At 45.8% G+C, this 69247-nt stretch overlaps 4 protein-coding genes and 1 long non-coding RNA gene across 9 annotated transcripts; 1 reads left to right on the forward strand and 4 right to left on the reverse strand.

Moving 5' to 3' along the window:
• Window positions 1-3240: 3240 nt before the first annotated feature.
• On the reverse strand, window positions 3241-12389 carry LOC124511220 (cytochrome c oxidase subunit 6B1). Its single transcript, XM_047078234.1, has 4 exons — window positions 12283-12389; window positions 10312-10428; window positions 8421-8521; window positions 3241-3432 (listed from the first exon to the last, which is right to left on the reverse strand). The coding sequence occupies exons 2-4, from the start codon at window positions 10415-10417 to the stop codon at window positions 3379-3381; spliced, it is 261 nt and encodes an 86-aa protein (XP_046934190.1). The 5' UTR covers window positions 10418-10428; window positions 12283-12389; the 3' UTR covers window positions 3241-3378.
• Window positions 12390-14125: 1736 nt separating this feature from the next.
• On the reverse strand, window positions 14126-16526 carry ETV2 (ETS variant transcription factor 2). 3 transcript variants are annotated; one of them, XM_047079190.1, is made up of 6 exons: window positions 16457-16526; window positions 16282-16362; window positions 15925-15999; window positions 15205-15684; window positions 14603-14715; window positions 14126-14344 (listed from the first exon to the last, which is right to left on the reverse strand). In XM_047079190.1, the coding sequence occupies exons 1-6, from the start codon at window positions 16524-16526 to the stop codon at window positions 14144-14146; spliced, it is 1020 nt and encodes a 339-aa protein (XP_046935146.1). In that variant the 3' UTR covers window positions 14126-14143. The 3 variants fall into 3 exon arrangements, with proteins under 3 accessions (XP_046935146.1, XP_046935145.1, XP_046935147.1); XM_047079189.1 differs by having other exon boundaries at window positions 15925-15984; window positions 16249-16386; XM_047079191.1 differs by lacking the exons at window positions 15205-15684; window positions 15925-15999 and having other exon boundaries at window positions 16285-16362.
• A 3601-nt stretch (window positions 16527-20127) lies between these two features.
• Window positions 20128-28276, reverse strand: RBM42 (RNA binding motif protein 42). Of its 3 annotated transcripts, none has more exons than XM_047078236.1 (10): window positions 28058-28276; window positions 27679-27823; window positions 26370-26454; window positions 26187-26261; window positions 24327-24392; window positions 24072-24226; window positions 23303-23635; window positions 22854-22971; window positions 20464-20658; window positions 20128-20371 (listed from the first exon to the last, which is right to left on the reverse strand). In XM_047078236.1, exons 1-10 carry the CDS (start codon window positions 28183-28185, stop codon window positions 20259-20261), a joined length of 1413 nt encoding a protein of 470 aa, XP_046934192.1. In that variant the 5' UTR covers window positions 28186-28276; the 3' UTR covers window positions 20128-20258. The 3 variants fall into 3 exon arrangements, with proteins under 3 accessions (XP_046934192.1, XP_046934191.1, XP_046934193.1); XM_047078235.1 differs by having other exon boundaries at window positions 24072-24247; XM_047078237.1 differs by lacking the exon at window positions 24327-24392.
• A 308-nt stretch (window positions 28277-28584) lies between these two features.
• Window positions 28585-45725, forward strand: LOC124511223 (uncharacterized). The gene is made up of 5 exons (XR_006961837.1): window positions 28585-28790; window positions 39017-39147; window positions 41295-41439; window positions 44626-44805; window positions 45547-45725. It is a non-coding gene; the product is annotated as an uncharacterized LOC124511223 (long non-coding RNA).
• Window positions 31517-40895, reverse strand: HAUS5 (HAUS augmin like complex subunit 5). Its single transcript, XM_047078238.1, has 19 exons — window positions 40759-40895; window positions 39949-40011; window positions 39824-39856; window positions 39666-39690; window positions 38950-39055; window positions 38665-38824; window positions 37506-37575; window positions 37322-37404; window positions 36739-36796; window positions 36463-36587; window positions 36197-36260; window positions 35955-36085; window positions 35570-35732; window positions 35273-35353; window positions 35026-35171; window positions 34654-34765; window positions 34444-34576; window positions 32312-32444; window positions 31517-32149 (listed from the first exon to the last, which is right to left on the reverse strand). The coding sequence occupies exons 1-19, from the start codon at window positions 40854-40856 to the stop codon at window positions 32032-32034; spliced, it is 1902 nt and encodes a 633-aa protein (XP_046934194.1). The 5' UTR covers window positions 40857-40895; the 3' UTR covers window positions 31517-32031.
• Window positions 45726-69247: the final 23522 nt, after the last annotated feature.

The raw sequence follows: 69247 nt of genomic DNA on the forward strand, positions 1-69247 counted from the left end.
GACAGCTCAGAGCCTGGAGCCTGCTTCAGATTTTGTGTCTCCCTCTCTCTGCCCCTCCCCTGCTTGCACTCTCTCTCTCTCTCTCTCAGAAATAAACATTAAAAAAGAGACGGAAGTGGATGAGAAACTGCCTCACGGCAGCTCTTCACAAGACCACTCATCTTCGTTTCCGGAGTCAGCAGGCCTTCTGCCAAAGTTCGGGTCAGATCACAGTTAAGTTTTCCCTGTGTGGCTTACGTGGAGATGTGCAAGGTTGTGGAGGTGCCATGGCAGAACCATTCATCACAGCACCACCCAACAGGTCATCTGCCTGTGACGAAAAGGGATAACATCTTTCTGGAGGAGACACCTGGTGGCCATCACCATTCCCAGGGATTAGACTTGACCGGCACTATTGGGGCAACATGGCACCAAGTACCTCCTGACGGGAAGCAAGAAGTCAGATACATAGGAAGGATTCTTGTAAAAAGTACTTAACCTGCACCTAATCAGGCCTTTAGAGCAAACTTCCAGTTTGTAAGATCTCCAGAAGATGGCAGCAGAAGTTAATTGACACCATGAGAAAACAATTAGGCAAATCCAGAGTGGGGGGACATTCTACAAGACAGCTGGCCTGGCCTCTTAAAAAAAAGTCCCGTCTTATAAAACTGGGTGGGGTGCAGCAGGGAGGCTACTGTAGAATTTAAAAAGACATTAGAGACCTAAAAAACCAACGTAGAATTTGAACTTTCATTGGATCCTGGAACAAAACAAAAACAACAGTATAGAAGACTTTTGGGGTATAATTCGGGAAATCGGAATATCAGACATTAGAGAATTAATGTTAGTTTTTCTTACAAGTGATAATGGTATGAAGGAACGTGTCATTTTTCAGAGATACATACTTAAGTGCTTAGGACTGAAGTGTCAAGATGTTTGGAAATTAGTTACTCTTGAACCAAGACGTATTTGAATTGCAAGGGTCCACTTACAAGCAGATTTACATATACATGCAGTACTGTAAATGTATTTTCTCTTTCTTATGGTTTTCAAATAACATTTTCTTCTCTCTAGCTTACTTTATTGTAAGTATATAATACATAGAACATAGAAAATAATCGAGTGTTAATCGACTATTTCTGTTATCAGAAAGGCTTCCAGTCAGTAATAGGCTATTAGTAGCTAGGTTTGTGGGAAGTCAAAAGTTATAGATTTTTTTTTTTTTTAATACATGGATTGTGGGCATTCCTAACCCTCACCTTGCTTGAGGGCCTACTGTACTTTTATTAAAAAATTTTTTTTAAATGTTTATTCATTTTTGAGAGAGAGCGTGAGTGGAGGAGGGGTAAAAAGAGAGGAGACACAGAACCTGAAGCAGGCTCCAGGCTCTGAGCTGTCAGCAGAGCCTGATGTGAGGCTCTAAACCATGAACCGTGAGATCATGACCTGAGCTAAAGTCAGACGCTTGACTGAGCCATCCAGGCACTCTTCTAACTGCACTTTTCATTGGTTCAGTAAAAAGAATATGTAGACACAAAGTAAATATGACACAATATTAACAATTGTTAAATTTAAGCGGTGGGTATGATAGCAATTAAACAGATGTCCACTTTTTCTGTATGCTTGAAATTTTTCATAATAAAGTATTTAAAGAGGGAATACATATTTTAAAAAATCCCTGCCCTCATGGAAATTACATTCCAATGTGTGTGGAGGGGGGAAATTATCAAGGATGAATTAAGTCAAACATAGGAAACGTTAGTGGTTAAGTGCTTACGAAACAAAAGGAGTCAAGGGCTGCAAACGTTGTGTATGGGGGTTGAAACTGTAGGTCAAGAGATCAAGGGAGGGCCTAAATTGTATGTGAGGAAGACCTGGTGGATATGTGGTGGAAAGGCATTCCAGGCAGGGCAAACAGCAAGTGCAAAGGCCTTGAGGTTGGAGCCAGCCTGGCATATGCTGACACTTCTGGTTTGCTCACAGTTCCTGTCACACTGAGAAGGCCAGCTTGGCAGGAACTGCAGGAGCAAACAAGAAGTGGTGGATCAGAGAGGAAATAGAACCAGATCAAAGCTTTACCAAATCAAATACATATCAAGTGTATATATTTATATATACACATATAAATACTTCTAGATGTGTGGGCAGTCTCTGGAAGAATGCATGGGAAACTGCTGATGGCGGTTGCCTCCAGACAGAATTGGGCATCTGGGGTCACAGTGAGTCCTACATCTGGACTTTTCTCTGGACTTCCTGATTCACTTGAAATTCTCACCATGTTTAAGTTCTTTCTTATTTCCAACACATGACATAAGCTACAGTTCCTCAAAGTCCCTGGGCATAGATGAGGATCCTCTGTTTAGAGCCTCTCCTCCTCGTAGGCAGCCATTTCAGAAGACCCCTCCCTAGGCCATTTTCCCTCAATGCAAGAATCCTCTCTCTGCTTGCCCGAATATGCTTCAGATAAGTCTGTCTCTCAACCACTTGAGTGGTCTTGAGGAAACACCAATTCAGCCACAACCTGGTCCTCTAAGTGAGTCAACTGTCTCAGGAGCTCCCTGCTAACAAATCTGGTGGGTGATATTCTGGACTATTGTGTGGCAATTCGTTTGGAGGCAGCAAGAAAAAATGTTCATCTGGCCTGCTTAAAACGACCTCCAATCATCACCACGATCAACATGAAAAAGGAGGACCAAAACAGAGGGAGAAATTCCACAGTGAAGAAAACTGATCAGATGATATTAAAAGTGTACCGTTAATATCTTAGATGTAATTCATGGCAGTGTAATCATGTGTAAAATAAATCTGCATCTCTAAGAGATACATACACTTACTTATCTCTGGATAAATCCCCAGGATTTGCTTTAAAATCACCTAGGGGGGAGGGGAATAATTAGAGACGAAACTGATTGGTATTCTGTTGATAACTGTTAAAACTAGGTGATGGGTACACAGAAGTTTTTATTCTACTGTTTTCACATGGTTCAAAAATTACATAAAAAAAGTTTCTTGTAATTATATAGATAATAAAGGAATAATCAGATAAATCTTAGCATGTATAGGGGCTCGAGGCTATTTTGTATAATCAACTCACTCTACTGTCTGGTATAGAGAAGGCAGTCAGTTTAATAACATAACATAAAACAAAACAAAACAAAACAGAAAAAAAACAATCACCCTGAAGCCCCTCTTACTGGTCAAGGTACTAATTCTACCCCAGCTTCTTGCCCGATCATCCAGCTCTTTCACACATACACAGTCTTACACTTTTCCAATGAGTATTTATTATTAGTTAAGCCATGCTTCAGGATCCCAGGGTGGGGATCACCATGTACCCAGGTCCCCCTTCACTGCCCTAGGAGAAGGATGGAGTACGGAGGAGAGGTGGGTGGAGCCAGTTCAGATCTTCCCAGGAAACGTGCCTTCCGCCCGGCGGTCGTCCCAGGCTGCCACCTGTGGAAACACAGCCAATGTTACTCCCTTCCCCTGTGGGGAAACCAGATGAGTGACCTTGGTCTTCCTCACTTTGCTCACCTGCTCAGTCGTCAACAAGTAAGCCCAGTACTGCCACTATTTCAGGAGTGAGGGTTGGAGGGGGGCGAGTAACATGCAGAAAAATCCCACATTCACTGCAGGGCTGTCCCTGGGGAGATGTGTGACTGTACAGAGGTTCAAGAGTACGGCTGTGCTGTATTTCAGGAACCCCAGAGTTAACACTCAGTGATGGTTGTCAGAATACAGGAAAGAACACTAGGCAGCTGCGAGACAAAAAACAGGCTCATCTATGCCCTGGCACGAGTGGATCTCCCAAGTGCAAAAAGGTGCAAAACTGAATACAGAGTGTGATTCTGCTGATCACAGATGTACGCATATAGGCATATAAAAAATAACAGAAAGGCCCGTATCAAACTGTTAACACTCCCTAGAAGAAACACTCTGCAACCTGTGGACCTTCCTACAGGCGGTCAGAAGCACAACCACTGATATACACACACCCTCACACTCACATATATATGCCATGTATTAGAGGCAGTGGACCAAAGCACGGATAATAAGGAAGACTGAATCTGAATTCCTAGCTGTGACACCTCGGGCAAATTACTTAATCTTTCAGGGCCTGTTTTTTTTTTTTTTTAATTTTAAATTTTTATTTTGAGAAAGAGAGAACACACAAGGTGGGGAGGGAGGCAGAGGGAGAGAGAAAGAATCTTAAGCAGGCTCCACACCCAGCACAGAACTGGACACTGGGTTTGAACTCACGAAACCATGAGATCATGACCTGAGCCAAAATCAAGACCTGGGTGCGCGACAGACTGAGCCACCCAGGCACCCCTCAGGGGCTCAGTTTTTAATTGTATAAAATGAGGACAGTGAGGGGCACCTGGGTGGCTCAGTCGGTTAAGCGTCTGACTTCAGCTCAGGTCATGATCTCATGGTTTGTGGGTTCGAGCCCTGCACCGGGCTCTGTGCTGACAGCAAGGAGCCTGGAGCCTGCTTCGGATTCTGTGTCTCCCTCTCTCTGCCCCTCCCCTGCTCGCGCTGTCTCCAAAAAATAAATAAAACATTAAAAAAAAATGAGGATAGCGATAACAGTATCCATCTCATCCTGTTTTCCAGCACGTTTGCCCTTAGAGGATATCAAGTGCTTACAAATGAGCTGGCTCATAGTTAAGTGATGTGTATTTTATTTACATACTTACACACCATGTATCATGAATACTCTGTACTTTAAAAAACATACAGACAAATTGGGCCACACTACATATTGTCCTGCAACTTGCTTTTCCCACAAGTCTTAGAGCTCTTTCTGTTTTCTGTCACAAAGATCAAGATAAATGAACCAACATTTATCTAGCTCGGGTTGTTTCTGAATTACAAACAACTCTGCAATGAAGATCCTCACACAGGAGCATCTTTGTAGGTCGAGATGTAAAACTGCCATGTGTATGTTTTTTTCCATTTTGAAAGATCCTGCCAAACTGACCTCAAAAGAGATTGTACCAATTTATAGAACAACTAACACTTAGCACTGTCCATCTTTATAATTCTTGCACCAGAATGCAAGGTAAAAACAAGCTTCTCTCTGTTGTTTTAAGCTGTGTTTTCCTGATGACTTGAGTGGAGATGGACATCTTTTCAGGTCAACGCTCACCTGGATTCCCTCATACTGGACTTGTACTGTCCACAGTCCACAGTACTCTACGAGTGAACTTCTCAGTTGCTGGGATTGACCCTCTCTCCACCTCTCTCTTTTTAAAAAATGTTTATTTTTGAGAGACAGAGATAGAGCTCGAGTGGGCAAGGGGCAGAGAGAGAGAGGGAGACACAGAATCCGAAGCAGGCTCCAGGCTCTGCACTGTCAGCACAGAGCCCGATGCAGGGCTCGAGCCCAGGAACCATGAGATCATGACTTGAGTCAAAGTTGAATGCTTAACCAACTGAGTCATCCAGGCGCCCCTCTCCATCTCCTTCTTTTTTTTTTAATTTTATTATATTTTTTAAAAATTTACATCCAAATTAGTTAGCATACGAAACAATGATTTCAGGAGTAGATTCCTTAATGCCCCTTACCCTCCTCTCCATCTCTTTTTAAAGGATCAGGTTGGTCTGATAACTTGGAAATTTCACTTTGCCCAATAATCCCACTTCATGGAAAGGAAACTAAGGGAACCATTCAAATAGAGGAGAAAACATTTCCCGGAATGGAAATGTACACTGAAGTATCATTTAAAATAGTGAAAAGATGTGAATCCAGCTAAAAGGGAAGGAAATATTTTATAACTATTAAGATGATGGCTGCCCAATAAGTGAGCAGATTGTACTGACATGGAAGTAGGTACACAATGCATGTTAAGTAAAAAAAAAGCAAAGCACAAAACAGTGTCACGAGTATGACCCATATTAGTATTAAAAAGTACATAACCACGTATCTACACATACACACACATTAGCACACAGAAAAGGAAGTAAAAGATTTGTGCCAAATGACTAAGGAAAGTTAACTTTAGGATCAGAAGGGAATGGCTTGGGGGCTTTCACTTTCTACATTACATAAATCTCCTGTTTTGAAGATTCCACAAAAGTCAGTGCTATTTTTTCATAGAGAAACCCAAGATTTTTTAACCTGGAAAATAAAACATGGTTGGAAAAAATGTTTTAAATGCCCTTCCAAAATACACATACTGGGATTAGAGACTAATTGAAAATAATACACAGGAAACACCTGGAAATGCGACAGTATTATTAGGGAGGTCAGGAGGATGGGGAACATTTTTCTGCCCTTTCTCTATTTTTTAAGTTTTTGTGAAGTGGTTATATTTTTCATAAAAAACAAAACAGGGGTGCCTGGGAGGCTCAGTCGGTTAAGTGTCCGACTTCAGCTCAGGTCATGATCTCACAGGTCATGAGTTTGAGCCCCTCATCGGGCTCTGTGCTGAGAGCTCGTAACCTGGAGGCTACTTCAGATTCTGGGTCTCCCTCTCTCTCTGACCCTCCCTGGTTCATGCTCTGTCTCTGTCTCAAAAATGAATAAACATGAAAAAAAAAATTTAACAACAACAGCAGCAATAACAAAACACTTGTTTTTACTTCACCAAGTTTTTAAAATAAAGAAGCCAGGGCAGCCAGGTTTAAAAGGGACTTGGCAGAATACATTTATATTCAGCCCTAACAGGGCAGACACAGCAGGCACCTGAGGGTAGGAACCACACAATCTGCTGCTCCCAAGGTAAGGGCAGGCCCAGGTCCTGGAGAATGGGGCGTAGGGCAGCACTGGGGCCGGAAGCATGCTTCCCAGGCCTCTGTCCAGCATGCACCCAATGGAGGCTCTGAGGCTGGAGGAGGGATGTTATGAATTCACAACATCATGCTACCCAAGATCACCCAGTGACAAGGAGAAATCCTGGAAGGGCACAGGGCACTCAAAGACACATGAGACACTGTGGCCAGAGAGGTGGGAGGAGAGCCAAGCAAGCTGAGGAAGACTGCATTAAGGCAATCTGTTCTCAAGAAATAAGCCCCAAAGGCGTACATCAAGGATGCTTCATATATACTGAAAAATTAGAACATAATCTCCATCAAAAGGGAATCAGTTAAATAAAAGCATCTGAAAGTTACTAAAACCTAAAACGGCAGATCTGTATGCATTATTATAAAAAAAGGCCTCAAGACACACTGAGAAGTCAAAGCAATTCGAAGACTACATCGTGTGACTCATCCATACAGAGGCTCCACAGGAAAAAGGGAATGAGTTAACACTAGTTACCTCAGGGAAGGAGCACTGGGGAGCACAAGACGGCTTCTACTTTTTATTTTACTGTACTGCTCACATTTGGCTTTTTTTTTAATAAGCACTATGACTTTTGTAATACTACCATATTTTGATCCTAAAACACAAGGTTTTTGCATTTTAACATCTCTGAAATTAGCATTAATTGCATTCCTTTCTGGCATTTAAAAAAAAGATTTCTCAATGTTTCTTGCAGTCAAGAGGATCTTTGATTTGAGGAAATAGTACAATGTTAAACATAAATATTTGGGAGGTGGGGGGCTCAATCAGAAGGACTTGGGCCCCTAAAGATAAATTCTTTATTTAAAGAAGTGTGTGACAGAGTATTAAATAGTGACAAAAGGTCTGGTCAATCAGGGCTAGCCAGATTGCCTCACTGTGTCCGCATCTTCTAGAGAAGCACACGGAAGTAGGTAGGGGTAAAAAGACATGTTTGAGATTTCCTTCAGAATACTACAGCAAAGAAAAGGGGACAGAAGAAGGGAATGTGGAAAAATCTTGAAAATACTCAATTTGGGGAGTGGGTATAAGTGGAAGGTCACTGAACTATTCTCTCTACTTTTATGTATAATTTGAATGTGTTCATAATAAAAGGCACAGAACTGCACAAGATGGCGAGCCCCACAGGGACAGGGAGCCGGCCATACGCATATTTGTGGGCTCCGTGAGCAAGATGGATGTAGCATGGAGACGGCCCCAGCTGCCCCAGCTGAGAGTCCTGACTGGCTGAGAGTATCATTAAAAAGAGAGAAGGAGGGGCGCCTGGGTGGCGCAGTCGGTTAAGCGTCCGACTTCAGCCAGGTCACGATCTCGCGGTCCGTGAGTTCGAGCCCCGCGTCAGGCTCTGGGCTGACGGCTCAGAGCCTGGAGCCTGTTTCCCATTCTGTGTCTCCCTCTCTCTCTGGCCCTCCCCCGTTCATGCTCTGTCTCTCTCTGTCCCAAAAAAAATAAATAAACGTTGAAAAAAAAATTTAAAAAAAAAAAAAGAGAGAAGGAGGGCAATTCCACAAAGCAAAGGTCAAGTCCCATGGACAGTGCGATGCCCTATGCTTCCTCTGCCTCTCACAGATGAGCCCCCACCGAGTTACTAACACTCCCTTCTGCTAAGACCCCATCCAGTGAAGTTCCAAGGGCCCCAGCAGGCAGTACATACCCAGGATATGGGGCAGAGGGACTTGTACACACGCCGGTACCATTCACACACGGAGACATCACCCCCTTTAGCAGTCATCGCCTTCTCACAGCGGTGGAAGTCTGTGAAGAAAGGGGCTCAGGTTCAGCCCAGACCAAGGACTGGAACACATTTTTAAAAAATGTTTATTTTTGAGAGAGAGAGAGAGAGAGAGAGAGAGAGAACAAGTGGGGGAGGGGGAGCATGCAGAGAGAGAGAGAGAGAGAGAGAGAGAGAGAGAGAGACAGAGAATCCCAAGCAGGCTCTGCGAGGTCAGTGAAGAGCCCAACTCAGGGCTCCAACTCACAAACTGTGTGATCACGACCTGAGCCAAAATCAAGAGCCCAACACTTAACCAACTGAGCCACCCAGTTGCCCCTGGAACCCATTTTTGATCAAAACTCAGAGAAATATTTTTCACTTCACAGCAGTTATGCATGCATACACACACACACACACACACACACACACACGTTTGACAAAGAATGTACATTCCTACAAATGTGCTGAAAAAGGCTAGACATGCCTCGCCAAATTGATCTCGTGGCCCCTAGAGAACTACTGTTTGACCTGAAAATTCTGGGGTCAGGAATGAGGAGGTAACATGAGGGACATGTGCAGGGACTACGGAAGTCCAAAACCAGGGCAAGGGAAAGGGAAGATGATCTTGATGCTAAGATGCTGGCATCCTAAGACGGGAAGGGGATAATCTTGTTTTTAAAAGTAGGAAATTAGGGGTGCCTGGATGGCTCATTCATTCAACTATAGGTTTCAGCTCAGGTCCTGATCTTATGGTTTGTGAGTCTGAGCCTCCCCTTTCTCCCACCAGGATCTGTGCTGAACTGTGGGGAGGCTGCCTGGGATCCTCTCTTTGGCCCTCCCCTGTTGGGGCTCTCTCTCTCAAAATAAATAAATAAACTAAAAATAAAAACACCTTTAAAAGTAGGCAATTAAGGGGTGCCTGGCTGGCTCTGTCGGTAGAGCATGCAACTCTTTATCTCGAAGCTGTGAGTTTGAGCCCCACAGTGGGTGCAAAGATTACTTAAAAATAAAATATTTAAAATAAATAAATAAAATAAAAGTAGAAAATTAATTAAAAAAAAAGAAAAATACTCCAAGTATTCTACTCCTGGGCACATTCTCTACATAACAAAAGCATTCATATGCACATCAAATTACACAGAACATTCATAGCATCATCATCCATAAAAGCCCCCAACTGGAAACCATGCAAGGGTCCAGAAATAAATTATGGAAAATTATACACGATGAAAATGACCAAACCATACATCATAGCATGGATGAATCTTCAAAACTGCCAAATGAAGAAATTAAAAAACTGAGACTATGTATAACGTCTATAAAGTTCATCAAGAGGCAAACCTAAAAGCAGTGATAAAACCAAAATGTGATTGCCTTAAGTCGGCAAAGTTACATCTCTAGTGGGCAGAGTAGGATGCTGTATTCAAGGCAAGGCATGCAGTAGGCAGGGAAGCTCAGAATGCTGGCCAGTATCTAATTTTTTATCCAGGTTATAGTTACACAGGGGAATCACTTTAGTATTATTCATTTAGGTGTACATTATGCTTTACATATTTCCTTTATGTATGTTACATCTGTCACATATACACACAAATAGTCTTCAAAAAAAAAAAAAAATCATTATAGGAACCAAAGTTTGTGATCCTGACCTAGATCCTGGAACTTGAACACAGCTGTGATGAGGGGCATGGGCCCTGCAAGGTGGGATGCCCACAACAACAAAAAAAGAGGCCTGGGATGTACAGATCCGGTAGGAGACAACAGATAAGTGACATGAGGTGAGGGACCAGGAAAAGGTCTGCATCCCCTCCCACGTCTGCGCCCTGCTTACCCAGGTAGTTCTGCCAGCAGTTCCTGGTCTGGTTCTGGTTGGGGAAGCGGCTGTCAAAAGGGGCAGTCTGGTAGTTCTTGATTTTGGTCTTGATGTCTTCTGCCATGGTGCTGAGTCCTGGAGGCATAGGCAGTGGAGGTTGGCAAAAGTTCTAAGGGACCTGGGCATGGGGAGGTCAGCCCACCCAGACACAGAATAATGGGGTAGGTTAGGTGTGAATCAGCCACCACCTTCTACCTCTCAGCATATACAAACAGAGGTAAAGCGTGGGGCAAATCCACACATCTAAGTGTGGAAGTCACAGCAAGGCTTGGCAGGGCGGAGGGATGGGACTCCTTAGCAAAATCGGGCCTTATTCGTCCCAAAATAACACTGGCTAACATTCACTGAGTACTCAGTATAGGCCAAGCACTGTTCTACACACTTTACTCCTGCAGCCACTCTAAAAGGTAGGAACTATTACTTATTACTATCACTGTTTCACAGACAAGGGACAGGGTGTCCAAGTGACTTCCCAAGGTCACACAAGTGGAGGAGCCACACTCCATCACTGACAGATCTACACGGTAGAGGTTCTTAATCTCCTTGGTACCATGAACTCCTCAGGGATCTAATGAACCCTTTCTCAGAATATTTTTTAATGCATTAAAAGATTGCATAGGACGATAAAGAAAACCAGTTGTATGTAGCAGAGGATTTATTAACTACCACAATTCTGAAGCAGTCACGAGTGAAGATGTATTCTGTGACATCGCAACCATAATGTGATATAAGATGACCTGTGATTTTGATTGCTGACAAAGCGACAGATGGATGCTAATATTACCAAGATTGATGCCTCCATTCTTAAAAGGAAATGCTACATTTAAATTAGAGATTAAGAAGAATAAAGGGGTGCCTGGATGGCTCAGTCTGTTAAGCCTCCAGCTCTTGATTTCAGCTCAGTTTGTATCTCATAGTTGGTGAGTTGGAACCCCGCATCAGGCTCTGTGCTGACACTCGAGGAGCCTGCTTGGGACTCTGTCTCCCTCTCTGCCCCTCCCCGCTCGCTTCTCTCAAAAATAAACAAACAGTTAAAAAGAAAGAAATTTTAAAAAAGGTTAGGAAAAATACATATGTAATTTTCCCCCCTTCAAGTACTAGCACACCTTGCATTCTATGGACTTTGCAGACTGAGAATCAAAAAGCTCTGCTGTATCTCTTATGAGGTGACACACAGTTTTCTCCATGGAATGTGAAACTGTCTCTATTCCAGAGAATTCAGAGTAATGGGGTTACAAAGGCCCATGTAAATTCAAGGGACCCAAGGTAGTGAGCAGGCCAGTGTTAAATTCAAGGGACCCAAGGTAGTGGTGGGGATCTGGGGCACCACAGCAGAATCTCTGGGGGGAAAGGGTAGAGGCGCATGGGGAGGAGACGTAGAATACCAGCGCTGGGACACAGAAGAAGAGTTGTTCTGAAGTGTTGTTTTGGGGGGAGACCTGGGAGGGACGGTGGTTCAGGAATGACTCTTAGGCCCTCTAACATTCAAGAGGGAGGAGGAACCAGAAACCTGGGTGCAAGGCCAGGCCGCGGCCCGGGCAAGCCACGGGAGCCACGCCTGCCTACGGCCTGCTGATTGAGGGCACTACAGTCCTAACTACGGAATCCAAACCCCGGTCGCCGGCTAAGTAGCTTAATATCGCTGATCCTCAGTTACTTCACTGTCAAAAAGGGATAATTGCGGGCCTTTCCTCATAGGGCTGGAGTGAAGATTAAATGAATTAATAAAGTCGCGTGAAACGTTACCTGGCATTAATTAAGGAAGACCGAAATAATCGTTAGCTACGAATACTGACAGAACAGGACCCTAGGGACCAGGGGGGGCCAGACGCCGCGGGCCGGAAACTCACTTCGTCCTCGGGGAAACGAGGGTCCGGTTCCTCAGTTCCCCAGGATAGGGTCCCAGCTTCCCAAGCCCTGGACACTCACCTAAAGACACCCCCGAATCACCTCGCAGCTCAATGTGACCCTCAGCAAAGACGCCAGAGTCGGACCGGAAGCGGAATTGAGGCCGGCCGGAAGCGGAGCGAGTCAGAGTGTGTGAGAGTTTTCCGCGAGGCTAGAACGCCCGCGGAAAAGCCGTCTCTGGAGCCATTAAGGCCACGCCCATCCGGGAGAACTCCGAAATCCTATTGGGCTGAATGCCTGTTGATCATCACTTCCGGCCCAATCGTGAGCTAGCGTGCGCTTTTCAAAGGTCCGACCTGGGGCTTGAGACGCCTGGTTACAGTTTCTCATCTCTTGTTTTTACCTAGGGAAAGGCGTTTCGAGTCCTGGGACTATCTGTAGAGAGGGCCGAGGGAAAAGTATCCCAGCGGAAGTATCCTTATTCATGCAGGTATTGCTTGTTTAACGCTTACCCAATGCCAGGTTCTTCGATAAGGGTTGGGGATGCATCACTGAACAAACACGAGTCCCTACCCTCTTCATGATTATTACGGGATCAATTGTTAGGGGTTTGAAATCGAACCAGTCTTTCTCCCAGGGTCATTTGTCATATTGTGAGGAATATCCAGACTCCCACCTCCCTGTTCTTTACCGTCTTTCCCCAAACTCCAGAAGGCACAAATTAACACAGATTTGGGTGCCTGAAGGCTCAAACCAAAGTCCTGCATCACAGAGAGGAGGGGTTAAGAACATAAAAGCTTGGGTCTGGCAGAAATTAGTCCATCTTGGAAAGTGACACATCTATTCTAGTCACAGAGGTATCCCTGACTCTTTCTCTCACACCTCACAGCTAGCTGATCAAGAAATCTTGTCTTTGCCTGAAGCAATATATCCAGAATCTTCGACATCTGGTTCAAGCCACAGGCACAGCCAGCCTAGGCTATAGAAGCAGCCCACACCCTAGCCTCCTGGTTTTCCCACTGCCCTCCACAATCATCCACTCAGCCAGAGAGGCCCCGTTAACACCTCAGTCATCACTTCCCTTTGGCTTAGAACCCTCCCATTGGGTCTTGTCTGACTCTTTCAGTCAAAAGCCAAAGTCCTTATAAATGACCTACACAGTTTGGTCCCTCTTATACCCTCATTTCTTATCTTTTTCTCTTTATTTCCACTGCTCCAGCCATACTGGCCTCTTCCTGTTTAAACACGCAGTCTGGCTTCCCTCTAAGGGCCTTTTGTATTTGCTCTCCCCTTGGCCTGGAATGCTTTTTGTGAAGCTGGCTCCCTTCCTCACTTCCTTCAGGTCTTTGCTTCAATGTCACCTTCCTGGTGAGTCCTCCTCAGACCAAATATTTAAAATTGTCATTTTGTCAGTCCATAGGAGGACCACTCTTTAGGGACTCAGTGGTTCCCAGAATGGGGTAGGCTCTCCTTGGGATCTAGATCCAAGTTCAACCACCCTCAACTTGGGAGTGGTGAGACAGTAGGTGGTTTGGGGGATCTAGCACTAAGTCTAATTACTTAATGGTCCCAAGCACTGGAAGAACACACATAAGTCCTCTTTTGGAGTTTTGAGTCTTCTCTTCAGAAGGGACACAGCAGGTAAACTCAAACGTTAGTGATTGGGTCCGATTCCTTTACAAGTCCCAGCACGGGCAGGCACACAGTAGGCCCTAAAGGGACTGAGTTGATTCCTTTGAATATCCCATCACACAGTGAACACACAAGTAGGTCCCCTAAGGGTCTGGGTGTGTTTTAGTCACCGCGCGTCTTAAGATCACACAGGCCGGGGGTGGGGGTGGGATGTGAGTGTGGTGGTGCACACTTAGGGTCCTTAGTGGGTTTAGTCAGTGTCAGTGGGAAGGACGCAGGCAGCACACACGACTAATTTGACGGGGTATTTTTATTGGGTCGCTCCTCCCGGTCCACCTCCCGCGCAGTCGGTATGGACCAGGCCGGGTACGCGGCCCCCAAAACGGTACGTGTACTTGCGCCCACCGCTCTTGCGCACGATGTCGCGGCGGTAGTAGTAGCGCAGGCCTCGGCTCAGCTTTTCGTAGTTCATGCCGGGCTTCCTCTTGCGCTCACCCCAGAGCCGCGCCACCTAGGACGGAGGCTGGGATTAGTCTGAGAGTCAGGAGGGAGCCTGGCTAGGCAACAGACGCGCGGGGCTGGGGACGCGGTTTCGGGTACGTTTTGGGCAAGAGTTAGTCCCTTTAACTCCTGCGGGGGTAGAGATGAGTACGAGCTGGGGTGGGGTGGGGGAGGTCAAGTGCTAGGCAAACTGCCTCGGCTAAATTGAACTGAAGGAGACTGGGGCGAGACTGGGGCGGGACTTGGCCGGTCTGGGAAGCTGCCCCACCTCTCTGGGGTCACACAGCTGGAACTCGCGGCTGTTGCCCGTCCAGCGGATGCAGTTGCTACGCTCCCCGTCTCGGAGCAGCTCCAGGAGGAACTGCCACAGCTGAATGGGACCTGCGGAGTGCAGGCAGGTGAACACTCAGGCTTCCTAGCCCCGGACCAAGTCGCTTCGATGACCCATATGTCCGGGCTCCCTCGCCTCGAAGGTCCATGTGTCCGGTTTTCCCAACTCGGGGCCCAGAAGTCCATCCCCTTCGGGCCCAGCGAGTCCGGATCCCCCCATATAAGGATCCCCAGCATCTGCCTCAGGGACCCAGGCAGCCGGGGCCCCCATCTCTGAAACTTAGGAGTTTGGGTGCCACATCTTGGAGACCCAGATATCCAGACCCTCACCTCTTTCCTCTCAACTAATCCAGGAGCCTAGGTCTCTTGCTCCCTGGAAGACTACCAGTGTCTTAGTCCTCTCCTCCCCCAGGACTCACCATCACCACCTCTCTCGGACTCTTAGGTAACAGCCTCGCCCCCTCACTTCCAGTTTCCTGGGTCCCGCCCCTACGCGCCTAGGCCCCGCCTCATTAGATTCGGGTCTTGCGGACCCCTCACCTCGATGGTTACTTTTGGGGTAACAAGCCAAGGTTAGGTGGTCCGACTGCTGGCTGGGTTCAGAGGACGTGGTGAGATCTGAAGCCTGGTATCCCTTTGAAGAAGTGGTGCAGTCCGTATGCAGCCCCGAGACCCAGGAGGTGGTAGAGTCTGAGACCGCAGGTCCAACCCACGAAATGGTAGAGTCCGCGTGAGGCTCCCCGCGGAGGCCCTTGCCCCAGTAGGTGGCGCCGTCGAGACCAATAGAACTGTCCCAGTTGGTGGAGCTGGGGGCGGCCTGGGCACAAGACCACGAATTGGTCCCTCCCCCGGAGGTGGCACAGTTCTGATCCGTTGTCCCCGCAGAACCGGCGAAGGGGGCGGGGCCCAGGCCGGGAGGGGCGGGGCCCGGGGCCTGGGAGAAGCCGTTCCAGTGGTCCGAGCCGTTGCACGTCAAGTCCGTCCAGTCTCCCGACCACGGAAGAGCCTGACGGGCGGGATCTGTGAGGAGCAACAGATCTCAAGTGAGGGGAGCCTAGGTGTCCCGGTCTCTGGCCCGGGGGTTCTTGGAGTCTAAGCTCTAAGCCCTGGGGCTCTGGGCTCCCGGATCTAGGCCATGCCACCTCGAGGACACAGGTGTTTCCCGTCCTAGCCCCGTTCCCCTCAACGATCGAGTAGTTTAAACCTCCAGCTACGGAGGAGGACCCCAGTACCTTCCCCCGCCTCTGTGTACACACTCACCCGCCCCCCATGTAGCTTCTGGATGCGTTAACGTGGAGCCCCAGTCCAGCGGTGAGAGCCCTGCGAGGGATAAGAACGAACAGAGTTTAGGGAAGGTGTGAGCAATGACTAGAGACGTCCCCTCGACCACTCACGCAGCAGTCTTTATTCTTCAGGGAATGAGTTATTACCTCCAGCCCCTACTCACGCATACCTAGAACTCAGGACCCTGGCCTCGTCCTCTTTCAACCTCAGGACTTCAAGCCCGCAGCCCTCCCCCCATTTTGCCTCCGGAGTCCAGGAACACACCCTTCCTCCCTCAGTCCCAGCAGCCCAGTCTCTCACCTTCCTCAGCTCCCAGGGGTCCCAGCCCACAACCACCTTTCCAGCGTGTCTCCACTGTCAGCGTGTCCCCTGGGAACGCCAGCTCAGGGAAATAGAAGCCGAGCTCAGCTCCTTCTGCAGGCAATGAGGAGGTTAGGGCTGGGTCGGGGTCAGCAGAGACCCCCACCTGTGCACCCTCCCCATACAGTGACTCAGTGCAGCAGCCTACCCAGCCCTGAAAGCCTGTTCCCTGGGGGCACTTCCTGCGGTGAAGCTTCATCCCAGTTCCACAAGTCCATGGATGCTCCTTGTGAATGTTCTGGGCAGGGGAAAAAAGGGGAAGGGGTGAGCTGGTGACACTTAGGGACCTTGGAGTCTGGCTGGAGACTCCCTCAGACCCAGAAGTCCAGGCCTTTTGTTCCCTTCTTCCCCAAGACCCTGGAATCTTGGCCTCCAGTGTCCTTTTTTCTCAGACTAGGAGTAAGGGACCTCAGCCCTCTCCCTCCCTCAGACCCAAGAGTCCAGACCCCCAGACATCCAGGCCCCAGTTCATGGCTCACCTCTGGCGGGTTTCTCTGTCCCCAGCCAGGGGTCTCAGCCCCATTTCATACCATGCACCCCCTCCCCTGGGGGCCGGGGCAGGGGGGGAATTTTCCGAGACGTCAGAGCTGGGGGTCGCAGCTGGGTCGAGTTGCAGGGACAGAGGCGGGGCCAAGCGTCGTCCCCCCCCAACCCCCCTCAGGGATGGCCGTCCGCCACCTCCTGACAGCTCCGGCTATCCTGTTGCGGGGATGGCTTGGACTTGGACAGGAGCTTGGGGAACAGCGGGCTGCGCGAGACCCGGGGTGCCGAGGGGAGTTTACGGGGTGATGGGGGTGGGGCGGGGGGCTTGCTGGACAGGTTCTCCGTCTTGGGTCTTGATCCTGCGACATGGGGGGGGGAAGGGGGGAGGGTCTGGGGTCAGTTGGGTTGCGCCAGGCTTATCTACAACAGGAAGGGGGATTTCCGGCCAGACCCCAGGTCGGCCTACGTCACAATCTGCAGGGGGACCGCGTGGGGGGTGGGGAGGAAGGATATGGTTGGGGGAAGCTGACCCAGAATCCCCAACTGGGCAGAGTTCTCCCCTTCGAGGGCTTTGAGGACGACATTCTGGGGCTGCTCTTGAGGAGTGTCAATCATGGTAACAGCATCAACGATACAAATAATGACGACAACACTTCTAATAGCTAACATTTATTGAGGGCTCATTGCCTGCCACCAACTGTGTCACTGGGTTTTCACTTAATCCTTTTATGAGGTAGGTACTAGTCTTCATTTTATGAAAGGGGAAATTGAAACAGACTTCCTTCCACTTCTCTTCATGTCCAGAATCCATGCCTTTCCATGCTATAATAGTTTGAGACAAATGGGGAAAATTTGAGTATGAACTGAATATAAGATATAGAATTATTCATTTTCTTAGATGTGATCATGGTATTATAACATGAAAGATGTCTCTATAAGGAAATGGACACATATTTAGGGGCGAAGTGTTATGATGTCTGTAACTTACTTCAAATGATTCGGCATCCCCCCCCCCCCCGCCCCCCACGTATACATATAACATATACATCTATACATGCAATAGTTGGGACATACTTGTACTAAAAAATTATTTGTTTATTTGAGCTTCAAATTTAACTAGGTGTCCTGTATTTTTATTTCCTAAATCTGGTAACCCTAAACCCAGGTAGCTTGGCTTCAGAGCCTGTGGTTGTACCCATTATGCTGTATTAGTAAGTGTTTACCATTAAAAATAACCTCCTTAATAATGGGCATTTTTCAATATTCACCCTGCTTGACCATTAACCATTTACCATTCTGAGGGTAGGAGGATGGAGGTGTGAGCACTACTCTTCTGTTGGTGTTACATGAGGAAACTGGGCTTGAAAGGGGAGAGCCACTTCCCAGGGCACATGGTGGGTGGGTGGTGTTGGGATTGGCTTCAGCTTTGGGTGAGCAAAGAGCTCCCAGGCCACTGCTCCACCATCTATCTAACCCAAGGACCTGAAGGGTACCCTAACCTAGTGTTCCCCACCATGCCCCAGGCCTCCTCCCCCTGAAGCTGGTCTCTCTCCTGTGTGTCAGTCTCCGTGACTCCCTACTCTAGGTTGGTGTCCCTGGCTCTGGGTCTCTGTTGCACCAGGCTTGATCCAGTGAGGCCTTGTCACCCAGTCTCTCCTGCTGAATCTCAGTCCCTTCCCTTCTCTCTCCTTACTTCCTTATCTCTCAAGTCTCCATCTCTCTCTCTCTCTGCGTTTTCTCCCCATCTTCCCTCCCATTGTACTGCCTTGACCTGCCATTCTCGCCTCTCCATCTGTCTCTCTCATCTCTGCTTGCCACATCCTCTCCATCTCTGTCCATCTGTCTCCCAACCCCACCGAGCTTTCTTTCCCTTTCCTCAGGAAGACTTAAACACACACATTTAAAACTTCATTTTTGGAATCATTCCCTCTTCCCATCTCCTCCCTTGTTGCCCTCCCTGACTGAAGTGAGCAGAAGGGGGTCAGGAGCAGGGAGGGCTACTGATGTGGGGATAGGGTCTGAGGGTCCTGGGGCTGGGTTGTCTGGCCCAGGTGACAGGGGGCTGAAGGACACTTCCTGTGAGGGAGGGAGACCCTCACCCTTCTAACCAGACTGGAAAATGTGACGTCAGAGAGGGAGCAGTAAGGGAGGAAGGCGGGAACAGAGGAAATTTGACACCTTTCCTGGGTAATCAGCTTCCTGAGAGGCCTTGGCATTGTTTCCTTCCTCCTCTGAGTGCCCCTTCTCAACCCAGGGTTCTGCTGGCTTTGGCCCTGGGAGACCCTCATCCCCTCCCCATGCTTGAATCATGGAGTATCCCTCTTCTGCCTGGTCCCTGCCCTAGCCCCTTTCAGACCTCCAGTCCACAGCACGGCAGTGTCAGGGCTGTTTCTAAAGTGCAAATCTGATGCCAGTCCCCGCGTGAACTTGGTTTCAACTACTTAGGGCTTGCTGCTGCCTTCAAGGCAAAGTCTAAGCTCTTAGCCTAGTGTTCAAGATTCTGCTTGGACACTTCAGACAGGCAGAGTCAAGCTTGGGGCTGGGAAAAGAGAGACCTGCAGATGCAGAGAATAGAAACTCAGAGAGATACAGACACTTAGAGACAAGAAACAGAGGGGCACTCACAGAGACATTCAGGGAAATAGACACAGAGAAACACTCGAGGACGCCCACACAGATGTACGGCAAGAGAAGTTGGCTGGGGTTTGGCAGAGTGAAGAAACTGGAAAACAGTCTGAGATCCAGAGGATGAGAACTGCAGAAACTGGGAGAGAATGACACGAAGAGCATGAGACAGACGCAGAAGTGGCGAGTTCCTTCAGGAAGCCCTTCCTGACTGCCAGGTCAGCACCCTGGGCTCCACTATCCCAGTCCCGACCACTCTGGGCTCTCACTGTGTGGCAGTGGGCCTATCTTCTGCCACTGGACCATGTGCTCTGAGGGAACAGGGCCTGAGACTGCTTCAGTCACCATGTCCCCAGCACTGGCTAGGCCTTCGGTGAGGTTGCTGAATGGATGCAAGCCTGGAAGGCTGTGGGCTCCAGAAGGCCTGGCCCAGAAGACCCCCTACCTTGGTGCTGAGAACACAAGCTGGAGTGAGAAGACAACGGGTCTGAGTCTCAGCTTGGCTTTGGCCTTGCTAAAAGGCTCTGCTTCCTCCTTTGTGGAATGGGCTGTACTCAGCACACACTTAGGAGGTTTCAGGAAGATGTGACGGGCACTGAAAATGCCCATTTACATGTTTGGCTAGGTAAACTTATAAAGCTCCCCACTATTTCCAGGTCTGGGGATGTCAAGCCCTGCTCCCCAAAGAGTGCTTCTAAGCCCAGCCAGGGATGGAAATAACGTAAATTTATTGAAACTGGTTTTGGGGAGGGTGGATGGGTGGATAGTTGGGGATCTTCCAAAGAGAACTGGGGGAAGAGCCAGCGCCCGGCCAGGTGGGAGCGGGTGCCTGGCCACAGACCCTATCTTAGGCCCAGTTTCTTCTTCTCCTTCTGCTTCTTGCGCACCACATCCAGGTTCCGGTCCTTCCACATACTCTTGCGCAGCTTGATGGGGCGCGAGCCCACATACTTCCCTGTGGGAATGGAGGGTTCAAGGTCAGGCTTGGGGTCAGGCTTAGGCCAGATGCTGGTCACACCCACTGTCCCTAAGAGAGGCTTCACCTACCATTCATCTCACGCATGGCGCGCACATAGTCACTGGGGTCCTTAAAGCTGACGAAGCCATAGCCCTTGGTCTTGCCTGTGCGCTTGTCTCGGATCACCTTAGCCTTAAGGAAGGATGGGAAGCGGCTGAAGGCGCGTGCCAAGATGTCATCGTTCACTTCATTCCCCAAATCCCCACAGAAGATCCGGAAATCATCTGGGGTTGGGAGAGAGGAGGTCAGAAGATGCAGATGCCTGGCCCCATGTCTGCCTTATTTAGATAGCCCCACCTTCTCTGAAGGCATCCCCCAAACCCTCCTCCCTCTATCCCCAGCGGTCTCTGCCTGGGGCCCTCTCAGTAACAACAGCCAACACCTATATGCTATTTACCCTGTGCTAGACTCTGCTAAGCACTCGTGAGGTTTTAACACATCCGGCACTCCCAACACCCTTTAACACAGAGGCACAGAGAGGTCATGTCACCGGCCCAATGTTACTCAACTAGGAAGTGGCAGAGCTGGGACAAGAACTCTGGTACCTGACTCCAGAGTCCTCGCCTTTACCTCCCCACCCCAGAGCCATGTTCTCCATTCCCATGAATTAAGGCTCCAACTTTGTCCTAGCCAGGCTTCTCCTCTGAGCCCCTAGCATCCCTTGGTCCCCATGGATATCCCCTGGGCCCCTCACACCCATTTGCTTTAGAGAAAGCCCATTCTAATTCCCCCTTGAGTCTCTGAAACGTGAACACACTGTCAGATCCTTCTCCAAGGCTGACCTCAGCTTCCATTCCTGGGCATACCCTCTGGGCTGGACCTGAGCCAGACTGAATGTACTCAAGCCCAAAGAATCCCTTCTGCCACAAGGCACATACTATTATTATCCCCTTGTTGGAGTGAGGAAAGGATAGAAAGGCTAAGTGACTTGCTCAAGATCACAGAACTAGGGGCTACAGCCCGCACCAACCATACCTAGGCTGACATTGCCATGCCCTGGCCTGGAGCAGGTAGACAGTCCCAAAACAAGAGGCAGAAGTCAAGGACTCAGATGGGAGGTAGGGCTGTTTTCTCAGCTAGCACTGTGGTTGCCCCACAGCTTCTGTGGTGATTAAGGACACTCTCTAAGAACAAGTTAGGCCACTCTAAAGAGGAAATTATGTGGCAAACTCAGAGGGAGGGGCCTTCTTCAAAACAACTGGGCTGGACACTTCAAAACACTGTTACATATAAGACAAAATGGTAGGAGGGAAACCATTCTCCTTAAGAGATAATCTAGAGACCTAAAACAGCATGCCTCCTGATCCATGGGAAAAGATGGCTACAACAGAATTTAGGAACAACTGGGGAAATTTAAATATAAAGGGAATATGAGATACCATAGAATTATCATTCATTTGCTTAGGAATGTTAATGGTATTATGACACAAAACAGAATGCCACTTTTTTTTTTTAATTAAAAAAAAATTTTTTTTTTAATTAACGTTTTATTTATTTTTGAGACAGAGAGAGACAGCATGAACGGGGGAGGGTCAGAGAGAGAGGGAGACACAGAATCCGAAACAGGCTCCAGGCTCTGAGCTGTCAGCATGGAGCTCGATGCGGGGCTCAAACTCACAGACTGTGAGATCATGACCTGAGCCAAAGTCGGACGCTCAACCGACTGAGCCACCCAGGCGCCCCCAGTATGCCACTTTTCTTAGGAGAAGAATACTGAGGTATTTAGGAGTGAAGTGAGAACTTCATTTATAACTTGCTTCAAATGATTGAGCAAAATCCAAGAAACACACATACACATAGAAGCATAAAGTGAATACAGCAAAATGTTAATTGCTGAATCTAGATGGTGGTTATATTTGGCTGTTCACTGTTAAATTCAGTGTTTAAAATTCTTCATCAGAAGGGGTGCCTGGGTGGCTCAGTTGGTTAAGCATCCGTCTCTTTGGCTCAGGTCATGATCTCACAGCCCCATGTCGGGCTCTGTCTGGGCTGATAGCATAGAGGCTGCTTGGGATTCTCTCTCTCTCTCTCTCTCTCTCTCCTCTCTCTCTCTCTGCCCCTCCTCTGTTTGCACATGCTCCCACATGTTCTCTTTCTCTCTCAAAATAAATAAACTTAAAATTGTTTTTTTCATAAGTTGGGAGAAAAAAGAACGTTCTTTTATCTTTAGCAACTCAGGCAGAGGTCAGAAGGTTCTAGGTGCCAATAACCTCTACCAAATTCTGTCCAGTGGCTTAGATGAGGGACTGCCCTTCAGAGCCAATGTTTAGCCCTCCATGAGGTAGGCAAATAGCATGTGCCTGCCTTACAGAGAGGTGGCAGTTGTGGACCTACCCAGCTTACCCTCCCTGAGTCTGCCCCAAGGAGACCTTGGTGTGTCCTGCACCTGGTGCCTGGCCCTGCACCTGGGCCCACTTACCTGCGTCCCACTCCAGCAGGCTGGGGTCCTCCCAGCTGCTCCCAGCTGCTGTGCGAATGCAGCGTTTCAATTTCTCTGGCTTCCCTTTCTTCTTGTCCTCACCCAAGGGCTCTGGGACCTGCAGAGGAAAGGGGATGGGGTGCAAAGGGCTTGGTGTTGGGAGTCTCCTGGACCGATATGTCCCCTTCAGACTCTCCCACTTTCTTTCACTCCTTGCCCTCCTACTTCCATAATTAAACAACTAGATGTGCTTCTGGATGTGAGGTACACGTATCTGCCTCCTTCTCTCCCATGTCCTCCCAGCCCTTCCAATTTCCTGGTTCCCTCCTACCTTCATCGATAGAGGACTACATGTCTTTCTGGGTATAAAAGGCATGGGTTCCTGCCTGCTCTCCCAGCCCTTTCTACTTGCTGCCCACCCCTGACTGCTATGCTCCCTGAGAGCTTACCTCAAGAGCCATGAGGCCAGGGGGTGGCTCAGGCCGTGGGGGCCGGGGTCGAGGACGCAGGGACAGGAGCTCAGGAATGCGCAGTGGGGGCAGTAGGCCTCGTACAACCTCCAGTGGGAGGGGCAGTGGCTCAGGCTCCGGCAAAGGCATGGCCAGGGCCAATGGCAGGCTGGGCCCAATGACTGCAGGGCCGGTGGGGGCACCTCCTGCCCCAACAGCCACTGCTGCGCCAGCCTCCTCCAGCCCAGCTGCCGCTGCCACCACTGCCTCTTCCTTCTCTTTAAGGCCCAACCCCAGGCCTAGGCCCAGCTCTCGGGGTGTTGCTGGCTCTTCCTGTGGGCAAGGGCAGACAATGAGGGATGCCATTTCACAGGCTCAGACCTAACTCCCATCCTATACAACAAAGCAAGGGCCTGAGGCCAGAAAGCAGACAAGAGACCTAAACAGAGAAAGGAGTCTCTAGTCAGAGACAGACACAGGGACAAAGACATCAGGACAGAAAAACAGAGAAGGACAATCAAGAGAAAAATAGAGATAGAGACAGAATAGAATAAAAACAGAGACAGAACCCATTGCATGTGTTTCTCTCTCTATTTTCCTCACAAAAAGAAAGAAAAACAGACTCAGTCACCAAAAGAAATAGGGAAAGACAGAGACTGAGACAGAGTCAGAGAGTAAGAAGGCAGATTTAGACACAGCCCACCAGGCCAGGATTGAGCATCTCCCCACCCTTCACACCTTTGACCATTAGCTCCCTGTCCATACTTACCAGAGGAGGCCTCAGAGCAGCCATGGAGCCCAGGGGGGGCCCTGGGGCCCGAGCCATCGGTGGCAGCATCATAGGTGGTCCAGGGGGCCCAGGCAGAGGGGGGCCCACAAGGGCTTGGTGAGGGGGCCGCAGGGCCATAGGGCGGGGACCACCTGCTGCAGAAGAAAGAGCAGAATCTGTCAGGGTGTTAGTGGGGGAGTTGGAGGGCTGAGGGGGGAAGTTATGTGGCAGGGATGATGACCCTGGCCCCCTCACCTGCTCTCTGTAGCACGTGGGGGACGAAGGCCGGACGCAGGATAGGGGCCCTCTGGGGGGCCACAGCTGTGGGAGAGAGAGATGGGGGTGTGTGTCATGGGGGACCGGGGCACTTGAGGTGAGGTGTGTGTGTGTGTAGGTACTCTCAGAATCCAAGAAATCCTGGAGAAGAGTCTGGGGAACCTTCTGGGAGATCAAGAGTCTTTCGATTTGTTCATTCAGCAAAAATTTACCACGGAACATCTCCTCTGGGCCGTCCCTGTTCTGGACAATAATAAGGACACACCAAAAGACCAAAAACTCTCAGGGATCTTCTGGTCCAGAGTAGGAGGGTGACACCCAGTGTGTCTCACCAGAGGGTGACAGCCCAGAGTGATCAGGGCCGGGATGGGGTAAAGCCCAGGCAGAGTGATCGGAACTAGAAGGGGGAAACCTGGGGAGTGGTGGGAGCCCGGAGGAGCCCTCTGACTTAGCCAGGGCGACTAGAAGCTTCCTGTGAGCTGAGACCCAAAGGATAATAAAGACCCAATTGCCTTTGGTCAGGCAAAGCGTGACTGTAAAGACTACTGGCAAGAAGAACATTTACGAACAAATTTTTTTCCCTTTTCAGTTTAGTATAAATTATAATAGCAGAAGTTGCAGTTTGGAGGGCATCATAAGAGAATGGTCAAGAGGACAGTAGGCATCCAAGAATAGTCTCATTGGCTGGACCATGAATGTCCTCCTGAGGGCACCAGGGAGCCATAGCAGGACTGGAAGCTGGCCAGGGTGACTAAATCAGATGTGCATTTTGATCAAAACCATACCAAAGAGTAAGAGATGTTAAGATTTCTCAAATGTCAGACAAAAAAGTTTAACAGGATTTAAGTAACACAAGTTTGATCCAATACAGATCGTACCAGAACTTTACAGAACGTGTATTTTTTTCTTACGTATAAGGAAGTAGTGTCACAAAAATTGACTGTAAAGGTCACCTCAACAAATGTAAGAATGACCCGTGGAGAGAATAGGGTTTAGTTGATTTTGGTTAACTTGCTTCTGATTTGGGCAATAGGCTTTGGAAGATTACAGTTGGGTGGCAGTGAGCAGGAGAGAGAAGGGAGGTCAACAAGAATACTGCGGGCATATCCTAGCAATGTTTAGGGCTCCTGGGGAGTATGTGAGAGTCTCTCCATAAGGGGCCAGATGATGTAGGGTCTTGACTGCTAGGTGAGGAGCTTGGTGCTTGTTTGATGGTTTATTTATCCCATCAACAGATAGTACGTAATGCTTACAATGTGGCAGACATCAAGACTTTCGTCCCTCATGAAGCTTGTATTTTAGAGGAAACAAAAGAGGATAGCCATAATGGGTAAACTGTATAGCTTGTTACGGGGTGCCTGGGTGGCTCAGTCGGTTAAGCATCTGACTTCAGCTCAGGTCATGATATCATGGTTCATGAGTTTGAGCCCTGCATCGAGCTCTGTGCTGACAGCTCAGAGCCTGGAGCCTGCTTTGGATCCTGTGTCTCCCTCTCTCTCTGCCCCTCTTCTGCTTGCGCTCTCTCTCAAAAATAAATAAACATTAAAAAAAAAAAAAAAACCGTACAGCTTGTTATAAAGTATTAAGTGCTATGGAGAAACACAACAAAGAATAAGGATTAGGAGTGACAGTAAGGAGGGTGGTTTGCAATGGTCAAGTCAAGCTCTGCTAAGGCCAAACTGATGAAGTACATGATCAGGTTTGTGCTTTAGGAAGATGGTAATGTCAGGGTGGGGATGAAATTAAGCAGGCGAGTTAGCGCAATGATGTAGGCAAGATGCTAGAGTAGTCAAAACAAGAGTGCTTCATTAAATGTGGGGTTCCCGGCCTGAGACCTACCTGCTCGACGCAGGAACATAGCTTCTCGGGCCTCTGGACTATCCAGGTGACTCCGATCACCAGGGCCAAAGCCAACTGTTGGGATGGGAAGAGACAAGGATGGTGGGAGGAGAATCCCAGGCATCCCATTTTATCACCTTGCCTGATCCCCTGGCTCCCTCTCCTCCACCACTCCTTACTTACCTGGACCTACAAAAGGAGGGCCACCCACCATGGGAGGAACCACCGTGGCTGCAGCAGCTGCCCGGGCCTCCAGAGTCTGTTGAACCTGTTGGGGAAGAAATTGGGGTGAGGGGCCTGACTCAGTGCCACCAAGCTGCCCTGGCTGGCTTACCCTGGGAGACCAAGGGTTTCATTCTTTGCATTCTATGTAGGGCTGGCTATCTGTCAACATTAAGTCTAAGCTAAACTGTCACTTTTCAGGGAGGCTTTTGGGATCACACTAGCGAAAACTGTCCTTAGCCCCTCCCAGGAGCAACTCATCTTGTTATCCTGTTTCATCTTCCTCAACGCATCTCACACTATCTGAAATTATGTCCAGCCTGTCTTTCTCATCTCCCATGCTACCACCCTGGTCCAAGCTATCATTATCTCTTGCCTAGATTATTATGGTAGCCTCTTCAGTCTCCTCGACTCTGCCCTAGCCCCCTTACAGTCTGTTCTCCAAACACAGCCATGATTAATTTCTAAGTTGGACCCTATTACTCCTCTGCTCAAAATCCTTCCACAGCCTCCCACATCAGAGTAAAAACCAAAGTCTTTAAGGTGGCCCACAAGGCCCTACCAGGTCTTATCTCTATCACCTCCCTGTCCTCATCTCTTCCCACTCTCCCCGTTGCTCGCTGTACTCTAGCCACACTTTTCTCTGCTCTTCTTTGAACATGTCAGGGATGCACCTGTGTCACAGCCCTTGCACTGGCAGTTCTCTCCGCTGGGAACGCTCTTCCACCAGATATCTCCATGGTTCCCCGTATCATGTCCTTTATATCTTTGCTTAACTGTCACCTCCTCAGAAAGGCCTTCCCTGACCATGCTGATAAACCTCTGCTTTTCTTACTCTTTGACCTGCCACTCCCCAGTACAATGTAAGCTACAAAAAGATAGTGATTTTTTTTGGTCTATATTGTTCTCTGCTATGTGCTTAATGCCTAGAACAGTGCCTGGTGCATAGAAGGCACCCCATAATTATTTATTGACAGAATGAACCAGTTTCATTTATTTGTCTTCTTTTTAGTAGTCTCCCTCTCCACTAGTTATATACAACTTGCTATTGGGCATGTGAATGTGACTAATGAGGCTGAGGAACTACTGAACTTCAATGTAAACTTAAATAGATACAGAACATTTTCATCATTGCAGACAACTTTCTGGACAACAGGCTTTAGAATATAAGCTCCCAAAGGGCAGAGATATTGTTTGCTTTAGTTGTTACTATGTTCTCAATGCCTGGCACAAACACTGTGTTCAAGCACTGTGCTCAGCTCAGTCGTACCTGCTGATAAGTGTTGGTTGCGATAATTGGGCGGATCACAGGAGCTGCTGGGACCTGCATCGCTTCTACCGTGGGGACCGTGGGCACCGCAGGCACAGCAGTCGGGATGCCGGTTACTGGAGCCCCCAGAACTTCCTGCTCAAACCTGAGGAGGCAAGACCAACAACACAGCTCAGGACCTTCCATTAATTTTGAAACGTTGGGTACACCGCGATAGAGCCTTCACCCCTGCCGATCTCTTCTTACTCCCGCCCGCACAATCCCGAAGGTCCCATTTTCCCCATGATAGAGCCATATCGGGATAAATGCGGCCTGGAGGCTCCAAGGCTCGGTGGCTCTGACTCTGAGGGCTTTTATCGCGCCTTGCCAAGGGCCTTACAGGGCCATCTCCGCCTCCATCTCCTTCAGGCGTTCCTCTCCGCTCTTGCCCGGCATGCCGGCGCCAGGGCCCGGGACCACAGGTCCTCCTGCACCCGGGAGTCCCGGGGCTGGCCCCGCCCCGGCCATCGCTGCTGCCGTCGCTGTCGCCGCTACTACCGCCTCGGCTCAGCGGCCTCCACCAGTTCCGCTGTCTACTCTCTGGTCTTGTCGGGTTGGGCGCCCTCGAATGACGTATCAGCGAAAGCGACGGGCGCTGGTGCATGACATCATACGCCAACGGGGTCTCGCCTTCGGAGCAAGGCCAATGAGAATCTGGCCACACCTGGAGGGCCCACCCCTAGAAGGAATATAGACCAATCAGCGTGCGGGAAAAACAAACCAATGAAGAGCCTGGGTCTAAGTAAGTGAAGGCAAATGAGGTGGCCACGCCTTCATTGGAGGAACGAAGGCTAATGAGAGCGCTGTAAAGTAGTTGGCCCCGTCCTTACAGAGGAAACTGGGCCTTTGAGAGCTCAGAAAAGTTTGGAGGCCCCGCCTGTGCCACTGAAGCTCGTTCCGGAAGTTTTAAAATGCATCGAAGTCCGCGTCAGCCCAGGGATGTTTGAGGCTGGAGACTGCTGAATACCGTAGCCTTCCCAACTGGGATAGACTGACACCGGTGACTCCCAGAAAAACCAGGAACAGGATGTGGGAAGCTCATGGGGGCGCCTGACCTTCTCCAGGAGGAGAAGGTAACACCTGACGACTTCTTGCTAGATGAAAATGGAGAGAGATGGGAGGAATCGTAAAGGCCTAGAGTAGTAGAATGCGGCAACTCAGAAAGTCGTGTGTAGGTTTGGTCTCTGTGTCCTTTCTTGGGACACAGCTGACCCCTCCTTTTCTTCCTAGTCCTCAATAGGTTTCATTATGAATATTTAAAATACACAACACTAGAGAAGAATATAACGAGCTTCCATGTACCTCTCAACAATTACTAATATTCTACCTTGTTTCATCTATACTTCTCCTCCCTCTTCTTGTTGGAGTATATTAAAGCAAATTCCAGACATCAATTCCTCCACAAATACTTCATGATGTGTGTCTTAACAGATAAGGCCTCTTTTCACGCCCAAGAAAACTAATTTCTGATTTCGTTCTCGGATTTCGGTGCGCGCGCGCGCACACACACACACACGCACACACACGGGGAAAAAATTAACTTTTTTGGTGTCATTTTACACCCAGACTGTTCAATTTTCTCTGCCTCAAAAAATTTGTATAAAATCAGGCTACAAATAAGGTATGCCCGTTGGGTTTGATTGGTTGGTCGGTCTTTTTTTTTTTCTGTCAAAACTTTTGTTGGCTGTCTTGGTTTCTTGAAGTTCCAAGATTAAATCAGCACTAATGAATGATTTGTTAAAATACTGGCTTTTGTTTGCTTCTTTACAATAGATGTGATAAGAGAATAGGACGCTTTTTCTTTTTTAACATTATCATTAACTAGAGTCCATACTTTGATTTTCTTAGTGTTTAAGCTCTTCTGTTCGTTCATTGCATCCAGGATACATTGCATGTAGTTGTCATATTTTCTTAGGCTTCTCTTGCCGGTGACAATTTTTCACACTTGTTTTTCATGAATTTGTTAGTTTTGAGGAGTACTGGTCAGGTATTTTGTAGAATGTTCCTCGTTTGGGATCTGCTATTTTCCTCATCATTAGGCTGGGGTTATGCATTTTGTGGGGGTGAGGGGAAAGGCTGCAGAAGTAAAGTGAAGTTCTCATCGTGTCGTATCAAAGGTACATTTTATCAACATAACTGTTGGTGTTAACTTTGATCTCCCAGCTGGGGTACCATTTGTCAGGTTTCTCCACTATACTTTTCTTTTTACTCCCTTTCCATGCTCTTTGGAAGGAAGTCACTATGCCCAGCCTACACTTAAGGGGTGGAGAGTTAAATTCCACCTCCTTGAGAATGGAATATTTACATAAATTATTTGTAATTCTTCTGCACAGGAGATTTGTCTATTCTCCTTTTATTACATCTTTTTTATCAGTATGGACTCATATTTTATACTTTGGGTTGTAATTCAGTATTACTTTATTTTGTTGCTCAAATTGTTCCAATTTTAAAATCTTAAGTCTTGGGGTGTCTGGGTGGCTCAGTCAGTTAAGCCTTGGACTCGTGACTTTGGCTCAGGCCATGATTTCAAGACTCGTGAGTTTGAGCCCCACATTGGGCTCCACACTGACATTACATAGCCTGCTTGGGATTCTTTCCCTCCTGCTCTCATTTGCACGCTCTCTCAAAATAATCTTTAAAATCTTGTCTTTTAGTCTATAAATTTCCCTCCCTCTGCCTTTTTCTTCCTTCCTTCTTTCTACCCTTTCCTTCTTTTTCTTGTTTTTATGTTTTCATCAGTAATTCCCCTTACTGCATCTGGATTTTGAATTATATTTAGGCAAGTTTGCCCAACTTCTAGTTTATAGAGAACTTCACCTTCATGGAACTCATATTCTGTTTGGAAGACAATAAAGGATAAATAAAGTAGAACATAAAGTATATTAGAAGATGTACTACAGAGAAAGATTAAGCAGGGGGGGGGCAAGGGCCCCCCATGTTCAGTCTTGGCTAAGAGCCAAGACGAAGAGGGGGGGGGGGAACACTAAGGTGGCACATTGTAAAGCAAACATGTTAAAGACACAAAGATGTGAAATCTCCCTCATTTGTAAACTCCCTGCAACCCCGATAAAACCCCCATCTGTGTATTTTTTCTGGAACCAGGTAAGTTGGGTATAAAGTTTATTTCATTTTGGAAAAAAAATTAGCAAGAGGGAAACCTTGAAAAATTAGAGCAAGACAGCAACAGCCATTTCAGATACTAAAACATATTTCAAAATCTTTATAATCAAAACACTGTGGGGATGGCATATGAGAATCAGACAAACAATAGGCTTGGAGAGAGTCCAAATATAGCCTGATTAATCATGGAAACTTAGCTTATGAAGAGGTGGCATCTCAGATCACCTGAAGTTTTACTTTATATAGGTGGGTAGTTTTACTCTATAAATTGAAGAATAATTTACAGTGAAATGCACAGATCTAAAAAGTATAGCTAGATGGGTTCTGACACCTACCCTTATTACCTTCAACATATAATCCACTTCCAACTCTACAAAGTTCCCTTGTCTCCTCCTTGGTTGATCCCTGCTACCCACCTCTCCTTCAGAGGCAACAACTGCTCTGAGAATTTTAAGAAGTGCTATTGGGATACATGTAAAATATGACAAAATTGGTTCCATTTGGATAAATTCCAAATGACTTCAGAGATTTAGATGTAAAAAAAGGAAACTACATAAAAACTAGAAGACAACCCCCCGCCCCCCGCCCCTGCCCCGTCTCCTTGACCCTCACTCACATTGGCATGTTTGAGCTCAGGACTGTTGCTAAGCTGCAACCTCCCTCCCACCCCTGACCCCCACAAGCCCTCCTCAGACACCCACATGCTTCCCTCTCATTACCTTTACAGAGTGTGTGTGGCCTTCTATGTAAAGTTGCACCTCTTTACAGCTTGCTTTATTTTTCTCCAGAGCAGTTACCTCCCCAACATACTAGATATTTTGCTCACTTAACTTGCCAGGGGTCCATTTCCCTGTCCTAGAATAACAGCTTCCTGAAGTCTGGGACTTCTGTCCATTTTGTTCAGTGCTGGATCCTCAGTGTTTAGGGCAGGTGCTCAATGACGTTTTGCTAAGGGTGAAAGTGATGAGGGGAGTTTCAGGGGGACTTAGGGTGGGGTCCAGAGAGCCCACTGCCTTGGCTTTGATGGGATGAAAGGACAGGTGCAAGGCAATCGAGAGGAATAGAACAGCCTGTGAGGGGGACAGCAAGTGTGGGTAGAGACGGTGGGTTGATATATCTGGGCGATGCTCCCTTCCAAAGGTCTTACGATGGGGTGAACAAACGAAGCTCTTGAGTTCTGTTTGGGCCCCCTTTTCATCTGCACAGTTGTTGCAGGATGCCTTGGGCCTGGACCCAGCGCAGCCGCCACTGGGGCAGGGACAGGCCCTGGCAGAGCTCCCCGGACAGGGCGGCTTGGCCTGGCTGCTCCCACCTGGGGAAAGGGGACAGTGTCACAGGGAAGGCCCGGGACTCTAGACACTCAGTGGCCTCCACACCTCCCCCCCCAACACCTCCTCCCCTGCCTGCACCCCCAGGTCCTGCCTGGTCCACCCAGCTCAGGACCCTGCCCCCACCATCGTGCCCCCCCTCTCACCAGTCCCCAACAACCCCCTGTAGCTCGGGGATTCGCTCCAGCGCTTGTTTCAGCAGGTTCTCCAGCTGCTTCAGAGCCTGTCCCAGATTCTCTTTCTGCTCCTTTTCCCGGGCTGCCCGGATCTGCAGCAGCTCTGCAGGTGAGAAACCCAGGAGGCAGTGCTGAGTCCTCTGGCTCCTGGGGTCTCACAGCCAATGGGTCACCAAGTCTCCAGTCACCTAGTGTTGACCTCACCTCTCCCACACCTCTCCTTCCTCCCACTTCCTCATCTCAAGGGCAAGCCCACCATCCCCCAAGCTTCATCCCGGATACCTTCCTCCCTCCCGGACAGACCATCAATCTTCTCGGCCCATCCCTCAGCTTCCTCCCCCTTCCCCCTTTCCCTACTCACCCCCCCCAGCCTCCCTCCTATGCTCCAGTCCTCATCCTCCCATTCTGGTCCATGCGTCTGGTACATGGCAGCCAGAATGATCTTCCTAAGGCATAAACCTGATCCTTTCCCTTTCCTGCATGGAACCCTCCAAGACCCCCCAGTACCCCCAAGAGAGAGTCTGAGCTCCTCAGGCCAGTACTTGAGGGTTTGCACTATGTGACCTCTGCTACTATCAGCCCTCACCTATCCCTCTGGGCCCATTCGAGACACCACTTTCCCCCTGGAAGCCCTTCCCAGCGTTCCCCACCCCAAGGCTTCCTCCTCAGACTGCTGTAGGTTCACTCCAGCAGTGTTGCCCTGGAGACTATGACTGGGTCTAGTCCCTCTCCATAGGCCCAAACAGGCCCATCTCAGAGCAAGTACAGATCAGCATTGTGGTCAGAGCCCTTGGGCCTGGATCCTGACTCCATTCCATCCTTGCCTTCTGACCTCAGGCATGACATGTGCCCTTTCTTCAGCCACTTCTGCAGTCAGGTGTAACTGAGGCACAGGCTAGCAGGGCAGGCTGCAGACTGGGGCACTCTGAAGCAGGACCTACAAGGCTTGTTGACAGGTTGAAGGTGGGGGGGCGGCTTAGGGTCCTGGGAGGAATTAGGATGACTCGTGGATTGCTGACCTCAGTAAGGAGGGTGAGGTCACTTTTTGAGGGAAGGAAACCAGGCAGAAGAAAAACAAAACTGCTTTTCAGAACAGGGGGAACTATGCTCTTGTTACAGACATGCTAAAGCCCAAGATGCCCATGAGGTGCGACGATGCTGTGCCAGTCTTAGGCTGCTCCCGACACAGCTCCCTGTCACTGGAGGGGGAGGCAGGGAGCCTGAAACTCAAAGGCCCGAAAATGGCCTCTTCCTGCTTTGCTGATGGCACCTCGGTTCATTTCTCATCAATACACCTCTTCCACCTATTTATCCTTTGATTCTGCGCTCTTTGCTTCTACCACTGGGATCCCTGGGGCTGGACAGCTCGGGCGTCCTCTCCCCATTGAGCTCGGGGGGCCAGTAGCAACCCAGCAAGTGCTAGTTGAGGGAATCTAGTGATGAACAACTTTTCCGAGTTTCAGTATTTTCATCTGTAAATTGGTCTTAATAATCTCTACCCTTATGGTAAGGACTGAAAGAGACTCCACGTGTGCAGACAAAAAGATCGCAACCACACCAGAGACGCATAGCGCTTACTGTATGCTGTGCATTGTTCAGTGCCCTGTTTGGGTAACCGGACTGAGTCTTTGCAGCAACTCTGTAAGGTGCTATGATTATGCTTACTCCACTGAGGAGGAAACTGAGGCACAAAGGGATCACACAGCAGGGAATAGGTAGGGCTAAGAAGAGTTTAACTCCACAGCCTAGCTTTTAACTACTCAAGTATCCTATTGGATGGTGATACATGAGAACTTTGCAATTTGATAGGCAGTGTCACCTGGTTAGGAGTACAGACACATGTCAGACTGCCTGGATTTAAATCCTAGCTCTGCTACCTAAGCAGCCACCAAGGCCTCCTGTCTTAGTTCTTGCCTCTGTAAATTGGTCAAATGGCAGTGCTAACCCCATGGGGCTGCTGTGCACATGAAACCCGTGAACATGCTTAAAGCTGACTCAGCACACAGTGGGCACTGTGTCAGCACTGAGTGTTTGTGATTTCTTCTGGAGGCTGATGGCCCTGGGAATGGGCAGGAATGCCACTTGTGAAGGCAAGGCCTTACCCTGGGTGGATGGTCCTGGGGGCAGGCTGGTCTTCATGTGGAGCAGATCCCAGGACCGGAGACTCTGCTGGTCCTGGAGAAACAGAAGTTCCTGACGAAGAGAGGCAGCCTTTGGGAGGAGCAGTTCTGGAGCCTGGAGGGAGGGGGAAGGACAGTCATTTTGGGAGGGGGTAGGAGTGGGAAGACAGGTCCTAGGGGACAGAAACTCACCTTCCCTGCAGGCAGCCCCAATCTGTGGCTCAGCACTATGAGGCTGGAGCTCCTTGGGGACGTGGGATGCAGCTGGTAGATGGATGGCAGGACCGTGGGCAGGGGCTGTAACCTGGAGGGAAAGTCCAGGTTGGGTGGGGCACTGGGAGGAGGCTTGGGTTCCAGAGGTTCCGGGGGCTGAGAGGTGGGCTCAGGAGGCCCAGGAACTTGGAGGTGGGTCTGGGGACTAGGATTCCAGAGTTAGGACTGAGGACTTGTGGGCGAGGTCTGGCAGCTTGGGAACACTGGGGGCCTGGGATTATTTTTTTGGAGTAGAATCAGGGAGTGATAGTCATGGGTGGGAGGGGATATAAGGGGTGGCTCCAGTCTTACCCTCCAGGGCTGTGCCGAAGCAAGGTGTCCAACAGAAGGTGGGGAAGATGCCGGGCTTCCTCCTCCAGACAATGAAGCAGTTTCTGGGACTGTGGTGCCACCGCTTCAGATGTGGGGACCACTTTTCGCTGAAGCAGAGCCAGTACCTGTGGGGAAGGAAAGGGATGGGAAGGGCAGCCTGGAGCCACCCAGCCCCATCTGTAGGAGCCCTAGCCCTACCCAGACCTTGCCTCAACTCCCGTCTCACCTCTGCAGGGCTCCGGCACAGGCGCGTCTTGCTGGCCGAGTTGCCTTTGATGAGCAGGCGGATCTGTTCCTGTGTCTCCTCCTGGGTAACCATGAGGCCACTGAGATGGGCTGCTTTTACTTCCTACCTCCCAGCTTCTGGCCCTGCCTGCCCCTTTGTACAGGTCCTGCTTCCTCTTGGAAGACTCATCCTGGGCCCCTCCCCACCACCAGAGGCCCAGTTCTGGATCCTAAGGCTCCCAGCCTCTCTCTGGCCCTCCATGCAGCACTGCCACTTCCCCTGAGGCCCGCCTCTCACCACCAGCCGGCGCCAGTGCAGGATCCGTTGCTGTTTGGCCTGTAGCTCCTGTAGCAGAAGCTGCCGGCGCCCAGCCACCTCCTCCAGCTCCTGGCTCTGAGCACGCAGGGCCTTGAGCTCTGCCCACAGGCCACAGCCTCGGAGTCCCAGCACCAATGCCTGCCTGGGGCGCAAGCAGAAGAGAGCAAGGGAGAGGAAGGTGACTAAGACTCATAGTGGAAGAGGGAAATCAGATCTACGAGGATGCACAAGGAGCCACAAACACGGAGACAAACCAGAAGAGCAGGGAGGCAGAGCTGGGAGCCACAGGGGCAGAAAAAGTCCAGTATTCTGAGACTTCTGGGAGAGAGATGGCCTAGAGTCTCTGCTGAGAGAGCCCCCTCACCTCTCGCTGGATTCCAGGGCACATTTCTTCACCTCCTCCATCAGGCCTTGGAGGCGCTGGGTCAGGATTTGATGCTCCTTCAGCAGGGGGCCCCGCTGTGCAATCAGCATACCCACGTCCCGCCAGCCCTCCTGGGGCAGGGGTATAAAGTCAGGGTGGGTATGATCCCTGGGGGTGAGGGGATTAACTGGGGCTTGGGATGGGAAGGAGATGGAATCCTGGGAAGGATGCCCGGGGGTCACCTGGATGAGATGCACCATGGACGGCAGGGCCCGGCTGGAGTCTGGCTGGTCTGGTGCCTGGGACCTGGAGGTGGGATAAAACTGCTGAGGGAGGAGCCCTCTCCCCTTCCTGAGTTCTCAGGGATGGCCAATGTCAGCCCACCTGCCAGACTGATCATTGGGCTTCAGCTCCATCCCCATCAGCAGGTGACTGTGCCTGGCCCTGAGTCTTCCGGCTTAGCCATCCCCTGGCCCTGCCCCACCCTCAGGAGCACTCCACTTCACACCTGGTTATCTCCGTATCTTGGAGCCCATCTGGACTGCACAGGGACCGAATCTCTGCCTCCCGCTCCTCAGCCAGGTGCTCCAAGGAGGCCAGGATGTGGCCCGGAGGATGGTTTGTCAGTAGTGTCTAGTGGGGGAAGGGTAGAGTAGGGCTGGATGGGTGTAGGGCTGTGAGCTAGGACCCATGGTGATGAGGCAGGGATCAAGAGTTAGGTTCTGGCACCCTGAGGTTCGCTCATGGGGCAGAAGGTGTGGCCTTTCCTGAAAGCCCCCCTCACCTCCACTGAGCTAAGCCACTGCTGGTAGGAAGCTCCAAAGTGGTCATCTCGAGGGGTTCTGCAAGGTTAGGGAAGGGGACAGAGAATATTACAAGATCATGTCAACACTCCCTCTACTGATTACCACTACCCCTAAGGTGGGGGCTATTGTCCCTATTTTAAGGATGAGGAAACCAAGTCCATCAGGAGTCCATGCCTCCTAGACTTGAGTTCCCTGCTTATACCAACTAGCTAGACTTAGGGCCTTTCACATGTGCTATTTGTCTAGAATACTCTCTTAACCTTTTACCCTCGCTAAGCCTCCTCACCAGAGAATCTGTCCTCCCTGACTCCTTAGCTGAGTAGTGTCTCCTTTGGGTACCTGGAGTTTCTCAGGCTTCCCCGCCTCCAACATCCCTAACCACCTGGTTGTCACTATCTGTGATGGATTTGTCTCTTCCTTGTCCCAGCCTGGGAGCCGTCAGGGCAAGATCTGCAGCTGACATAGTCCAGAGGCTCAGTGGCTGAGGAATTAACAGATAAGTGACTCCCCCCTCAAAGCCCAGGTTCTTGGCAGGGTCTGTGGGGCCTGGATGACACTCACAGGATGCTGCCTCCCTTGGCCTGAGGAACTAGGAGGTTCTGCAAAAATTGGGTCCGGAGGGTACAGGCTGTTCGGACATCACCCTGGGAAAAAGAGGATGGGGCATGAGAGGAACCCAGACCGACCCACCCACCCACCTGACCCCAGACTCTCCACCTCTTTCCCCATGGCCCAGGACTCTTACCAGGACCACAGGCTCCAGTCCCAGGGATGCTGATGATAAGGGTCGAAAGGTTATATCTACTGTGGCCTTCCTGGAGAGAAAAATACAGTTGGGGTGGGGGTCCCTGGGAGAAGAGAGCTAGGAGAACAGATATCTGTGTCTCCTCCTGCTGCAAGGCTAGTCACAGGGATCAGTGAGCCTGGATCTCAGGGGCCACCTCTAAAATTAGACCACTGTCATCTCCTGGCTGTATTAGCTTCCTCACTGGCCTCTGCTCTTGGCTCCTGTGGTCTGTTTCTATCTAGTAGTTAACGATCCTGCTAAAACCTGACACGTCATGTCACCTTTCTGCCCCAAACCCTGGAAAACAATGTGTTTTCCCACCACATTCAGAATAGCAACAGTGGGTATCAGAAACTCTTTTAAGCATTCTGCGTGATTTGACTCATTAATTATCATACTTACCCTATACAGTAGGTTTAACATTATCCCCATTCTACAGTGCTTACAAACTGAGGCACAGAGAAGTTAAATCATTTGCCCAAGTTCATAGAGAAGTGGACAAGCTAGGGCATGAACCCAGCCTCAGAGGAAAATTCCGATGCTTCCATAGCACTCTGTCCCTGTCTCTGACCTCATCTCATGCTCTCCCTTTTGCCTGTGGAACTTAAGCTGAACTGGCCTCCTGGCTGTTCTTCCCACATGCCAAGCTCAGCACCTCTGCTCTTGGTGCCCCTCTCCATGGAGATTCCTCCCCCAACACAAATGTCACCTTCTCAGAAAGGTCTTCTCTGACCATCCTACCTAGAGTAGCATCTCCCTCTCCCGTTCTCCACACTACCCTTTTTATCATAGCATTTATGTCTCCCTGCAATTATAGAGTTTGCTTCCTAATTTACCATCTCTCTCTTCTGCATCAGAGTATAAGATCTATGAGGGCAGGGACTTATCCCTTATTTACTGTTCTTTCCCCAGAACATTCCCTAGGTATACAGCTGGCACCATTCTAGGCACTGGAAATGTAAGTGGCTAAGGTGACAAAATTTCTTGGCCTCACAGACTTTAAATCCTAAGGAGTGGAGCTCAGAATTGTGGAACCCAAGAAGGGGTCAGGGTCTCTAAGGAAAATGTCTGTGCACCTGGCCTGGTGAACGCTGGTCCCTGGGAACCTGAGGCCTACCTCTCTATGTCCTGCAGACGCTTCAATTGATTCTGTAGCCGCTGCACGGGATCTTGAAGCCCACGCTGCTGTCTTCGCATGGCCCCAGCTTGGGCCCGGAGGAGGAGAGCACGACGCTGGGTGTCTTGAATGCTCTGCAGGGCCTGCTCCATGGCCATGTCTGTAAGAGAAATGGGGTGGCCATCAGCACTGCTGCTCATCTTCTCAGCCCCGTAGGTCACCCTGAGCCTCGGTCTCTCGCTCCATCAGCTCCAGGCTGCTCATCTTCCCAGCCCCATAGGTCACCCTGAGCCTCGGTCTCTTGCTCCATCAGCTCCAGGCTCTGGTCTAACTCCTGGATCTCTGCCCGCAGGCGAGCAACAGTGGCTTCCAGCTCCAACTTCCGACGGGCCTGGTGGGATCAGGTACAGAGTCAGGTGCATGGCCTGGCTGGGGCTTGGCCTGGCTGCCCTTTGTGGAACACCAGTCTCCTCACCTGCACAGGTAGGTGGCAGGGGTTTTTTCCTAAGCAGTTTCTGTGTCTGATTCTCTAGGCCCAGAAGAACACTAGGGTACCATCTGTCTTCCTCCTTCCTCCTGGGATTGCCTCACCTATCCTCTTAACCTGTTTCCTGTCTCTGCACTGATGACACTACAGCTGTGCCCTAGTTCTCATCTCCCCACGAAGAGCCAAATCTAGGAGTCCCAAGGTCTTCTGGAATCCTCCCCCAGATGTCACCTGGGCCTCTTGAGCACAATAGGTCCTCCATTGGCCTCAGTATATCTCCTAAACCAGTCCCTTCTCCCATCTCCCCTCATCAGCTTTGATGCCTCATATCCACGTCCCCTCAACATCCAGCTCATGCCTGTCTCCCCTGGACTGTAAGCCCTGAGTGTCGAGATCAGAGCTGGCAGATCAACCCAGCATCCCCAGCATTACACAACACGAAGCTGGGCCTAGAGCAGAAATCTACAAATCCTCTTTTTGGATGGAAGAAAATCTTATAATACATGCTTCTCACCTCTGGACTGTCCTGGTGGCCATACCTGAGGAAATGAGGCCAGAGTTAGCGGGTGACGGGACTTCCAGGGGGAGACAGGAGGTGTGAGGCTACGGGTGAAACATACAGCTGGATGGGAGTAGGGAAAATAGGAAGGAATAGCTTTTAGAACCAGTTACCAAAGTAAGTTTCCTCGGATCTTCTTGACATTCCTACAGTGGAGAGGTAGAAGGAAGAAGTGTTACTGTGAGGTTTGCCTGTGTCCCCTCCCCTGTCACAGCCTCCCTCATGCAGCCAGGCTCACCTCTGGCTATGCACATGCCGCAAGACATAGGCCCAGATGTCGGCCCCCTGGCCCAGACACAGTCTGTGGAGACAGTGTGTAAGGGTATGCCTGGGGCATCACAAAGGTTGGGGGATCCTTATTCCCAGGGTGGCAGTGGTGGGGAAAGTCTTTACTAGGGAAATGTCGCTTCTGGGGGGAATGGGGATGTGTCCACAGTGTTTGGGGTGAGATATTCCTTCCTGGGGAATTCTTGGTCACTGAGTTGTGGGCTTTTCACTGGGTGTGGATATTCTCATTCCCGGGGGGGGGGGGAGGGGGGTGCAAAGATTCCTTTCTCTGGGAGAGGGCTATCGCTGGTCACTCCCAGAGGTGGGAGTGGAGAGTATACTGCCAGGAACTGCTCTCTCATTACCAGATATGGATCATCACCCTTCTAGATTCAGTCTCCAGTGGGGTGGTCTTTGCTGACCTGGAGTCTCCTCACTGGCTTGGGACGGTAGGGGTGGTAGGTGCTGTAGGGACAGTCTTGCTCCAAAGATCTCACTTCTACATAGTTTGGGGGCTTTACTAACTCTCAGAGGATCCTCACTGGTGCCTCGCACTCACGGGGTGGGGGGTGGGAGTGGGGGGGGGTCTTCACTCAATCCGGGATCCTCTTCCCAGATATATTACTGGGTGTGTGGGTGGGTAAGGGGGACGCCCTCGGGGGTTATTCTCATTGGGGCAGAGGTGGGGAAGACGAAGGAGGGTCTTCAGTGAGGGGTGGGGTTCTCACCCCCGGAGACTATCTCTAAGGTATGGAGTCCTCACTGTCAGAGCGTCCCTCACCTGCGCAGAGTTGACTCCGGGGCCCGGGCTGCCGCGGGCGCCCCCATCTCTTCCGCCGCCCAGCAGCCCAGTTCCCGCGCTTCCTGCACTGACTCCATGTCAGCGCGCCGCGGCGGCCGCTTCCCGCACCCTCTTCAAGTGTGGCGCCGGCCTCTGGCGTCACGGGCGCGCCGTCAGTGACGCCATCGGTTGCCAGGCAGACTGGGGCCTCGCGGCTCTTCAGCGTCGCGGAGCAGTCCTGCGTGTCTGGCTCCTCCTGGATGGGTCCCTTCGAGTGAAGACGAAAGGGGTGTGGAGAAACGGTGAGGCCTCTTCGCTTCCGGCCTCCTCCCGCTCACTACCAAGTGTCCCCAAGAGGCAAAAGGTCCCAAATGCCTCCCTCGATTTTCTTGACCAAATGGGACTTTCATCCTTGGAGGTCAGGCGCGGAGATGCCAAACTTATGCTCTTTGATTTCAGAAACAGAGTGTTTCCGGTCTGAGGGATAGGGGGCCGATAGCAGGACCCTAATATTTCCCTGGCATGCATTCTTCCAGGTGTTCGTTCGTCTTTACCATTCCATAACATTCGTGAGCCGACGCTGCCGACCCTGCCCTGGGGACATCGCGGTGGAGGAGACTGGTCCAGTCCCATGTGGAGCTCACAGTTCAGTGGGGGAGTTAGACGCCTCACCACCACCAGGTAGGGATGGTAGAGTATAAGCTGCAGGACTGGGTCACTTGGGGACACAGGGAGTGTGCGAGGTCTGTCGGCCGCCCCTGAAAGCACAGGATACTGGGGCTGGGGTTCTGGAGAGCCCACTCAGCCTCAGACAGGCCCCCGAGGAATGGCAACATTCAGGGACCTTTTACCGAGCATGCATGCCCAGCTCACTACTCTGTCCTCGGTGTCCAGTATAAAGCCTAAGTCTCTAAGTAGTTATTCAATAAACAAATGAGGGGAGAGGTGGTGGGGTGAGAATAAAGCTGGGGACTGAGGGACGAGGGTGGGGCAGGATGAGGTGTGGGGGTCGAGGGCAATGGTGGGTGAAGTAGGGATGCGGAGAAGAGAGGAGGACACTGAGTGGGTCATGAGACTGATTGGCTGTAGAGGGCGGGGTATCCAGGGTGAGGTCCCAGCTCTGGGCTGGGGATTAGATGGAGCAGACCTTGAAATGCTGATGTGAGAGAAGGGACAGCTTTGGGGGAGATGCTGATAACAATGTGGGTGTGAGGAGTTAAGGGGACATCCAAGGACGGCTGAGTCACTGGCCCAGGGACAAGGGGACATGGCATCACCACTGAGATAGCACATTTCAGGGAGAAGCTGAGTCCAGCTTCTAAGTGCTTCATAAGGGCTGAGAAGCAGAAGGGGGTGCCAGGGGCTGATGTAATCCAGGTGGGTTTCCTGGAAGAAAGATTAGCAGCTACTACTCCACAATGCTTAATTCTCAAAAGGTGCCGTTTCTCTCAAACATTGCCAGCCTTCTGCCTTTTGTAGGGTGTTTTGCTATTAAAAAACAAAATCAATTAGCATGTCTGCCATTGGTCTATGAGCCTTTCCAGGGGCTTTAAAAAGTACTGTCCAAATGTCCATCGACAGATGAATGGATAAAGAAAATGTGGTATATATATACAATCAAGTATTACTCAGCAATCAAAAAGAATGAAATCTTGCCATTTGCAACAACGTGGATGGAACCAGAGGGTATTATGCTAAGCAAAATTAGTCAGAGAAAAACAAATATCATATGACTTCACTCATGTGGAATTTTAAGATACAAAACAGATGACCATAAGGAAGGAAAGCAAAAATAATATAAAACAAGGAGGGGGACCATATATGAGACTCTTAAATACAGAGAACAAACTGAGGGTGGGGGGATGGGCTAAATGGGCAAGGGGCATTAGGGAGGACTCTTGTTGGGATGAGTACTGGGTATTATATGAAGGGGAAGAATCACTGGAATCTACTCCTGAAATCATCATTGCACTCTGTGCTGACTAACTGGGATGTAAATTAAAAAATAAATAAATGAAATTTAAAAAATTAAAAAAAGAAAGTACTGGTTGTTAGGAGAACGAAAAGATAAATCACAGACTGGCAGAAAATATTTGCAAAACATATACCTGACAATGGACTTGTATCCAAAATATACAAAGAACTCTTAAAACTCAACCATAAGAAAACAAATAATCTACTTAAAAATAGACAAAAGTTATCAACAGATATCTCACCGAAGGAGATGTACAGGTGGCAAATAAGCACGAAAAGTTGCTAATACCATGTCATTAAGGAATTGCAAATTAAAACAATGAGATAACTCTACCCACCTATGAGAATGTCTAAAATCCATTTAAAAAAGTGGTACCAAATGCTTTCGAGGATGTGGAACAACAGGAATCTCATTCATTGCTGGTGGAATGCAGAATGATACAGCCACTTTGGAAGACGATCTGAAAAGATCATCTGTATGATTACAAATATATAGCATTCTAGAAAAGGCAAAACTAGATCAATGGTTGCCAGGAGATCATGAGGTGGGGGATAGGGATGGAAAGGTGAGGCTCGGCATTTTTTTTTTTTAAGTTTATTTATTTATTGTGTGTGAGAGAGAAAGAGAACACAAGCGGGGTAGGGCAGAGAGAGAGAGGGAGAGCCAAGAATCCCAAGCAGGCCCCATGCCATCAGTGCACACCACTGTGAGGTCATGACCTGAGCCAAAATCAAGAGTTGGATGCCTACCCAATTGAGCCACCCAGGCGCCCCGAGGCTTGGCATTTTTAGGAGCGTGAAACTATTTTGTGTGATACTGAAATGGTGGGTACATCACATTATGCATTTATAAAAAGCCACAGAACTGTATAATACAGAGTGAGTCTTAATGTGAAGCATAGATTCTAGTTAATAATGTTTACTCTTGGTCATCAGTTGTAACAAAGGTACCTGCAAGATGGTAATAATAATAAGGGAAAATATGTGTGGAGGGACAGGAAGTATATGGGAACTTTCCTTTCTTTTTGTGTAACTTTCTGTAAGCATAAAACTGCTCGTGAAAAATAAAATCTATTAAGAAAGAGAATTGGCTGAAAGTTGGAATATTATCTAATGAAACATCTATAACCGTGACCTAATGGTAACTAATCAGATACACCTTGACTGAAGCTATGGCATAAAAGGATTCTGTATGTTTTGGAAGAAAGGCTAAAACCAAATAAGAGATAACTACTACAGTTTCCCCTCCAACTCTAAAGAAATGCCACCTGGAAATTATTAGAAACATCCACTCAAGCTGCTTATGTGACCATCTCCCGGCAGTCACTGATGAGCTTCTCACCACTCTCCTCCAGTCTCTGTGCTGTGGCTTTGTAATGTGTCAGCTTGACCAGGCTGAACGAACTGTATCTTGGAATTACCTTCTCTGTATGATTTCAATTAGGATGGACCCATAGAGAGCCTTGGGCAAGATTTGGTGGGCAGAAGTGAAGCAGCTGCCGTTTTGTAGATCACACAGGTTGTCACTGGCTGGCTCTGCTGGGTCATCACGTTTGCACAGGGCAGCAGCCGGGCCAGCAATTGTTTCACCTTTTCCTGGATCTTCCTCCCAGCTTCTCAGCTCCTGGGCCAGGTGTGGGTTTATCTCCGTAATGAAGGATGGCAGCTGTTCCTGTGGACGTTCACACCACCAAGGGCAGAGTCCCCCTTGTCGGGTTTCTCCCCACTTTATGTCTGTCTTCCTTTCCTAACTGCCTGCCCTGTGCACTTCAAGTGCCAGCATCAGACCCTAAGACCACAATGTTAGGGACTGCTTCATAACTCCAATTGCATAAGGTTAAATCCCAGTTCATCTGCCTATCTATCTATCCGTTCATCTATCCATCCCCCCAGTGGGTCAGCTTCTCTGATGGAACCCTGATACACTCTGTAAGCAGAGACTCTGGATGCCTGTGGAATTGCTGTTACCTCAAGCTGTCGTTCACAGAGGAAGTTGCAGTGGCTTTCCTCTTCCTCTCTTACATAAGAAGAGGATGTTTTTGTCTCCACCCTCCAAAAGGCTGATACAAAAAGGTGAGATTGGCATCTTACGGAAGAAATATAAGTCCCCTCTGTACCCCTACTGTGTTCGGTCTTTTCAATATACTTGACAAAATAATTATCATCACCTGTATTCTCCTGGTCCCTGTTTGACAAGCTTCAAGCTTTCACATTAGTGTCTGTAATTTGCTGCTGTATTACAAGGTGTTCAAAGACCAGCATTCTCCAGGGGCTTGTTAGAAATACAGAATCCCTTGCCCCTCCACTCCTGGACTTACTGAATCAAAACATGCATTAAATTTTTTTAATAAAAATTTTTTTTAATGTTTATTTATTTTTGAGAGAGAGAGCGAGAAAGCGCACATGAGCTGGGGAGGGGCAGAGAGAGAAGGGTACAGAGGGTCCAAAGCAGGCTCTTTGCTGACAGCCGAGAGCCCGATGCGGGGCTCGAGATCATGACCTGAGCCAAAGTTGGACGCTTAACCAACCGAGCCACCCAGGCGCCCCCTAAACATGCATTTTGATCAAATCTATCAGTGATTTGTATGCATATTAAAGCTTAAGAAGTGTCATCTATAGGACACTACTTTTGGGGGATAAAACCTTCTTTAGTAGCATTAATACCCAGAGATGGATTCTTATCCTTTGCCTCTTGGACATAGTGTTTTAAAATTTGTGATCAACATCTGGCACATTTTAGACTAGCCTGTCTCTAATTTCCTACTAACAATTGACCTTTTATGACCATGTCAACTGAAACATCAACTGGACCAGGTGAGAGACCCAGAAGGTGAGTCTTGGAAGATGAAGAGCTGGAAAGATTTGGCAGAAGTCACTAAGGACTACTACATGCCCAAACGCAACAACTCTACACCATCAAGTGTGTCCACATCCATTGAGTAAAAGTACAGAATACACATAAAATTTGCTTACGGCAACATGAGTTTGGTGGTTTCTTTCAGGGATGGAGGGAGGGAAGAAGAGAACAGAGGAGAAGGGGGAGGCATTTAATTTGTACATACAACATTTAATTTTCAAAAAGGAGATCCGGTGCAAGTATAGGAAAATGTTTACATCTGCCAAATGTGGATGTCACACGGGGGCTAGACTTGTTCTTCACAGTTTGTAGATTTGAAACACTTATTTAAATAAATTATGAAATTAAAAGTTAAAAAAAAAGTGGGAGGAACATTCTGGGTGTTCTGTAGATGGTGGATCAGAGGAGGAGACAGGCCAGGGCCAGTAACTGGGGCAGGCGATGACAGAGTTGAGGTTTAGCAGAGGGCTGGTGGGAGAGATGATTGGGCTGAGTGGAGGACACTTATCCTTAGGTTAAGACCTTTCCAGAGAGGAAGATAGTGTTCTCACTGGGGCATTACCTGTCAAGGCTCCCTCCTTCCCATCTCTGGGATTTTATTCCTGCTGTGCTCCCTACCTCCATCATCCTTCATTATCTTCAATGGCTATCTCCTCCTCAGTCTTTTAAGTCTTATCTCAGATGTGCCCTTCCATGCAAGCCTTCTCTGACTCCCCCTACCCCTGACCCCAGATTGGTTGGGTTACCTCCTCTGGACTCTCACAGCTAAGCCTCTTTCTGGTTACGAATGTCCCCAAACCCAACTCAGTGTAGTGTTTTTCCTCCCAAATAAGAAATATCTTGGTTCATGTGATTTAAAAGAGGTACTTCCTTGTCCTGGTTCAGGTGAGGTGTAATCCAGCAGCTCAAACTCTGAAAGGCAATTATCATGAGCAAAAGTTCTGCAGTCTGACTCATTGGGTTTGAATCCTCATTCCACCACTCACAGGCTAAATGATCTAGGGCAAGTCTCTCAATCTCTGCAGCCTCAGTTTCTCATTTATGAATTTGGGACAGTAATAATATCTGTTTTTAGTGTTGTGGGGTTTAAATGAGACAACATGCATGAGCTCCTTGAACAGTGCCTGCAAACAGTTGACGGCTCAGCGACTATCATGATGTTATTGGGGACCCAGTTTCTGGCTCCTCTTCCTCGCGCTTGCTTCTTTTTTGGCTCCTCCTTCATCCTAGTAGCTTTAGCCTCTTCCACCTGGCTGCAGAACAGCTTACCCTGCACCAGGCGAGGTGGAGGAGAAAGATGTGGTCTTAGAAGGTAACATGGAAGAGGTGGGCCGCTTCTCTCTACCATAAGCTCCAGAAACCATTTATCCCATTTTCATTTGCTCAGGCAGGGTCACATGCCCACTGCTGAACGAGCCTGCAGCCAGAACATTGGCTCCCAAACCTTAGAATGACCATTACAGTGTAGCTCCCCAGACTTGTTTCTCTCCCACTTCTCCAGATCAGACAAGGGCAGCTCTGTGATTCCAGTTCCCAAGGCCAAAATTCCTTCTTTCTCTTACACCCATATCATGCATCAGCAATTCCTATTTGCCTTTAAAAATCATCAAGGCTTTTCCCTTTCGTCTTCCCCATTCTGGCCTAATAGTCTATCACCTCCCATCTGGAATATCACATGAGTCTCCCTGCCGTCACCTGTGCACCAAAGTCTCCTCCCCTCCAGAGTTGGAAAGAGACTATTAACACCTGAGTTGGCACAGGTCACTTACCTTTCCAATGTCTGTTCATGTCACTCAGCGTAAAGTAAGTTCTCTTTGATCTTGCCTATGTTACCTCCCTGATTGCATCTCTAACCATTCCCTACATTACTTCACTTCAGCTATACTGGCCTCCTTACTGTATCTCAGAAATATCAGATGTGCCCCTCCCTCTAGGCCCTTGCACTAGTAGTTCCATCTGCCTGAGACTCTCGCCCCAGATACATGTCTGGTTCTCTCTCCTAAGTGCTGCAAGTCTTTGGTAAAAGTCAGATCCTAATTGGGGCATTACCTGCCTCTCTATTTCAAACTATAGCCCCTCCCCTATCTCTAATACTTCTAATCACCCTTACCATGCTTTATTTTTATTCCCCAGTACTCTTAATATTTTCTTAAGTTTATCATCTTTCACATACCACCAGAATGGCACTGTAATAAATGAACAATAGAACTTCACTGAATGAAAGAATAAATGAAAGAACAATTCACAGCTCCATCTGGTGGTGGCCTGTCTTCTCCACTGGACTGCAGATGTCCTGAGGGCAGGGATGGGGTCTGTGTTGGTCACTGCTGTATCCCCAGCATCACCCAGGGCAGAGCCAGGCATGGAGGGGGTTGGAGGTCCTAAAGATAGGCAGCCGTATGTCTGCAGATTCCTGTGAGCAGATCTCTTGTCAGACTGAGGGTAAAGGACAAGTGTTGGATTTCCTCTTCAGGAGAGCTGGGATTGGGGGTCATCTTAGGGACCTTCATAAGCACCTACAAGGGTTCTTACAGGGAAGAGAGAACCCCACCTGCTTTGGAGAGTAGATGTGTGACATTACTGCCACAATGGCCTCCTTTTTGTTCTTTGAATCTCCAAGCTCATTCCAGCATTAAGGCTTTCTGATTGCCATTCCTACTCTGGGAACCCTGTTCTCACAGTTCTTGGAGCAGCTCTTACACTTGGGCTTCCATGTCTCAGCTCAAAGAACATCTTAGAAAGACTTTCTGTGGCAAAGCCAGCTAGGTGTCTATTGGCTGTGCAGTCTAAGACTACATTTTCCAGAGACCCCTGCAACCAGGTGAGGCCATGAGATTAGCTATGTCCAATGGGCTGAGAGCAAGAGGTGTATGTCACCTAGCACCAAAGCTTTATTTGTTATTGAGGTATAATTGACAAAAATGTAACATATTTAAGGTATACAACATAGTTATTTGATATATACATTGTGAAATTATTACCACAATCAATACATCCATTACCTCGCACCTATTTTTTTTTTTTTTTTTGGTGAGAATGCTTAAGATCTACTCTCTTAGCACGTTTTAAGTATACAATACAGTATTGTTCACCATAGCCACCATGTTATACATTAGATCCTAAGATCTTACTCATTTTATAACTGAGTGATGTATCTTTTTAACAGCCTGTCCCCATTTCCCCCAGCCTCCACCTGGCAACCATCATTCTACTTTCTGTTTCTGTCAGTTTAGCTTTTTTAGATTTCATACATAAGTGATACCATACATTTTGTCTTTCTCTTTCTTATTTTACTAGCATAATGCCCTCAAGATCTATCCATATTGTTGCAAATGGTAAGATTTCATATTTCTCATGGTTTAATAATATTCCTTTGTATATGTATTGGTATATCCTCTTTATTCCTCTGTCCATTGAAGGACTATTTCCATATCTTGGATGTTGTGAATAAGGCTGCAGTAATTACGGGAGTACAGATATCTCTGAGACAGTGATTTTTATCCTTTAGATATATTCCCAAGGAAGTGAGATTGCTGGATCATGTGGTACTTCTATTTTTAATATTTTGAGGAGCCTCCATATTATATTTTATAGTGGCTATACCAGTGTACATTTCTATCCAAGAGTGTATAAGGATTCGCTTTTGGGCTAAGGATTTTAAGAAGCAAGTGGGGGTTCTCTAGTCTCTCATCTGCCTAGGTTCAGAAGACTCTAAGCACTTATGATGGTGGAATTACCAAGTGGAAGGAGCCTGGATCCCTAACTTAATATGTGGGCAACCAGAAATGCCCACTTTGGGAGGTTCTTTAAGTGTGAAGTAAGCTATTTTGTGAGCTACTGAAATGGTGGGGTTTATTTGTTACAGCCACTGGCATAACTCTAAACAATATACTCCTAGACCTCATTCTAGCTTAGTGTACCTCAAACTATTTGTGGTTGCAGAGTAGGACTCATTTTTTGATATCTCCAAAATGTCATGTACGGATAGATTCTTTTGGTCTATGTCCTGTCCAATAAGACAAGTCTGTTGATTCTGTTGCTGGATGTCACGGCCATGTCAAATTTCTGTGAGTTTTGAACTGCTTACTGGAAATTTCTGCACTTAATCTTGTTGCAGACCATCAACAGAAGTGAACCACTAGTGGCACTGCTTTAGTTTATTGCCCTATTTGATTTCTCTCCTTATCATTTACCACTCCCTGTAATTATTTACTTAGAGGTCTATTTGTTTATGGTTCTTCCCAGTACAATGTAAGCTCCTTCAGAAAGGAGACTTATCTTGCTCTGTTGAATCTCCAGCTCCTAGTACAGTGCCTGATAAGTCATAGGGGCTGAGAAATTATTTGTTGAATAATGAATAAATGACAAGTTTTGGTGGTGAGGGGGGACACGAGGCCATCATAACTGTAACAGAAGCTCTCTACAATTGTAACTTGACCTGAATTCTTATCAGTTCACTGACAGCTGCTTGACTTCCTGGCTTTCTGGTAGACCACAAGTACCCAAGATTAGGTCAGGCCTCTTACAACCGTCCTCTCTAGGTTCACCCTACTAGAGATTAGACCGCACTGAACTATCACTCTCTGATGATATGTCTATCTTTACCTGATTTATAAGTTCTGAGAGGGGTGTGGTTGGATCTGAAGTGGTCACTGCTGTATCTCCAGAGTCAGGTTGCAGAGCTAAGGTCCTTGGCATGAACAGATTTATGACATGAATGCATGATGTGAGCAGGAGGGGAGACTTCCCTGGGGAAACAGTGGCATACCCTGCCTCCATGGCCCCCATCCCTTGGCAAGATCCCAGGGTTGGTCCTGAAGGTCCAGTGGGCTGCCCGACCTGCCCCTTTCTTGCCCCATCAACTACCTCAAGGTGCTGGCTCAGGCTGTCAACAGTTGGCAACCAGACATTTTGGAACAGGTGTCCCATTTGGCCCAAATGGATACTTAGAGCCAAGGTATGTAACACTGTTATATATTTTTAGTGGTTTGCTGAAAAGGAGGTTAACGAGAAAATAAGTCCACCATGAGGAAAATCAAGATGGCGAATGTGATGATGCTTCCCAAGACAATCCCCAAGACTGCCATGTAGTAGACTTGCTGGGACGTCTCAGCTGCCAAGGCTCGGTTATTCCACTTGTTGCTGTGCCTTGTCTGATTAGAGGGGAGAGGCAGGACAGGAATAGTTGGCTTCAGTGGGTTATTGTAATGGGTGAGCTATGGGACTGTAAGGACCCAGGTGGGGATTTGAGCCCACAGGAGGGACAAAAGAAAGAATTTGAGTCAGGGTCAAGGCCAGGATGAAAAGGAAAGGAGGAGAGGATTAGCCTGATGCAGATTCCCACCTGGAGAGAGAAGATCAAGGCTACAATGCCTATGGGAAAACACAGGAGTAAGGCACAAATGGACAGGCACATGTGGTCTCTGGGGGGCTTGTCCTGCAAAATTTCAAACGCCTGTGGGGAGGGAGTGGGTTATGGCTCAGTATGGCTTCTGTACTGTGCTGTCCCCTCTGACTCCTTTTCAAGATATTTGGCTGTATAGATTCTTCTTTGGTTTCCTTAAAAACTCTTACCAACCCCTTCTAACTCCTACCATGTGCCCTCTAATCTGTTCTTATTCCAATACCTCCTTCTACCTGGATCTCCCAGCATCCCTCCACCCCTATGCTCTATAATCCCTGCCCATTCCCTGTCTCCTATAACCTCTCCCTGTCTTCTATAACTGCCTTCAGTTCCCTACAGCATGTCTCACTTGGCCCCTAACACCACCCCCACAAAACCCCTTACTGACTCTGATGACTCTCACTTGTCCTCCGTGAAACCTCAACTGAGTCGTTAACAAACTCTGTTCCTATAACACCCTCATGGTCCTCCCAAAGCAGCCTTCTTTTTGCCCCTATAAAACACCCTAATAAGAAGACCCCTACTCAACACTTGAACACTCTCACTTTCCATCTGTGAAACCTCCTTTGTTCCCTCATAAAACTCTTACCCTATAAAACTGTGAATGTCTCCAATAGCTCTCTCCTTATCCCACTTGTAATATCCCTCACTTTGTCCCCATGAACCTGTCGTGGTCCTGTTATGAGCCTTACTGTTCGCCCATAAACTTCTCTCTTCCCCTTCCCCCCACCCATTACCTCTCTGTTGGCTCCTCTTAAGACCTTCTTTGACCAACTCTAAACTCTAAGTCCTCTCCCTGTCATAGTCTCATAGCCTCTTTTTGTCCTCTTATAAAGGCCTGCCCTTTCTCCCTCTACCACCTTCTCTCCACCTCTGAAACCAGCGTCCTGACCGTCTGAACCTCTCCTTCCTCCACTCATAGCAGCCTCCCTGTTCTCCTAAACCGGTGTTCCCTCTAAATAGTTCTCTTCTTATAACACCCCGTCTGCCTCCTGAAACCCTTCTTGCCCCCTCATTCTGCCGCTACCCATGCTTTCTCCCACCCTATCCCCCCGTAAATTCCCTCCCTGCCCCTTCAAACACCTCCCATCAGGGTATCTGGATCTGGGTACAGGGAGGCTCTCCCTCACTCCAACCCGCCATGGGTTACCGTGGAGACCATGCTGGACCCGCCTCCTATCTTGCCTTTCTATTACTATTGGCTGATTGGAGGTTGTCTGTGATAGGGTGGGGAATCCAATACTCATGTGGCTACTGATTGGTCTGAAGGAGTGCAAGCTCTTCCTACTCTCTTAGGTGATTGGTCAATTCTGGGAGTTGCTTTTTATTACAGTTTAGTTTTGAAGGTGATTTATATATTTTGGATAGAAGTCCTTTCTCAGGTATGTGATTCTCAAATGTTTTCTCTGGGTGTTTGGATTATCTTTTTTGTTTTCCAACAATGTCATTTGGAGAGCAAAGTTTTTAATTTATATTAAGCCCAAATTATTTTTTAATTTTATTTTATGGACGTCCTTTTGGTGTCATGTCTAAGAATCTCTTCTTAATACAGTGTCAGGAAGATTTTCTCCTATGTTTTCTTCTAAGTGTGTGATAGACTTACATTTTACATTTAGATCTATGATCCATATTGAGTTCATTATTTTATAAGAGGTGAGGTTTTAGATGAGATGGTGATGATGATGATTTTCATTTGGTTTTTCAATTAATTAACACCATAAAAAAACCTGTTCGTTCTCTGATAAGTTGCACTGGCCTTCGTTTGAAAGTAAATTGTTTGTAATTAGCACCATTTAAAAAAAAAAAACAACCTGTTTGTTCTCTGGTAAGTTGCATTGGCCTTCGTTTGAAAATAAATTGGATATATATATCTGTATATATCCAGAAAGATATATATATCCATCCAATTTATTTTCAAACGAAGTCCATATATATGTATATATGGGTCTCTTTCTGGACTTTTTATTCTGTTCTGTTGATCAGTGTGTCCGTTCCTTTGCAAATACCATGTTCTCTTATAATGTAGCTTTATAGTGATTCTAAAAATTGAATGAGTATTCCAACTTCATTCTTCTTTCACAGAATTATTTTGACTCTGCTTGTATAGATCTACAAATCTTGTTGGTCTTTTAATAGGAATTGCATTAGAATTTCAGATCAATTTTAGGAGAGACATTGAGCCTCCATTTCACTGTAATTGGAAGCCTCTCCATTTATTTAGTTTTTTTTCTTTCTTTTTTTCAGCAGCTGCAGTTTAAACACATGGCTGATACACATAATAGTTTAGATTTATGCCTAACTACTTGCTTTGCGGGGCTATTGAAAATGGTATTATGATTATCATTGTTTGCTAGCTGTTATTTATTTTTATTTACTATTTTGATGGAACTATAATTAACGTAGTGTTATATTAGTTTCAGATGTACAATGTAATGATTCAACAATTCTATGTATTACTTAGTGCTCATCAGGATAAGTGTATTCTTAATCCCCTTTATTTATTTAAATTTATTTATTTATTTTGAGAGAGAGAGAGAGAGAGAGAGAGAGAGAGAGAGAGAATCCCAAACAGGCTCTGTACTATACAGAGCCTGATGTGGGGCTTGAACTCATGAACTACAAGATCATGACCTAAGCGGAAGTTGGACACTTAACCAAGTGAGCCACCCAGGTACTTCTCTATTTGTGTAAATAAATTTGATTTCTGATTGTTCATTGCTAGCATAAGGAAGCACATTAGATTTTTGTGTGTTGATATTGCAATCTGTGATCTTGCTAAACCCATTTTTATCAACTGTAAGAGGATTTTTTTGTTTTTTGTTTTCTGAGTTTTTTGTAAATTCTTTGGGTTTTTCTATATAGACAATCATGTCATTTACAAATAAGGGTAGTTTTATTTATTCCCTTAAATCCCTATGACATTTCTTTCTTTTTCTGACTTATTGTGCATATTAGGACTTCCAGTCTGATGTGGAATAGGAATAGGAATAGGAGAGATGTGGAATAGGACATTCTTGCCTTGTTGCAAATTTTAGAGAGAAAACTTTTCCCTTCATTGTTATGTATGATTTTAGATAGGTTTTCTGTAGATGCCCTTTATCAAGATGAAGAAGTTCCTTGTTAGTCCTGGTGTGCTGAATTTTTATGGTGAATTAATGTTGAATATTTCCAAATGACTTTTCTGTATCAGTCAATAACATGGTTTTCCTTCTTTAGATGGTTAATATAGTGGATTGCATTGACTGATTTTCTAATATTGAACCAGCTTTGCATTCTTGGGAGAAACCCCAGTTGGTGATGGTGTATTTTTTTAAGTTTATTTATTTATTTTTGAGATGGTGGGGGGCGGGGCGGTGGGGGAGCAGAAAAAGAGGAAGAGATAGAATCCTGAGCAGGCTCCACGCTGTTAGCACTGAACCCGACACTGGGCTCAATCTCACAAACCATGAGATCATGACCTGAGCCAAAATCAAGAGTTGGATGTTCAGCTGACTGAGCCACCCAGGCACCCCAGCAATGGTGTATTCTATTTATATACTTCTGGTTTTGTATTTCTAATACTTTATTGAGAATATTTCTGTCTATATTCATGAGAGATATTGGTCTATAGCGTTGTATACGCAATCTGCCTTAAGATAATGCTGGCCTCATAAAACATATTGGGAAATATTCTCCCCTCTTCTGTTTTCTGGAAGAAATTGTGTGGAAATGGTGTTTTTTGTTGTTGTTGTTTGTTTGTTTGTTTGTGGGTTTTTTTTTTTTTTTTTTTTGGTATAGTGACCAACGAAACCATCTGGGTCTGGAGATTAATTTTTCAGAAGATTTTTAGTTTCAAAATCTTTAATAGATTTCTTTAATAGATACAAATAGATACAATTTCTTTACTAGATACAAAACTACTTAATTTCTTTTTCTTGATTAGTTTTGAGTTTTTGTTTCTGAAGGATGGGCCAATTTTCACCTTAGTGGTAGAATTTATGTGTAAAGACTTGTTTGTAGTTGTCCTTTATTTTCCCTTTAGTGTCTCAGGCACATGTAGTGGTATTCTGTCCCTCATTTTTGATATTGGTCATTGTGTCTTCTGTCTTATTTTGTCAGTCTTACAAGAGGTTTATCAACCAGTCATTTTCAAGAACCAGCTGTTGGTTTCATTGATTTTCACCATGGTTTCATTGTTTTTCCCTGTTCAATTTCATTGATTTTTACTCTTATCTCTTCTGGTTTTCTTTGGGAGGGGGTGTTTATTTTGCTCTTATCTTCTAGTGTCTTAGGTTGGAAGCTTAGATCGTTAATTTGAGACATTTCTTATTTTCTAACATAAGCATTTGAGGTTGTACATCTTCTAAGCACTGCTTTAGCTGCACTCCACATATTTTGATACCTTATATACTTCAGTTTTGGTCTGAAATGTTTTAGAAAACATTTTCTAATTGCCCATGACCCATGAATTACCCATGGGGAAATTGCATGTTTTTTCCCTAAGAATTGGGAGATTTTCATGTCATCTGTCTGCTATTGATCCTTGCTTTACTTTTATTATGGCCAACACATCAGCTTTATATTTCTATTTAACAAATCACCATACACTCAGTGACTTAAGACAATAGCGATTTATTATCACACCGTTCTGTAGGTAAGAAATCCAGAAACTGTATGCCTGAGTTGTCAGGATTTCACCAGGTTGAAATGAATATGTCTACTGAAATGTGTCCTCATGTGGAGCTCTGTTCTCATGCTCTTCCAAGCTCGTGTGGTTGTGGCAGAATTCAGTTCTTTGTGGTTTGGGAACTGAGGGCATTCTCTTTTCCTTGCTGGCTATCAGCTAATATCTACTCTCGGTTCCTAAAATCTGTGTGCATACTTTGCTTTGTGGTCTTGTTCATCTCAGAGCTATCAAGGGAGAATCTCCCTCCATCGAAGTCCCTCTCACACTTTGAGTCTCTGACTTCCTCTGTCTCTGACCTCTAGGCCCAGATATAAAGGCCTCATGAATTTAGGTTAGGTCCACCTAGGTAATGTCCCTTTCTTAGAGTCAGCTGTGCCACATACCTAACCTAGTCACAGGAGAGATATGCCATCATATTGACAGTCACAGATTATATAGGATAATACCTCAGAGTGGGCAGGAATATTGGTATGGGGGCATATTAGAATTCTTTTTTTTTTTTTTTTTTTTTTTTTTTTTTTTTTTATGAAGTTTATTGACAAATTGGTTTCCATACAACACCCAGTGCTCATCCCAAAAGGTGCCCTCCTCAATACCCATCACCCACCCGCCCCTCCCTCCCACCCCCCATCAACCCTCAGTTTGTTCTCAGTTTTTAACAGTCTCTTATGCTTTGGCTCTCTCCCACTCTAACGTCTTTTTTTTTTTTTTCTCCCTTCCCCTCCCCCATGGGTTCCTGTTGAGTTTCTCAGGATCCACATAAGAGTGAAACCATATGGTATCTGTCTTTCTCTGTATGGCTTATTTCACTTAGCATCACACTCTCCAGTTCCATCCACGTTGCTAGAAAAGGCCATATTTCATTTTTTCTCATTGCCACGTAGTATTCCATTGTGTATATAAACCACAATTTCTTTATCCATTCATCAGTTGATGGACATTTAGGCTCTTTCCATAATTTGGCTATTGTTGAGAGTGCTGCTATGAACATTGGGGTACAAGTGCCCCTATGCATCAGTACTCCTGTATCCCTTGGGTAGATTCCTAGCAGTGCTATTGCTGGGTCATAGGGTAGGTCTATTTTTAATTTTCTGAGGAACCTCCACACTGTTTTCCAGAGCGGCTGCACCAATTTGCATTCCCACCAACAGTGCAAGAGGGTTCCCGTTTCTCCACATCCTCTCCAGCATCTATAGTCTCCTGATTTGTTCATTTTGGCCACTCTGACTGGCGTGAGGTGATACCTGAGTGTGGTTTTGATTTGTATTTCCCTGATAAGGAGCGACGCTGAACATCTTTTCATGTGCCTGTTGGCCATCTGGATGTCTTCTTTAGAGAAGTGTCTATTCATGTTTTCTGCCCATTTCTTCACTGGGTTATTTGTTTTTCGGGTGTGGAGTTTGGTGAGCTCTTTATAGATTTTAGATACTAGCCCTTTGTCCGATATGTCATTTGCAAATATCTTTTCCCATTCCGTTGGTTGTCTTTTAGTTTTGTTGGTTGTTTCCTTTGCTGTGCAGAAGCTTTTTATCTTCATAAGGTCCCAGTAATTCACTTTTGCTTTTAATTCCCTTGCCTTTGGGGATGTGTCGAGTAAGAGATTGCTACGGCTGAGGTCAGAGAGGTCTTTTCCTGCTTTCTCCTCTAAGGTTCTGATGGTTTCCTGTCTCACATTTAGGTCCTTTATCCATTTTGAGTTTATTTTTGTAAATGGTGTGAGAAAGTGGTCTAGTTTCAACCTTCTGCATGTTGCTGTCCAGTTCTCCCAGCACCATTTGTTAAAGAGGCTGTCTTTTTTCCATTGGATGTTCTTTCCTGCTTTGTCAAAGATGAGTTGGCCATATGTTTGTGGGTCTAGTTCTGGGGTTTCTATTCTATTCCATTGGTCTGTGTGTCTGTTTTTGTGCCAATACCATGCTGTCTTGATGATGACAGCTTTGTAGTAGAGGCTGAAGTCTGGGATTGTGAGGGCATATTAGAATTCTTGAAGCACAGTCAGATAATATGACTCCATGTGGTTTGCTTTGTGTGGTTTCATATGCTTTTTATAATTTTAATTCTTGGAAATTTGTTAAGTTTGTTTAATGAGAAAGGATAGTTTCTATATTGATGAGGTCCCATGTGTACTTGAAAAGAATATGTATCTGCCTTCTTTGGCTAGAGTGTTGTATAAATGACAGTTAGATACAGATGGTTGATAGTATTCAATTTTTCTACATCTTTGCTAATTTTCTGTTTACTTGTCCTACTAGTTATTGAGAGAGGAATGTGAAGTCTTCAACTATAATAGTGGATTTGTTTATTTCTCCCTTTGTTTTATTTATCAGGTTTAACATGTATTTTGAAGTTCTGTTGTCAGTGCTCATACATTTAGGATTCTTATGTCTTCCTGTTGAATTGTCTCTCTTATCATTATTTAATGTGTTTCTTTATCCTTTTTAATTATCCTTGCTTTGACATCTACTCTGTCTGATGTTATTATAATCACCCATCTTTGTTTTGGTAGTGTTTTTTAAAATTTATTTTTTTAATGAGAGAGAGAGAGAAAGAGAGAGAGAGAGGAGCACGCACAAGTGGGGGAGGGGCAGAGAGAAGAAGAGACAGAATCCCAAGCAGGCTGTGCACCGTCAGCACAGAAGCCTGATGTGGGGCTTGAACCCATGAACTGTGAGATCATGACCTGAGCTGAGACCAAGAGTTGGACACCCAAGTGACAGTGCCACCCCAAGCACCCTTATTTGGTAGTGTTTTCATGTCTTTCCCCCAACATTCTTTACTTTATTATCCTACATACATCATTATATTTAATGTGGGTTTCTTATAGACAGTATATAGGTGGGTCTTGTTTTTTAATTTTAATACATTCTGAAAATCTCTATATTATAACTTTTGCATTTAATGTGATGATTGGTATATTTGGCCTCAATTCTGCCTTTTTATTATTTGTTCTCTATTTGTTTCTCTGTTTTTCGTTTTCTTTCATTTTTCTTTTCATTTTCCTTTTTCTTTCCTGCTTCTTTTTGGATTTCTTGAATATTATTTTAGTACTCCATTTAAGTTATCTCTTGTGATTTTTGAGGCTATATCTTTGCAAATTTTGCTGGTTGTTGCTATAGAGATGACCATAAAGGTAATTAAAGTTTTCATGGTCTACCTAGAATATTTTACAATTTCAAGTGGAATATAGCAACCTGCCACAATATTAATCCCTCCACCTTGCCCCCTTTATATTTTAGTTTCTGTATGTATTACATCTACACACATTGAAAAATCTCATCACTGTTACCATTTTTGCTCTCAACTGTCACATATATTTTCAAGAACCAAAAGAAGAATAATATTTCATGTTTGCCCAGATCTTGACCATTTATATTGCTTCTACTTCTTCCTGATACTCCAAGTTTTCCTCTAGTATCATTTCCCTCTTCAAGAATTAACTTTAGCATTTATTTTAAAGTAGGTCTGTGACAATGTATTCTGCTAGTTTCCTCTCACCTTCATTCCTGAAGAACATTTTCACCAGTTTTGGAATTCTGGGTTGACAGTTCTTTTCTCCCAGCAGTTAAAAATATTGTTCCCCTTCCTTTCGGCAGTCAAGATTTCTAGTAAGACCTTCACAGTCTTTTGAATTTTTGTTTCTTTTTAGGCATGTGTAATTTTTTCCTTGGATGTGTTCATAACTTTTTCTTTGCCTCTGGTTTTAAGCTGTTTGAGTAATATGGTCTGACCATGGATCTTTGAGTAGATGATTTTTTTTTTTGAGGGTCATTGAGCTTTTTGAATATGTAAATTTAAGCCTTTTGCCAAATTGGGATGTATTTGATCATCCTTTCCTTCTTTGTAAAAACTTTTTTTGAAGATACTATATAAAGTTCCCTTCTGGGACTCTCATGGTATGCACATTAAATCTTTTAGTACTGTTTGTTTCCAGTTCCCTGCGGTTCCGTTAATTTTTGTTTCAATGTTTTTTCTCTCTCTATTGTTCAAATTGTGTGATTTCTATTTTCAAATTCGCTCTTCAAATCAACTATTTCCTCTGTCATCTCCATTATTCTATATAGCCCCTACATTGAGTGTTTTTATTTCATTATTATGTTTTTCAGTTCTATAATTTCCATCTGATTCTTCTTTTTATTTAGAAATAAACTTTTATTTATTTTAAAAATTTCTTTTTTTTAATATAATTTATTGTCAAGTTAGCTAACATACAGTGTATGCAGTGTGCTCTTGGGTTTGGGTGTGGATTCCATGATTCATCACTTATATACAACACTCAGTGCTCATCCCAAGAAGTGCCCTCCTCAATGCCCATCACCCATCTTCTCCTCCCCCCTGCTCCCCCATCAACCTTCAGTTTGTTCTCTATATTTAAGAGTCTCTTATGGTTTGCCTCCCTCTCTGTTTGAAATTATTTTTCCCTCTTCCCCTCCCCCATGGTCTTCTGTTAAGTTTCTCAAATTCCACATGTGAGTGAAAACATAGGATATCTGTCTTTCTCTGACTGACTTATTTCACTTAGCATAATACCCTCCAGTTCCATCCATGTTGTTACAAATGGCAAGATTTCATTCTTTCTCATTGGCAAGTAGTATTCCATTGTATATATAAACCAAATCTTATTTATCCATTCATTAGTCTATGGATATTTGGGCTCTTTTCATAATTTGGCTATTATTGATAGCAGTGCTGTAAATATTGGGGTACATGTGCCCCTATGAATCAGCACTCCTGTATCCTTTGAATAAATTCCTAGTAGTGCTATTGCTGGGTCATAGGTTAGTTCTATTTTTAATTTTTTGAGGAACCTCCACACTGTTTTCCAGAGTGGCTGCACCAGCTTGCATTCCCACCAACAGTGCAAGAGGGTTTCCCTTTCTCCACATCCTTGTCAACATCTGTTGTTCCCTGATTTGTTCATTTTAGCCACTCTGACTGGTGTGAGGTGGTATCTCAATGTGGTTTTGATTTGTATTTCCCTGATGATGAGTATGTTGGGCATCTTTTCATGTGTCTGTTGGCCATCTGGATGTCTTCTTTGGAAAGGTGTCTATTCATGTCTTTTGCCCGTTTTTTCACTGGATTATTTGTTTCTTCAGGTGTTGAATTTGATAAGTTCTTTGTAGATTTTGGATACTAACCCTTTATCTGATATATCATTTGCAAATATATTCTCCCATTTTGTCAGTTACCTTTTAGTTTTGTTGATCGTTTCCATTGCTGTGCAGAAGATTTTTATCTTGATGAAGTCCCAATAATTAATTTTTGCTTTTATTTCCCTTGCCTTCAGAGACGTGTCAAGTAAGAAGTTGCTGCAGCTGAGGTCAAAGAGGTTGTTGCCTGTTTTCTCCTCTAGGGTCTTGATGGTTTCCTGTCTCTCATTTAGGTCTTTCATCCATTTTGAGTTTATTTTTGTGTATGGTGTAAGAAAGTGGTTCAGTTTCATTCTTCTGCATGTTGCTGTCCAGTTTTTCCAGCACCATTTGCTAAAGAGACTCTTTTTTTTCCATTGGATACTCTTTCATGCTTTGTTGAAGATTAGTTGGCCATACTTTTGTGAGTCCAATTCTGGGTTCTCTATCCTATTCCATTGGTCAATGTATCTGTTTTTGTGCCAATGATGATTACAGCTTTGTAGTAAAGTCTGGGATTGTGATGCCTCCTGCTTTGGTTTTCTTTTTCAACATTACTTTGGCTATTCAGAGTCTTTTTTGGTTCCATACAAATTTTAGGAATATTTGTTCCAGCTCCGAGAAGAATGCTAGTGCAGTTTTGACTGGGATTGCATTGAATGTGTAGATTGCTTTGGGAAGTATTGACATTTTAACAATATTTGTTCTTCCAATCCATGGGCATGGAATGTTTTTCCATTTCTTTGTGTCTTCTTCAATTTCTTTCATAAGTTGTCTAATGGTTTCCAGTGTATAGATCTTTTACCTCTTTGGTTAGGTTTATTCCTAGGTATCCTATGGTTCTTGGTGAAATTGTAAATAGGATTGATTTCTTGATTTCTCTTTCTGTTTTGCTTCATTATTGGTGTATAGAAATGTGACCAATTTCTGTACATTGATTTTATATCCTGTGACTTTGCTGAATTCATGTATCAGTTCTAGCAGTTTTTTAGTGGAATCTTTTGGGTTTTCCCTGTAGAGTATCATGTCATCTGCAAAAAGTGAAAGTTTGACTTCTTCTTTGCCAATTTGGATGCCTTTTATTTCATTTTATTGTCTGAATAAAGGACAATAGGACTTCCAACACTATATTAAACAACAGTGGTGAGAGTGGACATCCCTGTCATGTTCCTGATCTCATGGGGAAAGCTCTAAGTTTTCCTCCATTGAGGATTATATAGCTGTGGGCCTTTCATATATGGCTTTTATAATGTTAAGGTATATTCCTTCTATTCTGACTTTCTTGTGAGGGTTTTTATTAAGAAAGGATGCTGTATTTTGTCAAATGCTTTTTCTGCATCTATTGAAAGGATCATATAGTTCTAATCCTTTCTTCTATTAATGTGGTGTATCACATTGATTGAGTAGTGAATACTGAACCAGCCTGGAACCCAGGAATGAATCCCACTTGATCATGGTGAATAATGCTTTTAATTATACTGTTGAATTTGATTTGCTAGTATCTTGTTGAGAATTTTTGCATCTGTATTCATTAGGGATATTGGCCTGTAATTCTCCTTTTTAGTGGGGTCTCTGGTTTGGGAATCAAGGTAATACTGGCTTTATAGAATGAGTCTAGAAGCTTTCCTTCCATTTCTATTTTTTTGGAATAGCTTGAGAAGAATAGGTATTAACTTTGCTTTAAATGTCTGGTAGAATTCCCATTGGAAGCCATCTGGCCCAGGACTCTTATTTGTTGAGAGATTTTTGATAACTGATTCAATTTCTTTCCTGGTTATGGATCTGCTCAGATTTTCTATCTTTTCCAATTTGAGTTTTGGTAGTGTGTGGGTGTCTAGCAATTTGCCCATTTCTTCCACATTGTCCAGTTTGTTGGCATGTAATTTTTAATAGTATTGTCTTGTAATTGTTTGTATTTCTGTGGTGTTGGTTGTGATCTCTTCTCTTTCTTTTGTGATTTTATCTATTTGGGTTCTCTCTCTTTTCTCTTTGAGAAGTCTGGCTAGGGGGCTATCAATTTTGTTTATTTTTTCAAAAAAAACAGCTCTTAGATTCATTGATCTGTTCTACTGGTTTTTCTTTTTATTCTGTATTGTTTTTTCCTGCTCTATTCTTTATTATTTATCTTCTTCTGCTAGATTTGGGATTTCTTTGTTGCTCTGCTTCTAGTTCCTTTAGATGTGAGGTTAGGTTCTATATTGGGATTTTTCTTGTTTCTTGAGATAGGCCTGGATTGCAATGTATTTTCCTCTTAGTACTGCCTTTGCTGCATCCCAAAGTGTTTGGATTGTCATATTTTCATTTTAATTTGCTTCCATATATTTTTAAATTTCTTCTTATATGCCTATTTGACCCATTATTTCTTTAGCAGGATGTTCTTTAACCCCCATGCATTTGGAGGCTTTCCAAATTTTTTCTTGTTGTTGATTTCAAGTTTCATAGCGTTGTGATCTGAAAATATGCGTGGTATGATCTCAATCCTTTTATATTTATTTAGGCCTGTTTTGTGACCCAGTATGTGATCTATTTTGGAGAATGTTCCATGCACTTGAGAAGAATGTGTATTCTGCTTTTGGATGAAGAGTCCTGAATATATCTGTCAAGTCCATCTGGTCCAGTGTATCATTCAAAGCCATTGTTTCTTTATTGATTTTCTGCCTAGATGATCTGTCCATTGTTGTAAGTAGAGAATTAAAGTCACCTACAATTACTGTATTATTATCAATAAGATTGCTTATGTTTGTGACTAATTTTATACTTGGGTGTTTCATGTTGGGGACATAAACATTTACAATTATTAGCTCTTCTTGATGGATAGGCACCTTAATTATTATATAATGCCCTTCTTTATCTCTTGTTGCAGTCTTTAAAATCTAGTTTGTCTGATATAAGTATGGCTACTCCAGCTTTCCTTTGACTTCCAGTAGCATGATAGATGGTTTTCCATCTCCACACTTTCAATCTGCAGGTGTCTTCAGGTCTAAAATGAGTCTCTTGTAAACAGCATATAGATAGATCTTGTTTTTTTTTTTTAATCTATTCTGATACCCTGTGTCTTTTGGTTGAGGCATTTAGTCCATTTACAATCAGAGTGATTATTGAAAGATATGGATTTAGCGTCGTTGTATTATCTGTAGGTTTCATGATTGTGGTGATATCTCTGGTCCTTTGTAGTCTTTGAAACATTCCACTCACAGAGTGCCCCTTAGGACTTCCTGCAGGACTAGTTTTAATCATCATGAACTCCTTCAGGTTTTGTTTGTTTGTCTGGGAAAGCCTTTATCTCTCCTTCTATTCTGAATGACAGCCTTGCTGGGTAAATGATTCTTGGCTGCATGTTTTTCCTATTCAGCACATTGAATATTTCCTGTCACTCCCTTCTGGCCTGCAAAGTTTCAGTGAACAGGTCTGCTACAACCCTTATGTGTCTACCATTATAGGTTAAGGCCCATTTGTCCCTAGCTACTTTCAGAATTCTCTCTTTATCTTTGTATTGTGCCAGTTTCACTATGATATGCCATGGTGTTGACCTGTTCCTGTTGATTCTGAGGGGAATTCTCTGTGCCTCCTGAACTTGGACGTCTGCTTCCTTCCCCAGATTAGGGAAGTTCTCAGCTATAATTTTTTCAAGTAAACCTTCTGCCCCTTTCTTTATCTCTTCTTCTGGACCTCCTATGATACAGATATTATTATGTTTCATTGAATCACTTAGATCTCTAATTCTCCCCTCGTGGTCTAGTATTTTCTTATCTCTCTTTTTCTTGGCTTCATCATTTCCCATAATTTTATCATGTATTTCACTTATTCTCCCATCCTTGCTGTCACTGCATCTAGTTTATTTTGCATCTCATTTACAGCATTTCTTAATTAATTGTACTTAATTAATTGTGCAGAGGTCCTTGATCTCTGCAGCTATAGATTCTCTGCTGCCATCTATGCTTTTTTTCAAGCCCAGCTCTTAGTCTTATGACCATTATTCTAAATTCTTGTTCACATATATTGTTTATATCTGTTTTGAGAAAGTCTCTGGCTGTCATTTCTTCCTGCAATTCCTTTTGAGGAGAATTCTTCTGTTTCATCATTTTGGCTAGTTTTGTCTTTTATGTGTCCTGCACCTGCTAGTACTACTGTATTCAAAAGGGGTCATACGCTGTCCAGGGCCTGGCCCTTCAGGAGGTGTTTTGGAGTGTCCTGTGTGCTCCCTGTTGTTGTGACTCTGGTTGCTTTATCTCCCTACTCGTAGTGATGGTTTGGACTTCCCACCAGGTGTGCTTTGATTTGTTCATTGAAGTAACCCTGGAAAAAATTTAAAAGGGGGGTAGTGGTGGAAGAAGCCTTATCCCATACAAAGAGAGAAATGACAGGGGCAGGGAAAAAGAAAAGAAAAAAATTGACCAGGCAGAGAATCAGAGAAACTATACGGCTTAATCTAGAGAGAGAGAGAAAGAGAGAGAGCGAGCAAGAGAGGAAAATAAAGAAGAAGGAGATACAGAAGAGGTGTAAGAAGAATAGATTAAAAATGCCTGCTTAAACAAACCAACAATCAGAATAGAGAAGGGAAGAAATAAGAAGAAAAGAAAAAAAAATATATATAATAAGAATTGACCAAGAATCAAATCAGAAAATGCAAAACCACTGGACCAATGTCCAGTGGTGCCTTGGAACAAGTGGCTGTGCTGGTCTGGAGGAGGAGCCCTCTGGTTCAGTGTCAATCTTGCTCTGGTAGATATGCAGTTACCAGGCACAGAGGGGTGGGGTTTGGTGTAAGCAGGTCCGGTCTCCACTAGGGCAGCTGTCCTGTTCTCTGAAGCCCATTATGTTGGTGATGGGGAGAAAAATGGCAACACCCCTGTCTCTCCTCCCTGGACCATGTGTCCCAAACCACACTGTTAAGGCTGTCCTCACAGTGCCGGGGATGCGAGCAGGCCAGTTTGTTCCATTCCACAGTCTCCCATACCTCCCAGGTGCTGGGTTGGGATTCAAATCCCTATGTCTTAAAGGATTCCACTCTGCATGACCTGGTTCTGGGGTAATGCCACTCTGCCCAGCCAACAGAGGGCCTCTGGCTGGCACCTGCAGGTCTTTTGTCCTTGGAGCTGCAATATACCTTCTTCTTACAGTGTTCGAGAGAGGGGACTGCTCTCCCAATTCGCCTCTGAGCTAGCTACCGAGCCGGAGCTGGCTCCCCCACCCTCCACCCAGGGTAGCTGAGGTCTGGAGAAAGTCATGCCAACCCTGGATCATCACTCCTAAGGCTGTTTGCAAGTTAGAAACTGACTCTGTTTTTTCCATTCCCCAGACCTTGGTCCAGAGAGGTTTTTCTCTTGTCCAAATACAATTCCACACTTCCACAGCCTCTCTTTCTCTTCCTTTTGTCTCTCCACAGAAGGGGATCCCTCCCCTCTGTGCCTACACTGCCCAAGCTGTCCCTGTGGGCCTCTGGATATGTTTCTGTCACTCTGTAGCCTGGATTCCTGGAATTCCAAGTCTTCTGGCCTCAATACTGCTGTATTTGAGATGAGGGAACTTCGGGACCCCCTACTTCTCCACCATGTTGACTCCCTATCTGATTCTTCTTTAAATCAGGATATTCAGCTTCTATTTCTGACAAAAATTCCTGGAACTGACAACAGTGAATGAAGTTTATTGTTGATACTATTGGCTTAATAGGAAACATCATAGATTTCCACAGCCTCTGGCCCACCTGGAAAGCCATATGTGGAGGTTTTTTTCCCAATAAATATATGTCCAGTACTGTAAATGCATTTTCTCTTCCTTATGATTTTCTTAACATTTTTTCTCTAGCTTACTTTACTGTAAGAATACAATATATGCTGCTTATAACATACAAAATACATGTTAATTGACTGCTTAAGTTCTTGGTAAGGCTTCTGGTCCATAGTAGGCTATTAGTAGTTAAGTTTTTGGGGAGTCAAAAATTATAGGTGGATTTTCACCTGCATGGGGGTCCCCCACACTGCATTGTTCAAGGGTTAGTTGTAGTTGACATACAATATTGTGCCATTTTAAGGTGTACAATGTGTTGATTTGATATACCTTTATATATTGCAATATTATCCTCACTGTAATGTTAGATAACACCTCCATCATGACAGATAATTACCATTTCTTTCTTGTAATGAGACTATTTAAGATTTACTCTGTTAGCAACTTTCAAGTAAGTAGTACAGCATTGTTCTCTATCATTACAATTTTGTGCATTACGTCCCCAGAACCTATTCTTCTTCTAATTGGGAGTTTGTAGTTTTTGAGCAACATCTCCCCAATACCCCCACCCACAGCCTCTGGCAACCACTATTCTCTCTGTTTCTTTGAGTTTGGATTTTTTTAGGTTACACATATCAGTGATATCATAAGATATTTGTCTTTCTCTGTCTGGCTTATATCACTTATGCTGTTGCAAATGTTGGAATTTCGTTCTTTTTCACGGCTGAATATATATCCAAATATATAACATATAATAAATATATGTAATATATAGTCCAAATATGTATTTGTATGAGTTTTTTTACCACATCTTTATTATCTGTTCATCCATTAACAGATACTTATTGTTTCCATGTCTTATCTATTGTGAATAATGCTGCAGTGAACACAGGAGTGCAGATGTCTTTGAGAGCCTATTTTCATCTCCTGTAGCTATATACCCAGAAGTAGATTGATGGATCATATGATAGTTTTATTTTTAATTTTTTGAAGAACCTCCATATTGTTTTCCTTAGCACCTGTATGAATTTACATTCCCACCAACAGTGTACAACATTTCTCTTTTCTCCATATCCTCCACCACTTGTTTTCTTTTGTCTTTTTAATGGTAGCTGTTCTAACAGGTGTGAGGTGATAGCTCATTGTGGTTTTAATCTGCATTTCCCTGCTGATTAGTGACGTTGAGTGTTTTTTCATATACCTGTTGGCCATTTGGATGTCTTCTTTGAAAAAGTGTCTTTTCTGTTCTTCTGCCTATTTTTAAGCTGGATTGATTTTGTTTCATTATTGAATTGTATGAGTTCTTCATATATTTTTGATAGAACCCATTATCATGTATATGGTTTGCAAGGATTTTCTCCCCTTCCATAGGTTGCCTTCTCATTGTGTTTATTGTTTGCTTTGCTATGCAGAAACTTTATAGATTGATGTAGTCTAACATATTTATTTTACCCTTTGTTGTTTGTGCTATTGGTGCCATATCCAAAAAAGTCATTGTCAACACCAATGTCAAGGAACTTTTCGTTATGTTTTCTTCTATAAGTTTTACAGTTTCAATTCTTTTAAAAAAATTTTTTTAAATGTTTATTCATTTTGAAAGACAGAGAGAGAGCACAAACAGGGGTGGGGCGGAGAGAGAGGGGGACACAGAATCTGAAGCATGCTCCAAGCTCCTAGCTGTCAGCACAGAGCCCAATGTGGGACTCGAACTCACAAACGATGAGACCATGGCCCGAGCCAAGGTCTGACACTCAACTGACTGAGCCACCCAGGCGCCTCTACAGTTTCAATTCTATGTTGAAGTCTTTAATTCATTTTGAGTTAATTTTTGTGAGTGGTATAAGATAAAGGTCCAATTTCATTTTTCTGCATGTGGCTATGCAGTTTTCCCAATACTATTTATTGAAGAGACTATGCTTTTCTCATTGAATATTGGCTCCTTTATCAAATATTAGTTGGCCATATATGCAGGGGTTTGTTTCTGGGCTATCTATTCTGTTCCATTGATATATGTGTTTATTTATATGCTAGTGCCATACTGTTTTGATCACTTTAGCTTTCTGGTAAGTTTGAAATCAGGACGTGTGATACCTCCAGCTTTGTTCTTCTTTCTCAAGATTGCTTTGGCTATTTGGGTGAGTACTCCATACAAATTTTAGGAGTGTTTTTTCTATTTCTATAAATTGTCATTGGAATACAGATTTAATACGGATTTCATGAAATCTGTAGGTGGCTTTGAGTAGTATGGTCATTTTAACAAAATTAATTCTTCCAGTCCATGAACATAGAATATCTTTCCATTTGTTTGTGTCTTCTTCAATTTTTTTTGACCAGAGGCTTATAGTTTTCAGTGTACAGATCTTTCTGCTCCTTGGTTAAATTTATACTTAAGTATTTTATTGTTTTTTTTTATGCTCTTATGAATGGGAATATTTTGTTTCTTTTTCAAATATTTCATTATTAGCATATAGAAATGCATCTAATTTCTGTATGTTGATTTTACATTTTACAACTTTAGTGAATTTGTTGATTAGTTCTAACAGTTTTGAGTCTTGGGGATTTTGCAATATATAAGTTCATACCAACTGCAAATAAGATGATTTTACTTCTTCCTTTCATTTGGATGCTTTGTATTTTTTTTTTCCTGATTGTTCTAGATAGGACTTCCAGTATTATGTTGAATAAGAGTGGGCATACTTGCCTTGTTCCTGATCTTAGAGGTAAAGCTTTCC

Source organism: Lynx rufus, unplaced genomic scaffold (assembly GCF_022079265.1).
Source record: "Lynx rufus isolate CCGP_SWC_20201006 ecotype Redwood Valley unplaced genomic scaffold, mLynRuf1.p SCAF_16, whole genome shotgun sequence".
In the NCBI taxonomy this organism is placed as follows: Eukaryota; Metazoa; Chordata; class Mammalia; order Carnivora; family Felidae; genus Lynx; species Lynx rufus.

Excerpts from the sequence above, each read along its gene's own strand:
- ETV2 (XM_047079189.1), bottom strand. The coding sequence starts at position 16,526 with ATGGACTTGTGGAACTGGGATGAAGCTTCACCGCAGGAAGTGCCCCCA. Across the intron at positions 15,685-15,924 it reads AGAAGCTACATGGGGGGCGG|ATCCCGCCCGTCAGGCTCTT; the intron begins GTGAGTGTGTAC and ends TGCTCCTCACAG. Across the intron at positions 14,345-14,602 it reads AGCTGTGTGACCCCAGAGAG|GTGGCGCGGCTCTGGGGTGA; the intron begins GTGGGGCAGCTT and ends CCTCCGTCCTAG.
- RBM42 (XM_047078235.1), bottom strand. The coding sequence starts at position 28,185 with ATGGCCGGGGCGGGGCCAGCCCCGGGACTCCCGGGTGCAGGAGGACCT. Across the intron at positions 22,972-23,302 it reads CTGGCCTCATGGCTCTTGAG|GTCCCAGAGCCCTTGGGTGA; the intron begins GTAAGCTCTCAG and ends TTTCCTCTGCAG. Across the intron at positions 20,659-22,853 it reads CCTGCTGGAGTGGGACGCAG|ATGATTTCCGGATCTTCTGT; the intron begins GTAAGTGGGCCC and ends TCCCAACCCCAG.
- LOC124511220 (XM_047078234.1), bottom strand. The coding sequence starts at position 10,417 with ATGGCAGAAGACATCAAGACCAAAATCAAGAACTACCAGACTGCCCCT. Across the intron at positions 8,522-10,311 it reads CTGCTGGCAGAACTACCTGG|ACTTCCACCGCTGTGAGAAG; the intron begins GTAAGCAGGGCG and ends CTTTCTTCACAG. Across the intron at positions 3,433-8,420 it reads CCCTCTGCCCCATATCCTGG|GTGGCAGCCTGGGACGACCG; the intron begins GTATGTACTGCC and ends GTGTTTCCACAG.
- HAUS5 (XM_047078238.1), bottom strand. The coding sequence starts at position 40,856 with ATGGAGTCAGTGCAGGAAGCGCGGGAACTGGGCTGCTGGGCGGCGGAA. Across the intron at positions 36,797-37,321 it reads GCCAAGGGAGGCAGCATCCT|AACCCCTCGAGATGACCACT; the intron begins GTGAGTGTCATC and ends CTAACCTTGCAG. Across the intron at positions 34,577-34,653 it reads TGGGGCTGCCTGCAGGGAAG|GCTCCAGAACTGCTCCTCCC; the intron begins GTGAGTTTCTGT and ends CCCTCCCTCCAG.